This window comes from Ammospiza nelsoni, chromosome 16 (assembly GCF_027579445.1).
Source record: "Ammospiza nelsoni isolate bAmmNel1 chromosome 16, bAmmNel1.pri, whole genome shotgun sequence".
NCBI classification, from domain to species: Eukaryota; Metazoa; Chordata; class Aves; order Passeriformes; family Passerellidae; genus Ammospiza; species Ammospiza nelsoni.
The window spans coordinates 754,665-826,403 of NC_080648.1; the positions used below are offsets into that span (position 1 = coordinate 754,665).

General features: G+C 41.3%; 1 protein-coding gene and 2 long non-coding RNA genes across 4 annotated transcripts; 1 reads left to right on the forward strand and 2 right to left on the reverse strand.

Moving 5' to 3' along the window:
- Positions 1 to 8,213: 8,213 nt before the first annotated feature.
- On the reverse strand, positions 8,214 to 17,309 carry LOC132080728 (uncharacterized). 2 transcript variants are annotated; one of them, XR_009419602.1, is made up of 5 exons: positions 16,994 to 17,309; positions 12,749 to 13,018; positions 11,887 to 11,997; positions 11,198 to 11,333; positions 8,214 to 8,664 (listed from the first exon to the last, which is right to left on the reverse strand). It is a non-coding gene; the product is annotated as an uncharacterized LOC132080728 (long non-coding RNA). The 2 variants fall into 2 exon arrangements; XR_009419601.1 differs by lacking the exons at positions 12,749 to 13,018; positions 16,994 to 17,309 and having other exon boundaries at positions 11,887 to 12,404.
- Positions 17,310 to 17,669: 360 nt separating this feature from the next.
- LOC132080717 (uncharacterized) lies at positions 17,670 to 33,390 on the forward strand. Its single transcript, XR_009419598.1, has 4 exons — positions 17,670 to 18,015; positions 18,493 to 19,159; positions 32,695 to 32,811; positions 32,917 to 33,390. It is a non-coding gene; the product is annotated as an uncharacterized LOC132080717 (long non-coding RNA).
- Positions 33,391 to 49,408: 16,018 nt separating this feature from the next.
- KCNMB1 (potassium calcium-activated channel subfamily M regulatory beta subunit 1) lies at positions 49,409 to 59,694 on the reverse strand. The gene is made up of 4 exons (XM_059483534.1): positions 59,556 to 59,694; positions 53,842 to 54,007; positions 52,237 to 52,432; positions 49,409 to 50,747 (listed from the first exon to the last, which is right to left on the reverse strand). Exons 2-4 carry the CDS (start codon positions 53,976 to 53,978, stop codon positions 50,478 to 50,480), a joined length of 603 nt encoding a protein of 200 aa, XP_059339517.1. The 5' UTR covers positions 53,979 to 54,007; positions 59,556 to 59,694; the 3' UTR covers positions 49,409 to 50,477.
- Between the last annotated feature and the right edge of the window lie 12,045 nt (positions 59,695 to 71,739).

The window sequence follows — 71,739 nt, forward strand, 5'->3', positions numbered from 1 at the left end:
ATGCACTCCCCCCCAGAATGTTCCCCCCTCTTGTCCCCTATTGGTCCTGGCTTACTGTATTCCTCTGCCCCTTTTTCCCCCCATAAAGAAGCCAGTGTCCTCAGTCCCATTTTGTCTCTGTCCCTGGACCTCCTTCAGGGCAATAAGCAGCATTTGGAGTTCCACACAAAAAGTCATCTCCCGCCTCATTCGTCAGCAGTTTAAGCCAGAGTGCTCTGGGCTATTGGAGTGCAGATTGCTCACAGAGGCTAATAGCCGGCATCCTGCAACACTGGGGAAATGACTTCTTTTTCCCATGAAAAATGGACTCCGCTTGTGGCCACACGCAGTGGGAGACAATGTGGTGCCAAGATAGAAATTGGCTAACTTTGCTGGATTTCTCCAAAACTAAAGCTACCATCAACTAGTACCCTGCAAGTCCTTAGAGCCCCAAAGGCCATATCTGCGCTGATCCCCAGACCCTGGGGAAATTACTTTATTTCCCAGGGAAAATAGCCTCCATTTGCAGCCACTCTCCCTGGCCAACATGGCGCTACCAAGCTTAAAATTGGAAAACTTTGCTGGATTTCTCTAAAACTAAAGCTCCCAGCAGCTAGGACCCTGCAAGTCCTTAGAGCAACAAATGCCACTTTTCATCTTCTACCCAGATCCTGGGGAAATGACTTCTTTTTCTCATGGAAAATGGACTCTGTTTCTGGCCACTCACCCTGGCCAACAGGGCAGTGCCAAGCTAGAAATGAGCAAACTTTACTGGATTTCTCCAAAACTAAAGCTGCCAGCAACTGGGACCCTGCAAGTCGTTAGAGCCCAAAAGGCCGTGGTTAAACTGATACCCAGACCCTGGAGAAATGACTTCTTTTTCTCATGGAAATTGGCCTCCATCTGTGGCCACTCTCCCTGGCCGACAGGGCGGTGCCAAGCTAGAAATTGTCAAAACTTTCTGGATTTCTCCACATCTACCGCTGCCAAAAACTAGGGCCCTGCAAGTCCTTAGATCCCCAAAGGCCACCTTTCACGTTATACCTAGACCCTGGGGAAACGACTTCTTTTTCCCATGGAAAATGGCCTGAGTTTGAGGCCAGTAGCCCTGGCCGACAGGTCGGCACCAAGCTCTAAATGGGTAAATTTTGCTTGATTTCTCCAAAACTAAAGCTGCCAGCAACTAAAATCCTTCAAGTCCTTAGAGCCCAAAGGCCATGTTTCATCTGGCCCCCAGACCCTGGGGAAATGACTTCTTTTTCCCAAGGAAAATGGCCTCCATTTGTGGCCATTTGCCCGGGCAGAAAGGGCGGGGCCTAGTTAGAAATGGGCAAACTTTTCTGGATTTCTCCAAATCTACAGCTGCCAGCAACTGGGTGTCACAGACATCTTTTGTGAAAAATCCTTTCTTTAGGATTTTTCCCTCCTCTGGGAAGCTGAGGTCCCAGAGAAAGAATGTAAACAATTAAACATACCAGCTTCTGAACTTTTCTCTCTCTTCCTTTTAGTATAGTCTTAATGTATCATATATCCTAAATTAATAAATCCAGCCTTCTGATCATGAGATCAAGATTCTCACCTCTCTCTTCACCCCTGAAAGACCCTTGCAAGCCCGGTAACAACTGGGACCCTGCAAGTCCTTAAGTTCACTCTTAAACTGATACCCAGACCCTGGGGAAATGACTTTTTTTCCATGGAAAATGCCCTCCATTTGTGACCACTTGCCCTGGCCCACATGGCGCTACCAAGCTCAAAATTTCAAAACTTTCCTGGATTACTCCAAAACTAAAGCTGCCAGCAACTAGGACCCTCCAAGTCTTTAGAGGCCCAAAGACCACCTATCATCTGATAGCCCAACCATTGGGAAAGATCTTCTTTTTCTCATGGAAATTGGCCTCCATCTGTGGCCACTCACCCTGGCCGACAGGGCGGTTTCAAGCTAGAAATTGGCAAACTTGGCTTAATTTCTCCAAAACTAAAGCTGCCAGCAGCCAGGACCCTGCAAGTCCTTAGAGCCCCAGTCACAACCTTTAATCTGATACCCAGACCCTGGGGAAATGACTTCTTTTTTTCCCATGGTAAATGGCCTCTGTTTGCGGACACTTGCCCTGGCAGACAGGGCAGTGCCAAGCTAGAAATTGGCAAACTTTGCTGGATTTCTCCAAATCTAAATCTTCCAGCAACTAGGACCCTGCAAGTCCTTAGAGCCCCAAATGTGACGTTTAATCTGATACCCTGGCCATGGGAAAAAGACTCCTTTTTGCCATGGAAAATGGCCCCCATTTGTGGCCAATCACCCTGGCTGACAGGGCAGGGCAAAGCTAGAAATTGGCAAATTTTGAAGATTTCTTCAAAACTAAAGCTGCCAGCAGCTAGGACCCTGCAAGTCCTTAGAGCCCGAAATGCCACCTTTTAACTGATACCCAGACCCTGGAGAAATTACTTCTTTTTCTCATGGAAAGTGGCCTCTGTTTGCTGACACTCGCCCTAGCTGACAGGGCGGTGCTGAGCAAGAAATTTGAAAACTCTCCTGGATTTTTTCAAAATTAAAGCTGCCAGCAACTAGGACCCTGCAAGTCTTTAGAGCCATAAAGGCCACTTTTCAACTGATCCCCAGACCCTGGGGAAATGACTTTATTTCCCATGGAAAATGACTTCCATTTGCGGCCACTCGCCTTGGCCGACATGGCAATACAAAGCTCAAAATTGGCAAGCTTTGCTGGATTCCTTCAAAACTAAAGCTGCCAGTAACTAGTACCCTGAAAGACTTTAGAGTCCCAAACATCACCATTCAACTAATGTCCAGACCATGGGGAAATGACTTCTCTTTTCCATGGGAAATGGCCTCCCACTGTGAGCACTAGTGCGGGTAGAAAGTGTGGTGCCAAGCTCGAAAATATGCAACGTTTCTGGATTTCTCCGAAACTAAAGCTGCCAGCAAGTAAGATCCAGCTTGTCCTTGGAGCCTCCAACATCTCTGTGTTGATATCCAGACCCTGGGGAAATTACTTCTTTTTCCCATGGAAAATGGTATCCATTTGTCTCCATTTGCAGCTGTACGTATGCATTGTGACATCTCTCGTAATCTTTTGTGTTTGTTTGGCTCAAATGTGCCTGCCTGTCATTCTATCTGGCTATGGATGAGTGGGCAGAGTGGACGGCTATCTGACAGCATTTTGCAGGTTGCCAAGAAAAGTAGACGGCCCCTTGGATGCTCAGCAGCAGATAAAAGGTCCAGGGGCAAGCTCCGGCTTAGAGTGCTGTCCTGGCAAAGGTTCTCCTGGAGAGACCTAATAGAAAAGCTCTTTGGTAAGATGCAGATGACAAAAGACGCAGAATATGTTGCTACACAGTGCTCCAAAAATAAGTGCCTTTCTGGAGCATCTTTCAGTAGAAGCAGTGCTCTGGAACGTATCGCTACCGCCACAGCGATATGTCTGTGAAGTAGCCGCCTTTCCGACGCTCGACGCTCAGAGACAGAGAGTGCGGCAGCTTCCAAGATGCAAAGAACGATGCCACAAAGTATTGGACTTGTGTGCGCAGCATTCAGACTGCCTGAGGGACAATGACTGTCACTTGTGTGCCTGTTGAATTCACATTAGCATTTGTATGGAATGAGTTTAAGAAAGTACTTTAAGAAAAGCTTAAGTTGTTTAGAGATGAGCTCTTATGGCTGCGGATTGTAGTTCAAGAAGAAAAAGCATAAGCAGCTGAGGGGGGTCTCAGTGTAATATCAGTGAACCACCTAAAGTACACAAACAAGAATGGATACTTAGAGCTTCAGCAGAAATACCACTACCCTAACCACACAAATACATACATTTAATAAAGAACACTTCTCTCTGAGGAAATTTTTCCCCAACTGGTTGGGGGGAGGGGCTGTGTGGGTTGGCTTTCCGGGGGGCCCCCTTTTGGACGTTTTCTCCCAAATTTGTCCTAAACCAGGAAAAATTATTGGCGCCCAACAGGTGGCTCGAGAGAGTGGGAAAAACCCTGTTATGATTGTATTTTAGCTGCAATTACTCTCTATTGGGATAAAGCAATTAATAGCCATGTTGTTTGAATTCATAATGTCTCTTCGGATGAAGGCTTGCATGTGTTTCTGGTCCCTAGGTTTTTTTGAGATCTTAATACTTATATGGTCCCTAGGTTTATTTTCTTATCCAGAAAAAGCTCTGGTATTGTCCCTAATACGTAGTTTTTGCAGTAGAGGCGCACAGACTAGAACAGCTATTGGGCTGGGCTAGGTGGTAATGACTTGTAGGAAGTTTGTAAAGGTGCTGGGGTTTGTTCAGGTATGTATGGTTCATGGTGATGGTTATGTACCGAGTTTGTTAGAGGAGGAGCAGGGGATGAGGCTTTTCAAATTTTGCTTTCCTTCTTCTCCTCTGAATCTGTTACATCACTATTGGAGAATGTTCAGTTTCCCCTAAATGTTAAAGAGACCATCTTTCTGGTAAGCTTCCTCTATATAGTCTGCAGCTTCTCTAGAATGAGGGCTGAGATTTCTAGATGGGCTGATGAGACCCCTGACCCAAGAGTAGATCCAGGCATGGAAAATCCTGAGTGGTGTGGGAAATGGGAGGATATGGGCCAAATCCTGAAGGAATTCTCTGACCCTATAGTCTGAGATTTTCACCATGAACAAATTAAGAACCCAGCTGAGGTGGGAAAATACCTGAAAGAGAAGTACCATGATGACCCTAAGGAGAGGAAGGTCATTGCAGTGAGCTGGGCCCTGGCTTGTGCTTATTGCACATTGTTAGATACTGTTGGGGAGCAGACAGAGGCAGGGGGGCTGGGAGATAAATCAGCAGCTATCCCAGTCACTCAGTTTGCAGCCAACATCCCAGGCTCGAAGCCAGCAGCTAAACCAGACAATAAGCCTCAACCAATGGCTGTTGCTACCAGTACTAGAAGCGGAAAGTGCACAGACAAGACTGATCAACCAGTGGTTGATGATGATGATGCAAGAAAAGGACCCTCAATGCTTCCTAACATTAAATCAGGAGTCAAAGTAACTGGCACAAGATCAGAAGCCAATATTAAGTCCTTTTCCCTGAAGGACCTTCATGATTTAAGATGGGATTACACTCAGTGACCTGAGGAATCTATAATTACTTGGTTAGTCTGTCTTTGGGATGCTGCAGGTGAGGATGCAATTCTGGAGAAAGGAGTAAGGTGAATGTGTCTTTACAAACAGACCTTGTGAATCTGCTCGTAGACTAGTCTAGAAACTTATAGACGGTGAAGTAACAGAAGAAAGTCTTAGTTCTAGAAACTATTACTGAGCAACGTAGACTGTTGCTCAGCAAAGGTCATGTTAAACTCTTGAACCTAGATCAAGAGAAGAGAGACTTAACCAAATTATGAAGAATTTCTATTTCTTTTATATAACAAAAGAAGGCTGTATATTAGAGTGGGGACTAGAGTAGGTGATTTGGGAAGTCTGTACCTTGTGATTACCTCAGCCAATGGGGAAAGGAAGAGGGTGATGCAGTAGAGAACTGAGGATAAAATGGGGCTGCATCACCAAACCATTTGAGAGACCACATGGGAAATGCCCCATGACCTCTCCTTTTATTCCAATAAAGTTATAGGATTCCTCTGTCTCCTTTTTGGACATGAACCTCTGATATTGAGGATTAATTTTCCCAACAAATTAAAAACTCATGCAGGATCCTTTGACCATCCATAGACAGCAAGGACTGAAGGTGGTCCTCACTCAGTTTTGGCGATCAGTTCCTTTTGGTGGAGGCTGGCACTGGGCAATTGATTAGGTACCTGCTTATGTCCACTCAAGACAGAGAATTGATGGACCAGCAGATCTGTGGACCAGGGAATTGATGGACCAGGGAATCTGTGGATGGACAGAGAACTGATGGACCAGGGGATCTGTGATCTGGTGAGATTTTCAGTGGTCCTTCCCTGTGGAAGGGAAGGACCACTGAAAATCTCACCAGATTTTCAGGGAGTAAACCTGAGAGGGCACCCATGGAAGGCAGCACAGGTAAAGCCAGCTCCTGGCAAAAGGGATGGCATTCCTAAAATATCTCCAAAGAATCCCTTGGGCAAATGTTGAGGTACTTTGCACACTCTCCCAGGGGTAATTAAAGACAATCCATGCCCGGGGAGGCAGTAAGGGGAGTCGAGCAGGGGTCTCAGCAACAGGGGACAAATGGTGTTGGTGTGTTGGGAAAGGATTGGTTGAAATAGAATGTCTAAAAATACGGTTAAGGCAAGTAGCAGCAGAAACCAGCTCTCCTCAGAATTTGCCAGCTGATCCAGGGCCAGCTGCAAGGGGGCCACTTTTGGGCACTGTGGCAGGATGGGGAGTGGCTCTAGTATACAGTGTATGGTGGAAAGGGTGAGCACAGAGAGGAGGAGCAAGGAATATCTAGGAAATGAGGATTATATATGGAAGGATTAAGATTTTCTTTTAAGGGTTTTGTTCGAGTCACTGGAGAAACAAATGATTTTGAGCTACGTGAGAATGCGCAATGTGGCAGTTTCTGTTCGAAACCAGGCAGAAGCACCAATTTTGTGTAGTGGTTTTGGTTCACCAATTTCAGTTTTTCCCAATTTTGAGATTTCCCAACCAATGCACTGATGAGTGTGTTGGGCTTCAGTGCTGGCCAATCACCAAGGCACTCACTTCCTGCTGTGAGATAGGATTAGGAGAAAGGCAAAGCAGGCTCAAAACTTTAAAAGGGTATAAAGAAGATTTTATTAACAGTAACTAAAAGGGGAAAAGTAGTAAGAATCAAAACAAACCCTTCAGAACACTTCTCCCCCACAACCTTTTCTTTCCCATTGACAATGTAAAGAAACAAAGCCATAAATTTCCAGTCAGTTTACCACCTCCAAAATAGTCTTTCTTCAGTTCACTTAGGGAGAGAAGTACTTCTTGTTAAGGCTATGGATTCTCCACAAAAGGAAAAAAACAGTTCTCTTGTGGCTCTCTCATGACTAGCAGCCACCCAGGGGGAAATCTGCTATCATGAAGCCCTTCCCATAGCCACAAGCCTTCCCACAGCCTGTCAATGGGCCATGTTAACTTATGGGGTATTGTTTCAAAGATGAGCTATTCAAAGGCAAAGATTCTCATCATCTATCTCTAAAACCCTCTTCATCCCTGAGAACAGGGATCTTCTTCTCCTGGGGGCATGAGAGAAGGCACCCTTCTCTCTTTCTCGGTTCAAACTTCTTATGAGATTACAGCTACTTTAACATTGGCTTACTTTACCATGGAGGTCTTTGCTTGGTATCAGTTTGAACACTTTCATCTCCCCATAGCTTTGTTATAAATGATCAATTGAAAAGCCAAATTATTAAATTTGGAAATATTTTATTCTCTGTGACCAAAATACGGTCCTCAAAAACCCACAGCCAAAGAAACAGCATCTAGGCCAGGACTGGCACTGGGTGAACCTAGATCTGATCTCTACCACATCAGATCTCCCTCTGTTCAGGAGCATCACTTCCAGTGAGGCTATTTTATACGTTTTTTTATGCCTGAGGCAGAGGAGTCATGATTTCTTTTGCAATTCTGTGTATGTATGAAAGTTTCTTTCACTGTGCAGCGCTGGACAATCACTGTTTCCTGAGCAGTAGCCAGTGTTGACTGTGTCAAGGGAAGTCGCATATTCAGATGTATCTTTCTGGTGACTTCTGCTATCTCAGTTGATGGTATCTGATGGGTGATGTTGTTCTTGGGCATCTTTCAATTACCCCAGAGAGCTCATTGTGCTGGCCACATCTATTCACAAGCAAACGGGGGTATTGTTCTCCTGTCACCTTCAGGAATTTTGAGATTCTGTAGTAGACATCTGCTTCTGAGCTGCTTGTGGTCAGGGACTCGTTTGGATTTTACAATCTTATAAAATACATTCTCTCTAAAAGCATGAATTATTTCATAACATATATTACAGCTTCATGCATTATAGGGAAAAAGAGTCTTTTCTCAATAGCTTACAAGAGGATTTCAGCTCCAAGATCTAGGCATGTCCTTATTCCCTCCCATCTGGGACTGCCTCATGATGTCTTCATGTTGTTCCTTTACATGTTTGCATCTTGTTCCTTTCTCTCACTTGAGGGAGTATTGAAGCACTGAGAGTGTTAATGTTATAAATGATCAATCATGAGCCAAATTATCAAAAATTGTGAAAAGATTTATTAATCTTTCTGTGCGACTGAATTACGGTCTTTGAAACCACCACAGCCAAAGAGGCAACGTTGAGCCCGGGGTTGGCGCTGGGTGAACCTGGATCCAACCTCTATCGCATCAGAATCCCCCCCACCCCCTTCATGAGAACCGCTTCTTGCGGCAAGGTTTTATATAGTTTATTGCGCCCAAGGTGAAGGAGTCCCAATTTCTTTTGTAACTCTTCACATTCATTGCTGTTCCTTTCGGTGTGCAGAGCTGGGCAAAGATCGGCTCCAGGTGGATAGTCAGCATTGATGGGCTCCGTGGAAGCCATGCATTCAGATGTATAATTCTGGCCGCTGCTGGCTATCTTGATTGATGCAATCAGCAGGGCAATGAACGCTCTTAGGCGGTTTCTGATGACTCAAGATACCAGTGATCATCGTCCTGGAAGCGTCTATTCTTATGCTAAAATGTTGATAGTTATCTTAGTTTTCTCCGGGAATTGGTTGGAATCTGAATAGACATCTGCTCTCGGGCTGTGTGTGGTCAGAGACATGTTTCAGATTTTACAATCTTTATAACATACATTTTTTAATAGCATGAATTATTTCTACCATATATTAGAGTTAACATGTTGCCTGCACCCTTCAAATGGTCAGATCGGCTTCATGGTTGATCTTTGGTTTTCTGTGTTCACTTCCAGCCGCAGGGCCACACGTCATGGGCTGCAGGATGCAGGGCTGCCTTTGTCTCAGCTGCACTGGGGAAGGGCTCTGACGCTAAGATCTTCAGAGTCACGGCCAGCTCTGCTCCGGCCAGGGCTCAGCAGCCTCCCCCCATTCCTGCCCAGCAGCTGCTGGGGCCCAGCCTGGCCAGAACAGGGCTGATGGGGGGCGGCGGATGGCTTCGGGAGGGGGAAGGGGCACAGCCCGCAGCGAGACGGGGGCCAGTGCTGGGGCCTGTTACCTCTTTGCCGACCAGAAAAGAGAGTTCCTGGCTTTTTTTGTCTTTAACATGCGTCTTTCACAGAGGCATGTCCAGGTTCTCATTGGTTCAACAGACTGTCAATTACACAAAAAGCTTTGCATCACTTCCCTGAATTTCCTCCCATTCAAAACCTGACAAGCACCCACAGACAGTAGTGGGGGTGGGGGCTAGAGGAAGGGCAGAATAAGCCCCTGGATAAACTGGTTAGAAAGACACAGCAAGTGTATCTAAGAAGGGATGAGGAAAAGATGAAGACAAAGGAGATGGCAGTGTTCTTACTGCTGCGGAGGGATAAACTGCAGGGCCAAGGGGGGCCCCAGGACAGAAAGGACGAGTTTTGCCACGAGGACAGGGCAAAGGGATTCCCTCCTCAGCAGGGGACAGTCTGCCCAGAGAGCATCTTGGAAAGAATCAGTGTACTATCTGCAGGGACACTGGAAGTGAAAATGTCTGCAGAAACAACTGGATCCTCAGGAGGATCAAGTCCAACGATGAATGGAGATGGATTGTTAGGGGTATCAGAGACACAGGACAGTACAGCCCTTGATAACATTTAGGGTGTGTCTGGACAGGAAGGAGGTGTTTCCTGATAGACACAGGGGCCTCTCATTCCACTTTGAATTTATCCCTGTGAAAAGCACCAATCATTTGTTTTTAAAATTTTAAAAGTTTAATAGTAATAAAATGGCTATAAAATAGCAATATAATTAGAGTAATAAAAATTTTGGGCAATTTGGATTAGGACAATATGAGACAACAGAAACTAAGAGTTACGGATGTCCAGGTGCCTTTTTCTGGGCAACATAAGCCCAAAAAAGGACACGTGTTAACAGAGGATTATCCCTTAAAAACAATAACCTGTTGCATATTCATACATCTCATACATGATGCATAAATTCCATTCAAACACAGGATTCTTTCTGGTCATCATCAACTTCTTCCTCTTAATCCTAATGGCATCTTCAAGCCTGAGCGAGGCAGGAAGAAGTTAGTTTCTTCTGATAAGACAGCAATAAATTCTCTAGCTCTGAAATATTTAGGTGTCCTGTGGTTGCTATCTGGTGTGATTACGTCATTCCTTTCTTAAAAAACTATTTCACGTACATAGTTTCTATTTTAACATTATGTTATAACCTAAACTATATTTAACACACTATTTAAAAAAATTAATACAGTATAACTTTCTAACGTAACACATATAACATTCATTTTAATACTTGCGAAAAGCCAATCATAAAATACACATTTTTCATAATCTCTAAAGGAAAAAATTGTCAAGAAGTTCCTTAATTATTCAGGGGATAAATGGAAGAGAGGTGGGAATGTGTTTCATTCTACCACGATTAGCACATACGGGGGTTAGGTTCTAAACGCAAGAATTTCTGTTTGTTCCTACTTCTAATTATAAATTACTTGGAAGGGATTTGCTGGCGACATTAGGAATACAAAATAACATTGTAAAAAGTGATACAGAAACTAGCCCTATTGTAAGTTTGTGTCAAATGTCTGAAAAGGTCTACGCTGCAGTAAACCTACAAGTGTGGGCAGTCCCAGGGAAATCTGGAAAATGAACTATGGAGCCTCTCCAAACTACTTTGAAGCAACCAGGATAAGTGGTGTCTAAAAAACAATATCCTTCTTTCAAGGCAGGGAGAGAAGGGATTGAGTCCTGCCTGTTATTGAGTCCCTGTTAAAAGCAGGTCTTTTAGAGCCATGCATGTCTGCATATAATACTCCTGTCCTGCCAGTTAAGAAACTGTATGAATGGACACCAGAAGGAAAGCAGAATTTTAAAGTGTTAGAAAAAAACCAAAAGGCAGATTAACTGAAGCTCCTGCTCTAGCCCTTCCCGACAGGGAAAAAGAATTTTAATTACTTGTGGCTGTTAAACAGGACCATACTAAAAGGATTCAGTATGGAACACAGTGGAACACTGCAGCTTCCTGCTTACTTTTTTAAGATGTTTGACCCAGTGGCGTGTAGGATAGCCTCATTGTCTGCAGAATTGTGCAACCATGACTTTAATGATAACTGAAACACAAAAACTGATGATAGGAGAATGTTTTATTATGAAATACTCACATCAAATTTAAGTTCTGTGAAGCAAAATTCCTCACTTGGTCTTTTCCATGGGTTCTGGCCCTTTTCAGCCTAAGCCAATAGAACTTTTGTCAGCTTCCTCCACAGTCAGCAGTTGGAACTCTGCTTCCACCTTACCCTGAAGGGATAATATGTCTGAGCCACAGCTGAATGCACTGCTTCACAAACCAGTCCGCTGACCACAGGTCCTGCCACAACTGGGTATTTTTCTCCCACTTCCACTTACAGATGGCTCAGAGCTTTCCATTCCGTTGGCTACAGAGTGTTACTTCATAGCCAGTGGAAACTGGCCTGGTAAGAAACTAAGTGTTTTGGAGACAAGGAACTGTATTTTAATGAACTCCCCAACTACTTGATTTGTCTGCCCCCTCCCACAATGGCACTGAGCAAAATTCACCATTGGGCACACACAGTGGTCCAGTAGCAGGGGTATCAGGAGTGAGTCCGTCCCTGGTCAGTTGGCACCCGTCTGACTTGGGCTGGCAGAGACCCCAGGACAGGCTTCTGCTGCTGTCCTGACTGGCTGATGGGGAACCATACGCTTCTTGCTTTGGAGTACAAGTGAGCAAGGAGAACATGATCTGGGGTGTTTCAGTGGGAACACCACATTCCTAAACAAAGACTAACAAAGCTCCCCTAATGGAACTTATATGAGAAGCTCAGAGGAATACCTGAAGTCAGACATCCCTGCAAGCCACAGCAGTTGGTTCTTCAGGGTAGACAAAGTGCTGGATCAGCAGTAGATGGAAGAAGTCTTCAGGATCCTGTAGTGTTATGTTGTGCTTTTGAAGTTATAGTTATGATAAGTTATACCTTGTACTTTGGATTGTTCCATTTCCGCCCCCCCCTTAAGTGTGTAATGATTCTGCCCGATTGTCTCCTCCTGCCCACTGTATGTTAGTTACCCTGTCTGCTCCCCAGTTACCCTGGCAACCTATGTATTCTTTCCTCATGTCCCTCTCTGGTACCCTGTCCATCACTCAGCAGCCCATCCTCTCCATCTGGAAACTTCTCTTTAGGGCATCGAGTGATTGGCTCAGGGGCCCTCCCCAGGATATCCCCTATTGATCCTCCAAAGGTGTCCTTCTCCCTTTCTCCACTCCCCCCTGGACCTCCATTGGTTGGTGGCAGGCTCCACCCCTGTTCCCACCTTCCTTTAAAAACCCTTGTCAGCCCTTCCCCAGTGTCTTTGGAGGTCTGGTCTCCCCTGGGTTTGTTATCTTACAATAAACCTGGTTTGTACCCATGACCAGAGTCCAGCTTTCTTTTTCTGCCTCTTGTGGCCCAAAGTCTCTGCAATTACATAGGCTTCGAGCCTTTAGTCACTCTCTCTGCGAACACTAAGCTGAGAGGGTGCCCCCCTGCTGGAGCTCGCGTGCCGGAACTTGTCCTGAAAAGATAAGCAGAAGCTTGTGGCCACACTGTAGAAGCTGGGTCACTGCTGCCCTTGTAAGTTGTGCATGAAGGACAGACTGCCATATCAAGGCAGAGGCAAAACACTGCTCTGCTCACAGTGCCAGCTCCCCACCTTACCATCAGGCGGTACTTGCTCCCACTGGGGTCTCTGAATTCCATGTCCTCTGGTTTGACTGAGATGCTCCATTTCTTTTTCTTCTTGAATTCCCTTTCCTCTCTCGTCATCTTCTTGATCTCTGAGTCTGATAAAGGGCCACCAGCCCCTCATGCACTTATTTTGGAAGATGGAGAATTGAGGTGTTGCATTCTTCTTGGCCATTTTGATGGTGCAATGCTCAGAGCTCTTGGCTGCCCACACCATATCAGGCAGCTTCAGCTTGATGGAGCCTGCAGGCACAAGGAAGAGGAGACTACATGGTAAAATTCTGAGGTCAGCCCAACACAACATTTGGCTGTCTCTGCCACACTACCAAGTGCCACGATGTCTTGGTTTAGGGCAAATTTGGGAGAAAACCTCCAAAAGGAGGCCCCTCCCCGCATCCAGGATGGGAAGGATTCCTCAGAGAGAAGTGGAAAGAACCTGTTTATTTAACAGGCAAAAGCACACAAAATGAACAACACCAGATGACACCACTCTGAAAAAGATGACAAATTCCAAAAGTCTCTCTCGGGGGTGGTCCCTCTGGTGCTGGGGCAGCTGCTGCAGCCACAGGGTGCAAACTCTTGGTGTTCCCAGGTCCCAGTCTGGAGCAGGGTCGAGATGGTCGAAAAAAGGAAAGGAGAAACTGTCCAGGAAGAAATTTGGACTGTTTAGCTAAACTAGCTAATGAGCAGAAGCAACAGCAAGCAGAAGCGAAGCAGAAGCAAGAGCAAGAGAGCAAAGTGAAAAGCAAAAGCAAAAAAGCCAAAGCAGCACAATGTACTGCCCCTCTCTGTGTCCCGCCAGGCTTGATAAAAAAACCCAAACAAAACTTTCACTCTTCAGAGCCAGTCTTAAAGGCACAGAACATACTATCCAGCATAAACAGAACACATGAATGGGGATACAAGCATCATAACATCACCCTAGGACACACGAGTAGGTCCCAGCTGCTGAAATTATCTAGTAGAACCCTGCACATGTACAGATGGTGCAATGTACATGTGCAGGGTTCTGCTGTACAGATGGAGAACCTGAAATTCTACATAAGAACCAGCTCAGGAGTTAAGAGACTAAGAGGCAGAAGCCCCAAGTCCCTACTTGTTTTTGATAAGGGCTGTTTGATGAGTTCATATGGTGAGTTATTTTTACCCTTTTATCATGTCCCACCCTGCTCTCCTCACATGTCCAAGCTCATCTTCCTCTCTAATTCCTGGAGATGTCAATTAAAATTATAAAATGATAATGCTTTAAAATTATAAATGCTTTAAAGGTTTCAAGTTTGTCTAAGGTCTGCAACAGCCTCAGTTCATCTCCCTGTTTGGCCTTGTGCCTCTGTTCTGCTCAGAATGAGTTCCTGTCCCACTTTGGCACTGAGCCGTTGCAACAAAACAATCTTACCACATCCTGATCTGTACTGGTAAAAGCAGACAAGGGACGTGAGTGTTCTCTGCTCATTTCCAAGTGAGACTGCATCTAGATACTGTGCCCAGTTTTGGATCCCCAGTACAAGAAAGATGTCAACTAGATAGTTTTTAGTGGCTGAGATAGTCAAGTCTGTAGTAGGTGCCACAGCAAGAGGGGTGAGAGGCACATATATGTTCAGCTCAGAGCAGAGAAGTCAAGAGAGAGATTTTACTGCATTCCTCACAGCCTAGAGGAAACTACAAAGCAGATGGAGCTAGATTCTTCTCAAAAATGGATAATGAAAGCACCTAAGGCAACAGACACAAAATGCTGCAAGTAAAAAACCTGAGAATTGTGAGAAAGGTACAGCCAGGAAAAGGGTCCAAGAAGGGTGCTAGGAATCCATCCTTGGAGATAATCAAAACCCCCCCAGAAATGTCCTGAGCAACTTAACCTACAGTGCATCCAGCCCTGCTTGGGGCAGGAGATTGCAATAGACCCTGCAGAAGCCCATTACTATCTAGAAATTCCTGAGATCATACTTGCCAGAAATAATTGACATTGTTAATGCTTTCTTCAGTGCCTCAGTTCTTCATGGCTAAACCACTGGAAGTGCCTCATGCAGTAAAGGTCTGAAATACACTACGAAACGTTGAAGTATAAGGAGTTTAGACGTGCCCAGGAGATAGTAGGGAAAAAGGGCTGCTTTCTAATAGGGAGGTTAACATTTGAAGAAGGGAGGAACAACTGAACACAGCGTTATAAGCTTGAGGATGGCAGCAGAAGTGGGAGAGAATCAGCAGTACTTGTGCTAGCATAAGCATAATGTGTGGGGAATCATCACTCTGTTTTGTCACCATGCCTTGCTGCATGCCCAGCTCAGCAGGTCTGATTACTAGGAAGTACCAGAGCATCCATGGAGTTCTGAGCCCCCAGCAATGGGGATGCTGCAACTCAAGTGCCAATAGTCTCACAAAGGTTGTCAATAGTCTCACACAGGTTGTTCCTGTACCCACAACATAAGGTCCTGGGAAAAATCCTTTTAGGCTCAGACTTTGAGATCTGCATATCTAAGTAAGAGCATGGAAAACAAGCAAGTTTATTGGAAAAGTTGTGAGGAAGCAGAACCTGGATGTCCTGTGACGTGACAGGTCCTGAAAAAATACACCAAAGCCCTGGGACAAGCATGCAAGCCCTACATGTCTGTGTAGGGGAGGTGCCTATCTCCAGGTTTTGTCTGTAGCTCAGGGGTGAAAAAACAGCCTAGATAACTGCTGAGCTGAAGAGTTTCATCTGATGGTCCTAGGGTCCCCTCTCAGAGAGTTGAACCCCAGGGAAATGCTCCAGCCAGGTAAGGGACAGGTCACCCCACTTCCAGCAGGTAACACCATACCTAGAAAGTCATTAGCTGAAATCCTGTCATAATCCCAGATCTGGAGAACCAGAACAACTGGTTCCTGAAACTCTGATTCATCCATGGAGAAGATAGTCCTTTTTCTTACAAATTATCTCCTCAGCTGGGAGATAATTGAAGCGGAAGATGAACCTCCAGTTGAAATTGCCTTCCCCAGTCAAGGAGTTAAAATGAACATCTGTCTTCTGTTTGTCATGGTCAAGACCTTTTATCCAGCTGCAAGGAAAGCTCAGTTACCCTCTAACCTTGTCATCCAGCCTCAAAGGCAGAGCAGAAGGATGGAAGCAATGAACCCCATGGAGTAGCAGGAAAGGGTCAAATCAGAGAAACAAGTGGACATCATCTCTGGGGTTACAGTTGGACATATAGAGGACTGGAGGGGGCATCTCACACCAAGGCAAGGAGGAGTAGAGGTTCAGAGGAGGAAAGTGAGTGTGTGGGCCATGGCAGGGAGCAGGGCAGCCAGGCTCCCATCAGACCTTTTCACAGAGATGTTGCTAGAAGGCTCTCCTGTTACTGGGTTGACATAATCAAGGACCACATCATCTGTGTTCCAGATAATCACATGGAGCTCATAACTGTGGAAATGACAGAGAGGTGAGACACATACCCTTGTCCCTGATACCTGGGAGGACAGATCAAGCCCTGAGCACAATGCCAGAGCAGCACGACTCAAAGCTTCCCAGCAGTGTGGTTCCCCCTGCTCCTCCCACCAAGCACAGCCCAGCAGTCTCACCACCAGGCATAAAACCCTTTCTGGACACTATAACCCTACAAGACAAACACACACAGCCAATACAGGTAGCTTTGCAAACCAAATCCCTGTTGCATGGGAAATCCACCCTGCTCTACTAAGCCACAGGAGCACAGAAAGGCTTAGGCAGGAAGGGATCTCTGCAGTCTCTGCTCCAAGCTTTTGCTGTAGCTTCACAGCAGGTTGATTGCTCAGAGCCTTGTCTGCATGAGTTTTAAGTATCACCAAGCATGGACATTCCATGGACATCTGGGTCAATCCATCCCTGTTCCAGGATAGCTTCACTGTCTCTGAGAAAATGTTTTCTCTATATTCAATTGGAGATTCCCTTGCTGCAATTAGTGTTCATTATCTCTTGTCCTTTTGGGTGCACGTCTGAGAATAATCTGGACCTTCTATCTCCAAAGAAACATGAGATTCTCAAAAACAGCAGATTTCCTTCTTCAACTGCACTTCTTCAAGGTCTCAAGGACATCTGTCCACTAGCCAGACTAACTATTCAGAGCCTGACCCGGACCCTAATCCCATCTCTTACAACTCCACTAACCCTCACCAAACGCCCATTATCCCACCCCTAACCCTTCCCCTTTGCCACTGTGCCCACCCCTTAATTCCACCCTTTACCATGACACCAGAACCAGAACTCACAAGTTTTAGGTTAGTAGTTTGAGACCTAACCCACTACACCACCACAGGTGTGCCGCACAGCGTCGGAGGGTCCTCAGAGGCGCAGCAGGGATGGAGCAGCATTCGCTGGTGCCTGGCATCACCCGCGCGTGTCCTGCTCGCCCCGGGCGCCGCTAATCCCATCACCCATCCCCCAACATGGGGAAATGCCACAGGAAATTGCTCGGAAAGCGTGGGATCGGTGCCGGAATCAGGCAGCGGAAGATAACGCCAAAGCTCAGGGTCTTTCCAGAGCACCTCACCAAAGATGGCAATTGGCCAGAAGTGGCTTCTGCCAGCACACAAGATGGAGCATAGGGCAGAAATCATGTGGTACAGGACAAAAAAATGGCGGCTGTGGAAGAAGTCACATGATACAGGACAAAAGATGGAATATAAGGGCAGTAGTCATGTGATACAGGTGAAAAGTCATGTGATACAGGGAAAATATAGCGAGCACTGGAAATGGTCATGTGATGTACGACAAAAGATAGCTACTAAGGATGGAGTTCACGTGAAACGGGACATGATGGCGGGTAAGGACGGAAGTCACATGAACACCAAAGAGTATGTGTGCAGCATCTTGCGCACGCGCTTTGGATAGGGGCAAATGGTGCCGGGGCAGGTCCTCGCTTCTCAGACAGGCGTTTTTTCCGCTGCCTGGACACGACTCCAGCGCCGATGCTGATCCAGCGCTTTCAATGGGATTTTCCATGGACTTTCCCGATTTGGGCACACGGGTTGTGGTGTCAACGGCACAGGCGGAGTCAGGCAGCTGCAGGGCCACCTGTGTCTCGGTCGCGCTGTGCTGCTTCTGACTCAAAGCCCCCAGCACCTTCCTGCACTTCTCTGTTCCCGCCCGGCCCGGGGAAATAGAGGAAAACACAAAAGCATCGAGCAAGAACAGTCAGTGGAACTACCTGAGTCACCCCCTGCCCGCAGGGCGACAGCTGCCTGCATCCGGGGGCAGCCAGCGGGAGGATGCAGCTGCTCTTTGCCAGAAGGTGAGAGGTGCGGCTGCCAGAACGGTAGGCAGGGTTTTCCCGGCAGGGAGAGCTGGTGGGAATTGCCGCTTCCCACAACTCTCAATGAGTGCTGGGTGGAGTCCAGACTCAGCCAGGTGGGAGGTGGGGTGCTGTTCACGTCCCCAGGAGCTGCTGAAATAACAACTTGCAGCAGTCTTGCTTGTCTGTGTGTGAAAACAGCTCTAATGCTGCAGCCGAATAGAATTTATATCAAATTTGTATCAAATGTGGGGTTTATGTCTGGGGCAGTCAGTTCCCTGAGTGTGAAAGTCCTTGACGTAGTAAACCAGCATAGTTTTTGAGTTCAAAGTGTTGTGTCCTTAAAATTCTTAGTAAAGTATTTTATGTTTAATGTTAAGTGGATTTGTTAGAGTAGCAGAAGTGTGGTGGGATAATCAACATTCTTTGTGTCAGAATTCATTTGTCTTCCTTTTTTCCCTTTTTTTTTCTTTCTAGATTGTAGATAAATGGGGAAAATATTTGGCATAAAGAAGTGAAATGCATCAGGAAAGCTCCATGTTCCCAAGGATTCCCTTGCTTTAGGGATGTGCAGCTACTGAACTGCACCAATAATTCCAGCTCCCACAGAAACCTTCCAAAGCTGGAAGAGACAGGGAAGAAAATTCCAAGAGTGGTGGGAAGTGCTTTTTCCCAGGTCTGGATAGCACTGAGGTTGGAATGACTTAAAAATATTCCTGCCCCTCTCCTTTGCCAGCCCAGGACTAAGTTGGTGTTCTCTGAGTGGCTGCAGTTCCCTGGATGTGGAGGAAGGAGGTCTCTGCTGGAGAGTGAGAGAAAGGTCCCTGCTGATTGCTGTGACCTCGGTGGGCAGAGCGCTCTGATCTTGGGAAGATGTGTTTGTAAGAATTGAATCAATCCTGCCTCTTTTTGAATGAGTTGTTTTAATGAGTCATCAGCAGGGACCACTTTTAGCCAGCTTTAGTTAAGTTTCTTTGTCACAGGTTTCTTTTTTTTGATCCTGAAATCACCAAAACCTAAAGTTTGCTGAATTAAGCCTGAAGTGCTTCAATGAACCAATCCTATGGAAACTGGGGATTGGATATCTGGGATCTTATGGCCATTCAAGGCTGTGTTGGATTTACCCCCTGATTTTGGTGCCAAGGTGAGAATAATCAAAATGTGAACCAGTTCTTGTGAAACTCAGCTTTCCAAAGCTTTATTCAGGATTAAAAAAATATGGGAATGCCCTTGGCAGAAAAGCACCTGCGAAGCAAAGCCAAAAATCTGCCTTATTATTATTCCTGCCCCACAACATACTTGTCTGTGAACAAGTGTGCGAAGTTCACAAGGCTATGTTAGGGCCTTGAAAAAGTCCAATGTGACAGGGTGTTGGCTGCTTTTATACAAAAGTAGGTATATTTGTGGTACTGTTAAGGAGTATGGTGCTTAATGATTCAGAGTACTGTTCCTGTGCATCCTCAGAGAAAGCATTCCACTCCCTCCTCTAAGTGTGTATCAGCTGCAGTTGCTGAAGGACTCCTTAGTAGATCACAGAGAAACTCAGGGAAGTAAGCAGCTACCATCTACTTTAAAAATCTCACCAGGCACCTCTGTTTGCTGAAGTGCCTGAAATTTCACTTGCAAAATAAAGTAGTACAAAAGCGGGGAAATATTATTCTGTTTGTGATTCTGCTAACATACCACATTGCTAGGCTGTTTGGAAAGGGATGCTGTTTCTCAATCATCTGTAATTTACTAGTGCTTTTCCTTAAATTCTCTGTAGATACAGTAGATAGAGTACTAGACTTTTTCTGTCAGTTACTGCAGCAGGAAACTGAGTGCATCAATTTTCTAGCATCAGTGCTCTTCAGCTGGCAGCTAGGGAAAATACCATCTTCTTTGGCACTTACCTTGTTTTTGCTTCCAAAGTAATCTGAGACTTAGTGATTAGAGGTCATAGGGTTAAAAATAAAGTTACTTATTTTTTTAAGTTAATCTGAACTTCCAAATTCAAAGTAGTTGTAAACATTTGTGTCTTTTCCCAAATGAATAGATTTCACCTGAGGGTAACTTACAAACTGTTTTGATTACACTGTAGCCCTACACATATGATTAATCCCTCATTACAGGATATTATGTCTACTCAGTGTTTTGCTGAATTATGACTTTTAAAAAATAAGTATCATTCATCATTTTACTAGTGAAATTTTCAAGAGTCAGAGCAACTTACAAAAATTTCTCACAGATGTCTGCAAATTTAGAAATTATATAACCAAATTATTGTAGCCTGTTGTCCTAGGGTGACATTATGATGCTTGTATCCCCATTCGTGAGTTCTGTTTATGTTGGATATTATGTTCTGTGCCTTCAAGACTGGCTCTGAAGATTGAATGTTTTGTTTTGGTTTTGCTATCAGCCGCTCCCCCATGGCTGGTGGGACACACAGACAGGGCAGTGCATGGTGCTGCTTTTGCTCTTCCTTCTGCTTTGCTCTTTTTGCTTCTGCTCATCAGTTAGTTTAGCTAAGCAGTCTGAATTTTTCCTGGACTGTTTTTACCTTTCCCTTTTTTGGACCAACTTGAACCTGCTCCAGACTGGGACCTGGGAACACCGAGAGTTTGCACCTTGTGGCTGCAGCAGCTGCCCCAGCACAGGAGGGACTGATAACAGAGCGACCACCCCCAAGAGAGACTTTCTGAAGTTGTAATCTTTTTCAGAGCGGTGACAGAGTGGTGTCACCTGGTATTGTTCATTCTGTGTGCTGGGGGTGCTGTGCCTGTTAAATAAACAGGTTCTTTCCACTTCTCCCCAAGGAATCCTTCCCGACCCGGTTGCGGGGAGGGGCCATGTGGGTTTTCTTTCTGCAGGGGCCTCCTTTTGGAGGTTTTCTCCCAATTTGCCCTAAACCAGGACACCTGTAGTGAATTTTATTGCTCTGTATCATAATAGTCTCAGGGCTCTTCCTCCCAGGGCAACTATGACATGCTTCTTCAAATGTTTGTCTAAAAGCCATTTACAGTTTTTCATCTCTAAGAGGTTTTCTGTTTAGTCATTATTAGAATCAGGCCATTCACAGCCATGTTTGGGTCTGTGTGCCGCCTTGCATCTGTCATAAATATAATTGGAAGGGTAGGTATAAAACTAGTCACAAAATCATATAGATATTGATACACACTGCAGTTTTCAAATCAAGAAAATATTTAATGCATTAAACAAGAATGATTCAAAATTGCAAATGAGCTTCAATCACTTTAATTATGATTTAATTGGAAAAGGGTTTTACCATCTGTACAAAAGCTTCAGCAACCACTATGTGTGTAAAACAAACAGAAAAGACTGATGAAGGTAAAAGGAGGAAGCCTGACCTGTGCTTCCCTATCCTGCTTGACTTTGTTTATGTAAGTCTTTGTGCAGTCTTTGTGCTGTCATCAGAATTTAAGTTTCCAAACTAGAACAAGTTGTTATAGCTCATTATGATGTACAAGTATATAATATCTTTCCTGCTCTCTGAGAATTTCAATGTCTGCTGCATCAATCAACTTGCCTGCACTTCAAGAATCGACAGGGTGTAAAAAGTAGTATAGGATTACTGATTTAGTTAAGAATCAGTCATCCTCCAGCCACTGGCTGCTGGCTGGAGGTGCTTTGCTTCATATGGCCTGCACCAAGCTAAAGACAGGTTTGTCACAAAACTGTTAGGTGCCCGATCATTAAACCTTATTATACTGAGGCAAAAAGATTTTTGGGATGATAAAAATAAGTATGAGGTAGGTATATGTTATTAGAGCCATTTAATAAAAAGATAAAAAAATGAAGAAGAATTTTCAATAAATTCTGTCTGATGTAATTACTGCAACATAAAGAAAGAAAGTACTTTGTCTCAAGGTATGTACTAAGTTCAGACCAATGAATGCCTCAGTGAATTAACTGAAGGTTGAATGAAAACCTAGTATGTAAGAAATTGGGGGGGGATGAAAGAAATATAGTTCTCATTTTCTGTGAAATTGAAATGCTGAGGAAATTTCATTTTTCAAACTTCATGACTTAGTGCCTCTAGGAGCTATGCTATCCTTACTGTCATAGAAGTTCTTCAAATTCATGTTCTCATCAGTCAGAGCATGAGTGGTTTTTTTCTGACCTATCCTGCCAAGCCACTGAAGCACAGCTTAGATATTAGCCATCGCATTCCTCTTTCATTAAGGACAGTTCAAGTTCATACATGCTCTCACACTATTATAAAAATAAATATGTACATTACTCCATGTCACTGGATCTAGGAGGCATAAGAGCAGTCATTGGTTCAATGAAAATGCTCGCCCTTTGACAAGTTCCTGCCAACAAAATGAAGGGAAACATGGTTTAACATTTTTTTATTTTTCTTCTTGCTTGGGTCCTTTGTAATGACTTCTGTGAAGGCTAATTTCTCCATGGAGAAATACTCTTAATACTCTGACTTAGGAGAAGTAAGTCTCTTGCTTTTGGACTAGACCAGTTTTTCTGGACTGTGAATGTCTTTCTGGGGAAGCTGCCTACAGCTCCCACTAACCTTTGTGCAAGGACAAGATCATTACCAACCTTTCCCCACTTCCACTTTACAAGCTGACTACAGTCTGACTACAGTATATGTGGCTTGTTCTCTGAGCAGCTTTGCATTTGCCAAGTAGTATCTCTGTCCTCAGTTATGGTTAGGCAAACTGTGATTGACAGAACAAAGGAAGAGTGTGTCTAACCCCTCTCTGAAGAGCAGCTATCCTGCTAATACAGAGCTAAGATGGTAGTTATGCATGGCCTCATTAAAATGTTGACATCACCTCACTGCTGTGAGACAGTAAGCAGAGCAGTAAGCATGCATTTCATATGTTAAACCATCAAGTTTCCATGAATTCGCTTCCCTGTGAAATACTTCTTTAAAGCCTGTGTCTCTCTGCTTCTTCTGCTGCTTTTAATCTCACTGACATGTGTGATAAGAACAGACATAATGAAAATAATGGCATGTCACTAGTGTTTCCTGGACTTATGGCCAAGAAACTGCCAAACATTGAGCAATGGCTAGATTTATTATGGTTTGTTTTATTTACATAAGCTCCACATAATTTTCAGGAATGTGCTGTGGCAGCCTTTGGCTTTAGACATTGCATATATTCAAATCTATTCAAGAATTTGAAAAGTATTCAGCCTCATTCTAGTTTGAATTATGACATTACCTGTCGCAGACATTTCTCCACAGAAATCCTTTCTTTCAGATTTCTGTGTTTTCGGGAGGCCAGAGGCCTCTGAAGACAAGGTAAACAATTATTATCAGCTGCTGGGGAATGCAACAGGGGCACCTATTTTGATTGGTGATTGGCTCATTTTCTATGTTTATAATTAAGGGCCAATCACCAGTGCAAGCCAGGGGACTGAGTCCTTGGCCACAGCTTTGTTGTGAATTATTTTCTATCTATTCTTAGCTAGCCTAGCTTCTCTGCAAACCTCTCTCTATATTCTATTTAGTATAGTCATAATGTATTATATCATATATTAATAAATCAAGCCTTCTGATTCAAGAAACAAGATTCACCGTCTCTCTCTCACCAGCTGCGCCCACTCAGGCGCGGTAATAATTACCAGTGTATTTAAGGAAGAATGACAAGCTACCTCAAGGGAAGTCCAGGGCTGTAACATTACGAATGCTGGAATTTCAGCCACTCTGCAGGAAGCTTGTACAGCAAATGCCATGCTTGGTGTGGTAAGAAGGATCTAGGTGCTGGCCTCAGCCTCCTGTGCTGAGAAAAGTCAGCACAAACTCCAGGGAAGACAATATAGTTCGGCAGAGACGAGCCATGTGCATGGAATGACCTTCAAGGTGTCAAGGGCTGCTCCTAGAAAAAAGGCAAAAAGGCCGAGTTGTAACTCAGTTTTTGTCGACTCAGCTTATGGATGCCTGTACTTCAGGCAAAAGGTTTTGTACCTGTCATGGTTTAAGCCCCAGACAACAGTCAAGCACTATGTAGCCACTCACTCACTCCCCCACAAGCAAGATCAGGGAGAGAATCAAATTGGAAAGGTAAAAGTCAGAAAACTTGTGAGTTGAGATAATGACAATTTATTAGAGAAAGCAAAAGCAAAGAAAAACAAGGAATTCATTTTTTCCCATGGGCAGGCAGGTGTTCAGCCATCAGCAAACACCATCACTCCAAATCTCTGCCTGGTTTCCTCCTTCTTGCTTCTTCCTTCTCCACTCTATATACTAAGTATGATGCCATATGGCCTAGAATATCCCTTTGGTCAGTTGGAGTCACTTTTCCTGGCTGTGTCTCCTCCCAGACTCCAATGCACCCCCAGCTTTATTGTCAGTGAGGCAGTATGAAAAGAAGAAAAGGCCTTGGCTTTGTGTAAGCCCTGCTCAGCAATAACAAAACCATCTTTTTTACCATTGCTATGTTCATCAAAATCCAAAACACAGCCCCATACCAGCCACTGTGAAGGAAACTTTCCTCCAGTTGAACCCAGTGCATAACCCAAACCTTGATTTTCCTAGTTTCTCACTGCACTTATAAAAACCCAATCTATCATGCATGCTTCTTCATCAGTACTGTTTCTTTCCCTAGATTTCTATGTAAATAAACAATTAGTCATGCTTGACAGGTGAGACATTAAATAAAAAGATAAGCCAGTCCAAATGAAGTGTTTGTGGAAAATACTGATGTGTCACTATCTATATACACTCCTCTCCCGTGAGGAATGCTGCCTAAGTCAAGGTAACTACTGCACCATAAAAAACCAAACACTGTAGTGATGAAGAAATCTTCAAGCCATGTTCCTGAGGCTCTGTCTGATTATACTAACTGGAACTACAGAATGAATGAAAATGCAATGTGGTTATTATCTGCCTGGCAGCAATGGCAGAAAGCAGTGGAGATGATATCACAGCCGGGCTGCTGCTGTTGAAGTGCTAGACTTGTACAAAAGAAAATTTGCTGATGAGCATTTAATTACAGGTAATTACAGGCAACTAAGTTTATCTGGTTGTATGTCCATTTACCATATTTGAAAAACAGGTATTAGAAAAAACTTCCTTGGGACTCCAATGCAGTTGGATCTCTAGACATGGAAAATGCTCAATATTAGTAGTGCTGGCATTGCAAATAATAATGGCATGGGACATGGTGTGCTGAGACCTCTACCCGACAGACTCCCTGCATTCAAATAAGGTGACAACTCTTCATTTTACGTAGATCAATTTTTCAAAACTATTCCTTGAAGTTACACTTTTTCTAGGGATTAGTTAAATGATGATTCTTGATGTGTTAGGTTATCTGAAATCTAGAGGTGATAAGGACACAGCTAGCAGGAACAATTGCCTGTACTTGCTAGATTTGGTTCCAAACAGATAATTGAAATTTCATTTATGTTCTAAGACAGCTATGCCAACTGGGAGTGCAATGAAAGTGATCGAGTATGTCTGTGACAACGCTTCTGGAACTAAGAGAACACCTGGTACCTCTAAAGTTTTGTGTGTGGGTGAGACTCAGTGTATATTGTCTGGGAAGAAGAGGTGGGTGCACAGGCTGAGCAGGAATCTCTGGCATGCTCCAGTTATGTGTGTAACTTTGACAATCAGGACAGGAGGGACTACCAGGCTCAGAATTAATATGTGAAGACTGAAAACTATTCCCAGTACAGGAGGAAAGATTCTGCTCTTTCTTACTGGTTTAGTTAACAATGCATCATTCCAACATGGAAAAACTTTTAAGAAAAAAATTTAAGAGAAGGAGTTTGAGAGTAGTTTCTGCAATGATATACTTCCTCAAATCACAGGAAAAAGGAGTGACTTGGGTTATCCTAATTAGGCCAAGATTATTTTTTCTTCTATGAAAAGTCTTTTTTCACTCAGACGTGAGAATGGACAAGACTGAATAGCTAACTAGTGGACAGCTGCCTCCCATGAGACCAAGTAACTGAAACTTATAATATAAAAATTATAAATACTAGAGTCCCAGGATCTATCATGGATCCCTGCCATCATCTCCTTTGCCTCTTTGGCTTCCACAGCATGATGACAATATCGGTAGAGAGAACTGGGTAATGTGATTTCTATTGATGCCTCCGGTTTTAGCTTTTATATTTTTCAGATTCTGTGCTGCTTTCATGTGTGGGTCTGGGCTTCATATTAGGGGATAGTAAACTCTCTTCACAGACTAGGTAGACAAAAAAATTCCTTCTCCAGCTGGGGACCCAACGACAGCCAATCCAAATTTCAGGCCCAAGAGCATAAACAACAGTGGACTGAAGAGAGAAAAACAAGAAGGATGGGACTTCATGGGCTATAGCTGTAATTGGACAATTAGCTCCAATATGCTAATGGACCAAAACTTATAAAAGAGTTAGATCCCATGACCAGTGGCCTATTTGGTGAGCATTTTGGGTCCATGTAAAAAATTAGCATATTTTTTAGAGTATCTATACTCTTTTGGACTTTATTACAGTAAAGCATTCAGAGAAAAATATTATTCCCTACATCACAACATTCCCTTAATTTTACATGTTTTTGTGCTTCTGAGTGACCTCCTTCTAGCCACATATGTTAATTCAATATAAAGAAATACAATCTGTCTATACTTATCTTACTGTCTCAGTCCATTATAAAAAAGGTCAGACGAGGGACATAACACCTTTGTTTCTAACAGACTTTCTCTGTTATGTGCTGAAGTCATTTGACTGCAGAATAAGCTGACTTTGTACTTTCCCACAGATGGTAAGAAATTAGAGGCCCTTCAGTATCAGTATTTTTATGCCCAAGTATTCTGTTTGGAATGACAGTGTTTAGAGGGCCTTTGGCTGCTGAAACTTCTGCTGAAAGCTTGGTTAATTCCAGCCTTCAATGAGTTACTGGCCAGAAATCTCCAACACTCCACTGAACCTGCTGCAACTTTTATGCAACCCTGTGGTTATGATGATCCACTCTGATGTACATTTTGTGTTCCTTGTGATCCATTTTCACCTGTTCTAGGTCTGCTGGGATTGGCTGGGATAGACACAGTAGCTGGTATGGGCTGTTTTGGATTTATGCTGGAAGCCCTGTTGACGAAACAGAGATTTTTCTCCCTATTGCTGCTCAGTGTTTATTCAGAGTCGAGGTCTTTTCTGCTCTTCACCCCACCAGCGAGCAGGCTGAGGAGGCACAAGGAGTTGGGTGGGGACACAACCAGAACACCTGACGCCAAATGACTCCAGGGATATTCCACAACATATGGCATATCATATCATATCATATCATATCATATCATATCATATCATATCATATCATATCATACTTAGCCTATAAAGTTGGGTGAAGAAGAAGGAAGGCAGGGGGAGAACATTTGGAAAGATGGCATTTTTTTCTCCAAGTCACTGTTACATATGATTGAGCCCTGCTGTTTTAGTGATTGGTAAACCTGACTGCCCATGGGAAGCAGCAAATTATTCCTTTTTTGTTTTCAAGTGTGCCTGGCTTTTGCTTTCTCTATCAAACTGTATTTATGTTGGCCCATGAGTTTTCTTAATTTACCCTTCTAATTATCTCTCCTGTCCTGTTGGGGAGGTGCAAGCAGCTGTGTGCAGCTGAGCTGCTGGCTGGGATTAAACTATGGCATATGGGCCAAAAGAGGCAAATGGATGTCTGAGAATAAATCTCTGGAAACTAGAGCGCCAGTGTATGGAACAGCCACACAATGAAAAGCCCGTGTTCATAAAAGAGACAGAGGAGTCCTGCAACTTTATTCAAAGAAAAGGAGAGAGTCTGATGGGACATATCCTCATGGGGTCTCTCACAAGGTTTTGGGAGTGCACCCCTCCTTTTATCCTAAACTCCCAGTCACATACTGCCCTCTTTCTTTCCCCAGTGGCAGAAGCACCAGGAAGGTACAGCTTTTTCCCAACTTCCTACCAGATGTTCCCCCTGGAACATGTATCATCAATTTCCCAAAAAAAAATCATAAGTTCACACTGTCTGGGTTCTGCAATAGTCTTGCGTGGACCCATTTCTCCCATTACCCTAAAGTTAACTGAGTCAAACTGTCTGGGTCCTGTAACAAACTTGCACCTCTTCAGGTTAGTAGAGGCATTAAGACCCAGTTTGAAGATATTAACACCCATTTCTCCTAAAGACCCCCGCCCATAGAGGCGTTTGTGAAGACATTAGCACCCACCTTTTGTATGACAAGGGAGGCTAAAGTCCTGTCTGAATATTACACAGCAGTTTTCTTTTTTCTGCTGTGTAAGACCTCTCAGTTTCCATAGCTTTCTTTACTAATGTTCCTAGTACTCATTCTATTCTACACTCCCTGACCCCCACTTATATCATAATGTATCTATATGAATGAAATTACCATGATGCAAACTTTTGATAAACTAATTAATAATCTGCTGACTTTTTGATTTCCCTATTGACATTTTACTGCTTTATTACACTTTTTTTTCTTTTGAAGAATAACTTTTTCAACTTTGAATTGGATATCTAGGAATAAAGAATAGCCTTGGAGATTGCTTCATTAAGGAGTTAATTAGTACTGTGCATTAAGGAGTTAATTAGTTCCGTGCTTTTCACAAATAATCTACATTTTCTTTCCCTCCCTGTGTGCTCTCATCACTCTGTATTCCTTACCCTACTGGTTGTTGATCTGTGGTGTAGGGGATAGAAATATGATTTACATATGAAGCTCATGCACCACTTTATGTTTAGCCATATGTTTCTAACAATGTTCGACAATGTATTTAATCTGCCGCAGTTGTCCTCTAATCTCATTGGTCTGAGCATCCCCACAAATGTAATAATCTGTGAAATGGTGAAGTCATATATAATCAAGGCTCTGGGCTGTGTAGAGGTGATGGTGGCAGGAAGCCCAAGACGTTTGGGTATTTAAAATTCATCTGGGGAGGATGTGAAGGCAATAGGGCCTTTGCTCCTCTGCCTGCCTGCAGCATGCTGACCGGGAGTGGCCTCACGGCTCACCACCTGTGTCTCAAGGCTAGCTCCTTTTTGTCCCTTTTGTACCAGAGCACAGTAAAGAAAAGTCAGACTTTTGAGAAACTTACAGAAAAATGTACCCAAAAGGTTGTGTGGAAGCATAGCCCCAAGACGGAGGATTTAGCCATAGGAGTGTAATATATGTTAGAAATAATTCATGCTATAAAAGAATGCATTTTATAAAGATTGTGAAATCCAAGCAAGTCTGACCACAAGCAGCCTGAGAGGCAGACTGTCTATTCAAGCTCTGAAATTCCTGAAGGTGGATAACGATCAGCTTATTTAGCTTATGAATAGACGCACCCAGCGTGATGATCACCGGCATCTTCAGCCATCAGAAGACGCCTAAGAGCAACATCACCCTGTTGATAACATTGATCAAGATAGCTGAAGTCCTCAGAAAGATAAATCTGAACAGGTGACTTCCTGGGGATTCGATCAACGCTGGCTGTCAACCAGGAAACGGCGACTGTCCAGCTCTGCACAGTCAAAGAACCAACTATGAATATGCAGATTACAAAAGAAACTTGGACTCTTCGCCTCGGGCACAATGAACTGTATAAAGCATCCCCGCTAAAAGTGGCACTCATGAACGAGGGGGGATCTGATGCGATAGAAGTCGGATCCAGGTTTACCCAGCGCTGAACCCGGGCTCGACGCTGTCTCTTTGTCTGTGGTGGTTTTGAGGACCGTATTTTGGTCATGGAAAAAGATAAATAAATCTTTTCACATTTTTGATAATTTGGCTTTTGATTGATCATTTATAACAGGAGGATGTTCATGTGAGGCTGGTGGCAGCTCCCACATCTGCCAGATAGCAGCGTCTTCACGAGCTCACATCTGCTTTTCCATGGCGCTTTGTAGAACTTTTCCAGAGCTGTGGACTATTAAATCTCAAAAGACCTGAAATTGAGTGAGGCGACTGGGTAGAAGTGAGAGGGCAGTAAAACGTCCAGCTGTCTGGCAGCTCACCGTGGGGGATGATAGTCCCAGCACAAGCTGACGAGGGTGGTAATTTTGTCCTCAAGCCACTTTTTCCATGCTAAAGAATGCTGTTTTTTGAGGTGAAATGTTATAAATGATCAAATCGATAGCCAAATTATTAAAAATTTAACAACAATTTATTAGGTCAATTACAAAAACAGAATTTCAAGCAACCACCACCACAATCAAGACAGTGGCAGTACTGGGTACGGGCGCTGGGTGAGACCAGAGGTTCATCCAACAGAGTGACAGTGTCCCCTCTAAGGTTCACACCAAGTGTTTCCAGCATCCAGCTTATATACAGTTTATTCTGCCTGAGGCACAGATGACCACATCTTTCTATTCACTTCTTCGAATGTAAATCCACTTCCATACATATGGTGAAATAGACAAAGACAGGCCCCAGTTTGCAGACAGAAGTCTAGGTACACAGGGGAAGTTTGCTTTCACATGTAATAAGTTGGTATCGGTCCCTGAGTACCCAGATGCAATCAGGATGGGTCTGAATCTTGTGAGATTCCTGGGACACAGCAATTAATCATGGGCCAGGGAGGCTCCTGATGTTATCTCCCAGGTGCAGGAGTCGAGGAAATCATCACTGATGGTCCAGGAAGGCTTCATTCAGACGATAAACGGGTCTGATGCTATCTTGACATTGCCAGGAATTAGTTATAATCTGAATAGAGCTTTATTCCTGGCTGGGAGGTTAAAACATTATTTCTACTATATTTTATACCTACATGTATCTGTTTATACAGCATGCATTAACTACATTACATATAACATAAATGATGCTTTGAAAAGCTTCCCAGGACAGTGCTCCGCAGCTGTCTGCCTGAGAAGGAGGAGGTGAGCGGCGGTGTGGGAAGGGAAGGGAAGGGAAGGGAAGGGAAGGGAAGGGAAGGGAAGGGGCAGAAAGCAGTGCGGGGGTGTGCATGTGAGGCTGGGATGAGGAGCAGGAAGGCACTTCCAGTTGGGAGAGATGGACAGTCATGAGTCTCACAGCAAGGTTAGCTATTTGGCAAAGCCCTGAGTTTTGGTTCAGGAATGTATGTTTTCCTGTAAAGCGGTTTATTGCTTTCTGAGTGAAAGGTATATTGCTGTTCCCAGAATTGTAAAGCTGCGCCTGTCCCTCAGTAAAGGCGTTGCTCGGTAGTTGCTGCTCTGAAATGATGGCTGGCTCCAGGTGGCTTTGCCAGAGAGAAGGCTGTGATAGATGAGTAATGCAATGATTGACTCTCACAATTAACAGACATATATCATGAATATATGTTAAGAAAAGTTTTATAGATTTATAGTTATTTTTTACCCCCTGCATTGTAATCAAGGGACAGCCAAGGTTGGGACATCTGGGAGGGTTGGCTTGTCACTATGGCGACATCTGACCTCCAGTCAGGATTTGAGGAAGTAAACTCCACCACTGGACAGTGAAGGAGTCGATGGACAGAATTTTGGGAGGGGCTACAGGGTTAAAAGGCAAAACTTCCATTGAGTGGGTGAGCACAGGGTGGGGAAAATCCTTTGCTCCCGGCGCTGTAACATTCTCTCTGTTCAGTCTTCTTTTGTATTTTTGATAAGGTTTAATAAACCTTTCTAAATTTATGAAAAGTTAGTAGCTATTTCTCACAAGGCTGATAAAGCAATTTAATGGGCTGGGTGTGAGCAGAAACCTGAGGTAAGCCTTGTGGCTGGGGCAAGCAAATAGTGCATTTTGGGGGTTGCTAAAAAGCATCTGAGACAAGGCCAGCATGAATTAATCCTAAAGATGCTCAACTCTGCCCAGTACTCAGATGGGGTTTGAGATGCCTCTGCTTTGCTGCTGGATGCATCAAGTCTTTTTATTCAGAGTATTCAAGACATGCAGCAGTAATTGATTGAACTGGAGAAGCCAGAGCTGTGGCTATTGCTAGGGGAATAACTCCTATTATACAGGAAGTAAGCACTGCACCAGTACAACGTGAAAAGTTAAATGTGGGGTTGCACAGAAGCGTAAGCCTGAGCCCTGCTGACTCCAAAAGGGCAGGTGGCACATCCCTCTGTGCTGGACAAATCACTACTGGAGAAGCGTCTACGCTGGTATAATTAAAATAAAGTGGTTTTTTTCTACCCCTGGGTGCAGCTATGCTTTCCTACTTCTAGCAGGTTTTGCAAAGGAATGGTATGCAGCCTTCTACATGTGACAGTGTCACTACGGTGTTGGTAAAATAAAAAATAAATTAAAAAAAATTTAAAGTGTTATTTTCTGGTTTTCTGGACCTGACTAGATCAAAATTGACAATTTTATTGAAATCCGCAAGAAAAGGGCACCAAGAAAAGCTATAATCAGCAGCTTTCATTTGCAGCAGCTGGTGACTCCAGCTATCTCTTGCTGCATTCCCTGTACCCAGCGTGGCAGCCCGCACAGCCTGCAGAAGCAAACCCTCCCTCCTCGCCCGTCTGGCTGAGGTGTTGCTGTGCTTAGCAGCTTCTATCAGGGCATCGCAGCAGGTGCTTGCAGTCCCAACCGAGAGGATGATGGGGAGAGCTGTACCTTTAACTGAAAAGAGATGTGCATTGCTCCACTGCAGTCCTCCGTAGTAGCTTCAGAGTGAGCAAACCTCAGTGCAGAGCCTGGGGCTCAGTGCATGAGAGCAGAGTTCTGCTCAGAGCACTGTGCAACCAGTCATATCAACTTTGTAAAGGACTCACTTTTTAATTTTATTGTTATTCTTGAAATTTGTAAGAGAGAAGAGTCTTTCTATCTGTCGGAACCATGAGTGGCTGTTCAAGGAGATGCAAGCATGGGATTGTCAAATTTGCCCAGACTGTTTTTAAACTCATCACAGGCACTCTCAGCAAAGGTAAGGGAAACAGTTTATACTGTTCCTCTGTTCTGTTATGTCTGTAGGATGAATTTTGTAGGCTTTTGGGAGGTTTCCAATAAGGTTTATTGTTTGTCTCTTCAGAGGTGTTCTGGTTTAATTCTGGGAATTGGATGTTCTGAAAGAAGTTGCTGTGTGCAATGAAGATTGGAGTTATGCTGAAAGCCTTATGTAATTGTTTCTACCATGTGTAGTTTGTAACCTGTGTTTATCAATCTGTCCTGGCCAGCAACTATAGTGAGTTATTCCAATGTGTTCAGAGAAGTGTTTGTGAAAACAATTGATGTGCAGCCTAAAAAACTGAAAGAGTTCCTAACTGTCAGTAACTTGTATTTCTCTGTGTCATTTTATGCTTTACTGTCTCTGCTAATTTGAAGGATGTGTATACCTTGCTTCAAAATCTAGGTCATTGCTTACTGCATACATTTGAAATGCCTTTTGCTTGTTTCAGTTTTGCTTGTCACTTACACCCCTTGTGCTTTCTCATGTGAAAGTGAAGCAGTACCAAACTTATTTATGCTGTCCTCTTTAATAAAATGAAACAACAAACAACATAAACTCTCTCTTCTTCTTTGTAGTTTAGTAGTTCCTCTGTTGGTGCCCTCAAGTAAGTTATGTTCTTTTTGTTGGCCATTCCTCTCGTCACACTTCTTGGTACACCTCTGGCAGCTATGTGAGTATCGGTGATCTCTGTGGAAACTCCTGACAACTATAAATATTATAACTATAACTATAACTATAAATAATACTATACTTGAATGCTGCTCACCTGTTGAAATGTGGTCAGTTCTTATGCGAAGGTCAGACTTCTCCAAGTTTTGTGTGTTTGGTTGGAGGCAGGGGTAGTTTTGGGAACTGACAATAGGCTTTGAACTAAATTATTAGCAGAGATATTTGTATAAGGCTGAAGAGTCTCAGTTATGATGCAGTTTTTTAAAATACAAAATCAAGCTCTTTTTCATATAGTCATATTTAAAGAACAAAAAAAGAAACACTTATTTTTCATATAAGTTTAGAATTCTTGGACATGTGTGGCTGTGTTGGCTGTTTGGAGCATGCAGATACTCTACTATGAATTTTAATGTTTAAGTGATTTCTTAGGATAAACTAAGGCAGGCTTAGGTAACTTTCAAACAAGTAAATGTAAAAGTGCCATGAACTGTTAAGAGCCGTTTACTTTTGCAGAAACTGGGAAAATTTATTCAATCGTTTTCTGTAGAAAAGAAATGTAGCTCTTAGACAGCTTTCTCATATTAACATTACTCGCTTGCAAAAGAAATCTGCACCAGAAAAATGTCTGTCACATTAAGAATACTAGACAGGTTGGTTGCTTTTAAAATCAAGGCTGGTTTAAAATTACATCTGTGTGTATGTAATTCTTTTTCTTCCACTTTCCTCTGTATCATCCATATCCTGCCAAACACTAGCAGAGGAAAGAATAAATTGTAAAAGTCTGTCATACAAAAGAGCTGACAAATTTTGGTTATAACCCATGATTAATGCCAAGATGCTTCTCTCACTATTAAAAAAAAGTGAGAAAAACCAATTACTTGTCATGCTCAGAAGAAAAGGTAGTGGAGATGTCTGCAAAATCTTGTTTTCTATGGCATATCAGTATGGTGAATTTGGTGTACTTTATTTGTGTTTTTTTCAAGAGATAGTGGTATACAGGATGCATGTATTATAGCCACAAGTGATCAATGCTAAGTTTTGTGCCATCTGCTTGATCTCCACTGAAGGCAAGAGGACACTTGTATTCTGATCATGTTTCTCCACACATATATCTAGAGTGCTTCATCTAATGCAGTGCTTTCAAGCAGCCCTTGTGTTTCTTGACACAATAAATACAAGAATAAAATGAGACTGCCACAGTTGCCTTTGCTCTGGCAATGGGATAGATGAAAATTTTAGTCTGACAACAGAATAGCACTGTATGAAGAGCTATACATTAAAGTATAAAACGTCCAAGACCTGTTTCTCCTGCCCCCTGCTGCCTTCTGAAATGCGCCAGCATTGCACTATTGTGGTCATCGCAGCCAATGCAATGGTGTTGCACACTTTTACCCATGCCAATGTCTCACTTCAAGCTGTTTGGATGAGATAAGAGTGTCTGTCTAATTTCAAAGAATTTTAAACTCTGAAAATCATCCTTTTTTTTCCCATTCAGCTTGTGTTTTAAGCTGAGAGAACCTGATTCAGGAAGGAAGAAACTACATGAATTAGTTTGTTGCACAGACATCAAAGACCTGCTATAATTAGTGTTTCCATAAAGTTACCTAAAAGAATCATAACTAGAAAGTTATTAGAAAAAATAATGCTCAGAATTGTTGAATTTTTTTAGAAGTGTTTATGTTTGTTTGTATGTTCACCCCGGAGCTTATTGCTTAGTATTTCTTTTAGTAAAACTTCTGCATGTAAAGCCAAGAAATAGAAACTGTTGTAAATCACTATTACTGGTTTCTTAAACTTACACCATATACATGCTTTTGCAAATTCAAGTATTATCAGCTGTGTTTTTCACCCCACTCCTGCCTCATTTCTTTCATATTGTTTAATGTGAGAATTTACTTTTCCTCTAAATACTTTTTACAAGGAAAATCCTTTACTAGGCACAAGGTCCACTCTCTTCTTATACTTGAACCATTTTGTGGGCTTATTGCAGTTGGAGATACTCCACAGTTCAATTGGCATGTAATCCTTAGCTGTGCTCTATGGCTTCTACTTGTTTTAACAATAGCAATGGTTATTTACAATAATAAAATGAAATTGATTGCAGCTATGAAGTTCTTCCTTTTGCAGCGTGTGAGGAGGTGTGCTGGTTTTGCATCACAGAAGTGATGTTCTAAGAGAAGTTTATCTTAGAAACTTCTAGAAGTTTCCTCTGACAAAAACCCAATCAGTAATTAGCTTTGAGAACTGACAATCTGTTGAACTGCTGAGAAAGCCGATACGCCTCTGTGAACACCATGTTAAAACCAAAATATCCTGAGAATTCTCTCTTTCTTTTCTGGCCTGAGAACAGGTAACAAGGCCAGCCCCCCTCTCTCGGCCGGGCTGGGAGGGTTCTGCCGCGGGGCTGGGCCCCATTGGCTGCTGGGCACGGGGAAGGGAGACCGTGGGGCTGGGCCGGCTGTGGCTGCAGCTGCTAACATCCTACTGCTAGGCCCTGACCTGCGGCTAGCCCAGGCCAGGGTCCGCTAGGCCCCGGCTACGCTGCAGCAGCCCTGGGCCAGTCTGGCTCAGCCAGGATTCTACCACCACTGAGATTCACTCGCAACCACAGGACAGAGGGGAAGGAGAAGCCATTGCCCCCCCACTGCGGCCTGATGCTGCTGAGTTCTGGCCTGTCTGTTAAGATCCTGCCCACTTCTTTTCCCCCCCCCCCCCCCCCCCCCCCCCCCCCCCCGCCAGCCCAGCCGCAGCTCTGGCTGCAAGCTACTGAGCCTGGCCGGGGTCAGGTGACCATCTGCAGGCCCCGGGCGAAATATTAACTCTTTCACTGCTTCAGTTTTCCCTCGAGTGAGAGAAAAGGATAAGTGCAGTCATGTAAAGGGACTACATGAAAACACCGAGGTCAGTGAAGTCAAGTCCCAGATGGGAGGGATGAGGAGATGCCGTAATCTTGGGGCTGAAATTCTCTTGTAAAGCTTTGGAGAAGACTGTAATTGATACATCAGACTCTCTTCCCCTCTAATACATGAAGGTACGGGGAGATGAAAATGTTCAAATTGTATATATCTTGCAAAGGCCTCCATGCTAATGTAAGCAAATGTTGAAGTAGCTGTGATCCCATAAGAAGCTTGAACAGAGAAAGAGAGAAGAGTGATGAAGACCCTGTGCCTCCTGGGAGAAAAGAAGACCACTGTTCCCAGAGATGAAGATGCTTTCAAAGATAGATAAAGAGAACCTTTGCTTTTGAACAGCTCATCTTTAAAATAGTACCCCATAAGTTGACATGGGCCATAAACACAGCCGTGGGAAAGGCTGTAAAAATGGGAGGGACTTTATGATTGTAGATGTTCCAGATGGCTGCTATTCATGGAAACTGAAAGCCATAAGAGAACTGTTTTCTTGTGGAGAAGTCTCCATAAATTTACTAGATGGACTCCTCTCCCTAAGTGAACTGCAGAAGGCTATTCTAAAAGTGATAAACTGATTGAGTTGTTTCTGTACATTGTGAGTGAGAAAAGGTTGTAGGGGGAGAAGTGTTTTAAAGGTTATATTCTGATTCTTATTATTCTTTCTTTTAGTTACTGTTATTAAAGCTTTCTTTATATTCTTTTAAAGTTTTGAGCCTGCTTTGCCTTCCTCCTAATCCTATCTCACAGCAGGAAATGAGTAAGTATATTCTAGTGGGTGCATTAACGTTTGGCCAGTGCTAAACCCACCACATTAATTGGTGCATTGGCCAGGAAATTTCAAATTGGCAAACCTAAACCACTACAGACTGTGGCCTCTCCATGCAGTTGGCAGTAAGGGAAGTGTATCACATCTGATACCACTGTGCAGCCTCTGGTCTGGTTGGTATGTCCTTATTTACATCTGCAACAAGTCTATGAGGCTGTAAGCCAAGAATTTCATAGTTGGTACTAGCAAAGCTAGCAAATTAGGGACTAGCAAGGTAGACTAGTAGATTTTGCCAGCTTCTTTTTTAGTATGTTCTTATTGAAAAGTCTTAGTACCAGGGCAGAGATTTTTGCATCTATGCAAAAGAAGGTCTCCTCCACCAAGAGCTTTGCATAGTGAGATGTATACACTGAAGAAAGCATGCCTGGAGAAGCATGCTCCATTAAAGCTGGCATGAGCAGGTTAACTCCCTTATTCTCCTTGGCTGGGATGGGTGTTCAGTGCCTCCAGAGAAGATCGGCTTCTGGAAATGTTACTACATGTGATAGACAGTAGGTGAGCAGAACACCTACTCCAAAGTTGCCTTTGTGAAGATTTTGTGGGAAGTTAAGGTGTTCTTTCACTTTACTCTCGTGTGTGCAATGGTGGTACATTCTCCGTGGCCTGAAAGCAAGTAGGGATGGGAAGACTGAGTTGTAGAGGGTTTCCTATTGAGCAGAATGATTAAACAAGAAGCCTGTATATGTGAAGATACTGCTAATACCATTAAAAACCTAGGAGGAAAGGGCCTTGTTGGGTTACCAAAAATGAAGCTGGAATGACACCTCTTGGATTTCTATTAATGCATTCTAATTATTAACAAAAGAAAATCAAGATTATTTTAGGAATCAACTCCTTCAAAATATTCCTTTGCAAAACCAGATAAGTTTCTGCAAATTAACTACCCTTTTACCTTTGTTCCAGAACTTTCACTCTTATGGTTGTGCTCTAAAGATGCTTGTGAAAGGCACTAATTTCTGATTTTTTGCTTCTCCCAATTCTGTTCCACAGTGCAATTCATCTGGAACCAGTGATTTTTCTACTTTTCATAGTTTTAATTGCCTAATTATCTGTTCCACTGCAGTGATAAAGTCTTCAAACATCTTGTTCTCCCACAAGCCTCTCCCAGCATGAAAGAAAGTATTCTGAGTGTTTTACAGCTGTGTGTTCTGTTTTGATGCTTTGTGAATTTAAATCACAGCTAGTCTTCTAAGATGTTATGTGAGATGGTAAGGAAAGCACATGGTCCTCCTTAGTCATACTCAGGCTCTATCTCCTCTTGTGCCTTTGGAGCATACTAGCACTGCATGACACTAGCCTCTGAAAATGCAAGGGTAGGGTAAATGTTGCTAGATGCCCTAAGGACTCAGGAAGGTTCATTACAACTGCGCAAGTCATGCCAGATTTCCTGCACCTGTGTGACATATAAAAAGATACTCTGATCATCCTGTGGCAAGATGGCCCCTCTTCACCCCTTAAATTAGGACTACTGCCTTCAAGTTGAGGGAAGCTCTAATTCAGAAGGAGCTGATGCATCAGTTCTCTCTTTATTGTGCTTTTCTGAGTGTCTTAAATGTTCTTTAATAAGTAAAGTAGTTACAGAACCCCTAATAATGTGCCTTTATAGATTGGAGTTAGAACTTATCAGTATTTACCAAATGGCTGTGAAAGGTGAGAGTTTCTATACATACAGTGCTGTTAGAGGGGAGCTGTTGCTCTGAGGGGCAGAATAACTGTTCACTTAGAGAAGAGTCTGGAACTACTGCAGCTCACCATTCAGTACCTGATCCTAACTTTATCCCATGAAACCCTTCAGTTTCACTGCTTGATGGGGACTTCTGTGTCATGTGACCCTAATTTTTGTTTTGTTCTTTAAAAATTCCAGCTTATCTAGTTACATTTTCTCCATAATGATCAGCCTTTGAGCCACTAAGAAAAGTATACCTCTGTTTTGGCATGTTACTCTTTTGCATGCCTATGAAAAATAAACTGTAACTAAAACTATTTCTTCTGCAAAGGCTGTGCTACTTAAGGGATCTGAATATATGTGCATGCTCATCGAGAGCAAGATGAATTTTCAGAACTGAGAGTGAGAGGAAGTGGTAATGCTCTGGTCTCCCTTTTAAAACTCTCTACAAACCTCTGCCTCTAAACTAATGTCTATGCAAGCATACAGCTGTATATGGCTGCTAGAAATTTATTAGAAACTTAATTATTTGCAATGTCATAGGCCTGAAAGATAAATATACAATGTTACTCAGAAAACAAAGGAGCTTTTTCAAAATGGGTATGATAATTCATTGACTGGTCTCACAGGATTTGGTAGTTGCCTCTAAGGCCAAGATCTCAAGGGCACCATATAATTGAGCAATAGTCGTGTGACAGTGTTTAAGAAATACAAGGTAGGGAATGTTAAAATGGTAGCTTGTTCAGAGTAGCTCTGATTTCTCGAGCAGAGGACCAGTAGGATGCAGTATATCTAAGAGTTTTAAGGGATGTAAAAATAGAAAATTGTGGCTTGTATTTTGGGTGGTGAGGTTTATTGTAACTTTTCTTCCCAGCCATAATTCATATCAAGTTTTTGCTTGGAAAAGTAAAGTTGGAGTGTGGGGGTTTTAAAATGTTCCATATTGGATCTTTGCCAATACTTTATGGTATTGCATAGTATTTTGTTCAAATTTATTTTTTATAAATGCCTATCAGAGGATGTCTTACACTAAAACTACAGAAATACCTTGTTACAATTGGAACTGTAGTAATGTAAAAAAAGATTAGAAATGGAAGTGGAATATGATAATATAATGTAGAAAGAGAAATTACGATTAATGACAGGCATTAAGGTTGGATTCAGTGAAAAGTGCCTTTTTATTGGTTGATTAGCCTTATCATATATGGAACAGGTACCGCAGTTGTTGATTTTCTCTTCGGAAGGAGAACAAGGGAAGTGATGCAAGTTACAAGGTGAAATAATGCTAGTCACATGGCAGGAGGCTGCGTGGCATATTTCTGATGTACACGGTTGACTATTCTTCCTAAAAGTAAGTTTTTAGTAGAGGGTTTCACTGGCGACTCACTAGTGCTATATCCAAAAGTGAATTGAAGTGAGGTAGGTCTTCTTAAAGTACTGAGATGTGGTTAAAAGCTATAAACATGTAAGCTATTCTTTCTTCCATCAATTCAATGAAATAGGGTTTTTCTAATTTCCATTTGAATTGGCTAATATTTTTTTCCAGTTAGACTTGTTGACTGTTATTTCACTGAGTATTTTCTTAATGAAGAATAAAAGATCAGAGAGGCAGTATAATCTGGAGTAGATTGGATGTAATATATAACTGTTAATTTCTACTGTAAATAAACTGTAAATTTCTACTAGTACCCCAAAGAGTAGTCATGTGAAATGCAAACTTCTGTCATTGCAGTTTTCTTTTACATATACCTTTTTTTCACCTGTTCTTTTTGCATGCAGTTGAATGGCATTGTAGGTATTTTCCCTTGCAACTTACAGCCTGAATGCCTTTCTGAAATGAATTGTGCAGTAGGGAAGTCACTGAAGTGAGAAAATACAGAGAACAAGAAATTAGTGCAAAATCAAATTCTGCAGAAGAGATTAATTGGAACAGCAAGAAGAAAATAAGATAACTCTGCTCCCACCTGTCCAGGAAAGGCAAGATTCCTGTTTGTTTCTGCCAAAGCTGCATATAAACAGAAAAGAAAAAATTTCACTGTTTTCATTATTAACAAGAAGTACTAAAATAGAGGCTATGCTCTTTCATCTCTGCTGAAAACTCAGCGTTAGTTCTGCTTATACCCTCAACCACATCCATAGTTTTAATGGAACTGGAAAGCAAGTTAATATTACTTAAACAAAATGTATCATATAGCCCACTTGTAACTTCTGCCAAAGATAATCTGTTTTCATATTATTTGCAGTTGCATAATGAGACGTACAGAGAGGCTTCGCAGGTGGATGTGTGCAAGTTGTAATCTGTAAAAATATGTTATCACAGTGAAGGATTGCTGACAGTCATCAAACACTAAATACTCAATTTAGTACTACATTTACAAGTAAGAGGGTCACAAGTTTCAGTCTTAGCTGCATATTTGCTGGATCTTGAGACTCTCGACCAGTCAGCAGAGTAGTGCTGCACCATCAGTTCAAGAAGCTGTTTTTATTTTTCATTCTGAAACAGAAAAGATTGCTAAACATCAAGTTTTGTTGTTTAGCTTTTAAATTTCATTTTGACAGAGTGCAGTATATGCAAATCCCTTTAATCACTTTGAAATACGTGCCTTATTTTGATATTTCTTAAAATATCAAAATATTTTGGTTGTTTTCCTCAAATGTCCATATTTTTACTGATCATAAACATTTCAAAGGTAATAAATTGCTCTTCATTCTTATATCAGTCAGGCAGTGAGCTTGATATTACAGTACAAGAGGTAATACTAAATGCAGGTAAAGTTAAAGAATTTACCAATAAACGAAATTTTATCATCTTTTTCCACAACTGCGTGATTTTAGGGGGGACTGAGAGAGGGTCGCTGTTAGGTGAAGGTATTTGTAAATTACAAGGCTCAGTGTCTTACATGAAAGAAATAAGAGCAGTAACAGGATGGGAATAATGGCCTTTGAAAAACAGGCAGGATTGAGAAGCTGATATGTAATTGTCTGGGAAGATAATACTAAGAAAGCTGGCTGCTGTCTGTAGGAGTGATCGTCCTTTTATGGTAAGATAACCACTCTATGAGACCAATACAAATGAAATAGTGGAAACATGTTAGGGTAAGAGCAGAAAGGACCAGGTGCAAAAAGAACTCTTTCAACTGGCAGGGGGATTTAAGAGATGACAATAAAAGATAATGAAAATACACTGTAAATAAAGACAACAGCCGAGGCCCATGCATTCTGAGTGGCTCAAGCCTAATTCTTCCTTTAGTCTTCAAAAACCAGTTTATGTGAGCTGTTGCTTCACACAATTGCCATAGGGAGAGAGCAGCAAAGATTACTGTATTTGTAAAATGGTGTGGGAAAAATCAAATTTCTAGGCCACCCAACTTTACATCCCTGAACAGATAGTTAATAGAATAATTAGGGGAAAACACCCAAATATTAGAGAGATGAGTCAACTTTGAAATTACTTCCTTTACACCATTCCCTGTCCACCTAAACAACATCAGACCCCTCCCCAGCTAGTCAGCTTTGTTTAGTCAATAATCAGATGTGAAAAAACCCACAACAAACCAAACAAAAGAATCCCATCTGTGCTTTCATTAGCAGAACTTCCAGAGTAGGAATATTGAGAACAGAAGATGTGGTGCTGCTTTATTAAGTTTGTTTTGAAATCAAAGTATCTGACATTTTTTAATCAAAGTAAGGAAATAATTGAAATAATGTAAATGAAATAGCTGTTAAAAGGCCATTAAAATTTTATTTAGTTATGCTACCCAGGTCTACTACCAGCTTAAGTCTGTGCTGTATTGCTCTGGTTAGGTGCTTGTAGCTGGGGGAACTCAAGTTTTTTTTACAGTTGCTGAGGTAAATTGACTGAAATTGGAATTAGGATCATGACAGCTCTGTACAACTTTATAGAATAAATGTTCACTACCATACAAAAATTAAGTGCTGTTCATTTAGAAAGGTTAGGGGTTGCTTTTCTTTCTCTTGGTGATGTCTGAGCTCTTACAACTATTAAAAGTGCTTTAATCTGATAGTTTACTAGTGATAATTTTACTCTGATATTTTTCTATATTTTTCCTAACCTTTGCTGGTCCCCAGCTTGTCAGGGGTTGTGTGGAGCATCTGGCAAGGTGCCTCATGGTTTTATGGTTTTAGTTTGTGGTGGTTTTGGTTTTAGGGGGTTTCATGTGTTTGTTTGAGTTTGTGGAAGTGATTTGTTTTGTTTTCTTATTCCTTTTTTTTTTTTTTTTTTGGTTTTTTCTTATTTTTTGTTTGTTTCTGTGATATTGTAATACTACCTAAACTGTGTTGCTTCCATCAAAAGAAATGTATTGCTCTTATTTTGAGCTGTTACTCTGAGGAAAATTTGCCTCTTGAAAGTGTTATGATTGGTTCCCCTGAGTAGAACTTGGAAAGCACTCTTGTGCTGTCACAGCTGCCTAGATGGGCACCAAGTCTGGTTTGCTCTTCAGCTACTAGAAAATACAAAGCAGACATTGACTGATAAATGCTGTCGGTCTTCTCTACAGAATTGTTTCTCTCAGATGTGGTGAGACACATGGTAATGGTCTCACGGAATTAATTGTCTTTTAGTCTCTGAGCTCTTGAATGCTGAAAAAAGCCTATGTTAATTTTTAGAATTTGTACCATCATTTTTCATAGTCAGGTAAATTCTTAATTTTTGATCTCATCTCTTTGACTACTGCAATCAGATGTCAGTGTCTGGTTTTGACATAGAACTGGGTTGAGTTGAAAAGATGGGGAAAAATAGAATGACATGGTAGTTGTTGATTCTTCTTTTTAATTAACTTCTTATCATTGATTTTTTTTATTCTTAATAGGCTTAAGTATATTGCTGTACACTGGTGTGATTTGAGGTCATGAAGCATTTTCACTAAGTCTTTAAATTTAATTCTTTTTTTTATATTGCTTCCCTGTAAAGTCTTGATATTTTAAAGCCACATAAAATACTTCTTCTTAACACCATCTAAGAGACTTTAAATGTCACTGAATGGATGATTTGCTGCATTTCCATGTAGACAAATTCTGTGCAACCGTGGACATAAAGAGTGTTAACTTTCAGAATATAAAGTGATGGAACACACATGTTGCTAATCTTGTTCCAAAAGAGCTACTGCAGGTTTTTATTCATTACTGTTAAAAAAAAAAATCCTGCTTTCCAGTGAAGAACCATCTGGGCATCAGACTTCTTGTAATGTTCCATTCACTCAACTTTTTTAAGGAGATGTGAGACTACAGGAGTTCCTCATTTATTAATTGGTTTTTTTTCTTTTTAGGTGGCTGGGGACATGGGAGCTTCATTTATTAGGTGTCCCATGCTGACAAACCAATGTTTTCATAGTGAAAACTGCATCTGGAGTCTTCTTCTGTGTAGCATACCTAGCCTGTAGCCTGCCACCAGCTGTAGCTTGCTCAAGGGGCAGGCTGTGGCTGTGCCAGCCATCCTGAGGCCTGCTGAATTATTTCACAGCCTGTGGATAGAAACAGAATAGTAGGATGGCCTCATATTCTATGGCCTATTAAGATGTCTATTATGTGAGAAAAGATACATATTTTATGACTGACCCTGCCTGAAAGGTTCCCTCTTCTTTTTCTTGAAAAAGCAACAAATCAACAACCACCATAAAAACACAACTTGCTTTAAACTCTCCTTAACTGTCCATTCTCAAACTGCTCACCGACAAACATCAAGAGTAGGATTCTGGGTTTATTTTTTTGTTTAATTTGTGGGTTTTGCTGTTTTTTTTAAAGCTGTTTTAGCTCTTATTTGCATTTCAGACTCCTTATTTTTCACAGATTTATGCAGTACTTTTTTCATTCATGAAAGAGCACATTTATGAGACTGGAGTACATAGGTAAGGGTGTTACATGACCTTCATGGTAAGGGCTGTCATTCTTGTATTTCTATTGAAGATTTTCAGAACCTCAGTAGAGTTCATGTGCTTTTTAGTCCAGGCAAAATACCTTGATGCTTTGGAAAGCAGCTCTTGGGCACAGTGTTGTGAGAGAATGTTTGGGGGAAAAAGCCCACCAGTAAAACAGTTTTGTCATGTCAGATGTTGTATATTTTCTGACATAAAATGCGTTTTAGCTGTTCCTCACTACACTCTATTTAGGATTTTCTAATATCTTTAAGCAAACTTGATAATCGTAATTTTGGAGCATGTATAACAGTTTGGCCTTTTCAACAGTCTGTAATTCAAGTATGTTGCTAACACTCTCCATTTATTTGTATTGCTATCTACTGGTGAAGCATCTGGTTTTTTATCCTCTTATATTAAGCCTCATTTATGAGACTAACAGTGTGATATTATCCCTGTAGTTTATGGATTCCATTGCCTTAAATCCTGCTCTCAAGTCAGCCTCACCAGTTCAGTGTAATCGTCTATTTGCAATTTTTCTCTAGTTGTAGTTATATATGTTATATATTTAAATAAACTAGTGCATATTTAAATGCCTTGGAAAAGCAACTGATGCTTTATCTATTAAAAAGACCAAACAGATTTGTGCTTTTCTGAAACCAGTTGATCATCAGGGTATAAAAATCTATCCACATTCTTCCTGTGTTCCTTACAATTTCCAGTCAGCTCAAGCACTATTCCTGTGGTCTCAGCATCAATGCCAGTAAAAATAATGTATAATCAAACAGATTTCAAGGATGAATTTAATCTCCAGCTGCTTGTGCTGCTGCTTCCTTTCTGCTGGCAGGAGTTTTAATGCTTAATATATACTTTGATCATCTACTCTGCCTCTGAGAATGTGAATTATGCAACTGCAGTGGTCACTGCTTGTATGGAAGCTGTTCTCATAGAAGGTGTTTTGCTGAATCTCAGAGAAAGAGCATTATAAATCAAATTTATTGTAGACTTTATGGTATAATCCAATATTATAAAAAAACCCCAATGAAACAGAAACCTCCAAAGGCTATATTGCCTCTTGTGTGCTTGTAAGAAGCATAGAGTGTGTTATTAAAACTTCAGTCTAGGGAATTACAAATTTTGTAGATAAAAAAGAACAGAAAAATGGAGTGGCTCAAAAAAGTAATTCATCAACATCATGCACTGGGAAAACACTTGGTTTTGAAGTTAAGTGAAAATGTGAAGGAAAAAAGAATATCTGACTTAAAGACTTCAAAGATGTAGAAAATAACCAGCACTCTCCACATAAGCAAAGCATTATTTAAAAACAAGAACAGTCTTTTGTGGTGTCTATACATTTTGTTTTCTGCAATAGAATATTTGGCTTTTCACATTAACATCCCATTTATTTTGGACAAAAAAAGAAGCTGTGTTTGGCAAGAATCCAGAAAAAATGGAGTTTCCCGATTTGTGTGTGATTTTCTCTCTGCACAGCTGTTTTTACTTGGAATTGTAAATGGCTGGTTTTCTCCTGGGGCCGTTCGAGTCCGATCCGACTAGCTCTGGACCCCAGCCCCTAGCAGCCTTCACAAGGACAAAAGCGAGAGACAGAGGCGCTCTCCTCTCGGGACCAAAGTCCTGTTTCTACTCCTACGTAGGACTCACCTCGGGATTCAGGCGACGTCCCAGGAAAAGAGAGCTGGGGGGCGAGGGGGACGTGCTCCCCTCCCGGGACATTGAAGCTCAGGGAAGGGGGGCGGGGGAACGGGCCACAGCCAATGGGATACAAGTGAGGAAGGGGCGAGGGGAGGAGTAAACCTGGGACAAACCATTACCACCGGGGCTTGGGGGGGGGAAGACCATGTGATCTGTGCGGATTATCAAACACCCAGTGCAAAACCAACAACTAAATAAAAAGTTTACTGCAATACAACATGGAATATTTCTTGTCCAAATAGGAGATTTTACTTTGCTAGAGGAAAGAATTTGTGGAAGATTTTTCTTTAGGTACTTGCTATGGGTGTGAGTTGAAAGGAAATAACCATTCGTATGTTAGAATTAACTTGCTTTATTTTTGGTGGAGTTAAGTCTGGAGGTCTGTTATTCAGATTGCACTCTGAATAAATTTTCATCTGCTACTAAGAGGGATAAGTATAATTAGTTTTATTGATGGATAATGAGATGATTTGCTCTCATAATTAAAAGATAACTATTGTGTGGATATTAAGAAAAGCTTCAAGTGATGTATACTTATGTTATTGTAGTTTAAATGTCCTCTGTTCTCCCCATAGTTCCCTTCCCCCCCCCTGTATTGTTGCTATCAGACAGGCTGGGTTGTCTAAGACAGGTAAAAAGAAGGCGTGCACGTGTCCCTTGCATGGGACAATTGGGAATGGAAAAGCTTGGTGCTTAGGGGGTACAGCATAGCAACACCTGACCTCCAATCAAGTTTAAAAAAAGCCATTTCCACCAATAAATAGCAAAGAGCTGACTGACAGACTTTGAAGGGGCCAGGGTTAGCTGATACAACCCCCAGGGGTATAAAAGATTGAGCATCCATCTTGAAGATGAACTAGCCACGTGGTGTGCATGAGAGGCAGTTCCCAGCACTGCAGCTTATTCCTTATGTAGTCCTTTGTTGTATTTTTGTTAAGGTTTAATGTTATGAACAAAAATTCGGTTAATTTTTTTTTATGAGAAAAAGTTATAAAGAGGCAGCCATATCACTGGCCCTGCTCAAGTTCTGTGTGTTTTGTTATTGTAATCACGGGTCGTTGTCGTTAATGGCTGTTTTTGTATTAGTAAAAGCCCTGGCTGGGGCGAGGTAATGGCCCTTCTCCTGAGACTGTAACGGGTGGGGACCTTCCCGAGGCTAAGTTGTACCTTTCCCAGAATAGTGAAGACACCTGAGAGGGTGGGGGGGGGGAGGGGTATGCAAAGTGACTCCCAAGACCAGAATGCTTTGTGGGACCCCCGACTCCAAACCCACGGAGAAACCCCAAAAACAATGAGCCACCTAAGAGTTGAGAGACTGGAGTGATGTCTGGACGTGAGGAGCCGAGTGCTGAGCCTGCAGAGATGCAGAACACCTTCGGAGCCTCTCGCCCTGACCGAGGGAGTTGACCCCGGCGGTGAGACCAGGCCGACAGAGGAGGAGGGGCACCATCTGACGGGGACAACATGCCCTAAAGGCTCCCAGGGGGACTGGATTCCACCAGCCCTGCCCTTGGTGGACAAAGCTGTGCTTGTCCTCCTCCTCTAAGTCACCGTGGGAGAGACGATGGACGCTGCAGACCCGTCAAGCTGCCCAGTCCTGAGCTGATCACTTTTAATAAAGGCATTAAAAAGGAGAAGAAGTCTCCTGGCCCTGTTTATTTCATTTAATAAACCCCTTTAAATTTTCAAAGGGAGCAGTTGTCTCTCACATTACCCCCTACAAGGCTGTAGGGGGTAGCCTTGGGAAGCCAAGGGCAGATTTGAGAGCAGTTACTCCAGGGCTTCATGCTTCATGCTGAGTTCTGAGCTCAGCAAGATCACAAATTTCTGCTCTTCAAACCCAGGTCACTGACTGCTGAATGAGTGGAGCCACAGGGTCTGCCAGCAACATCCAACCTTCATCTATCTCTGCTGAGCTGGATGGGGAGGAAAGTGATGGGTTACAAATTTGCTGGACTGAGTGCAGTCATGGGTAAGTTCTACTTCACAATTTGGAGACTCTTTTTAAAACTGCTTACCACACTTCTGCCTCAGCTTTTTATGAACTAAAAAAGCAGGTTCTCTTTCCCCTCCCATCCAACTTGGTCACCCAAACCATCTGTACCTGTGCCAGATGAACTTTCACTTTCCTGGAATGAGAGAGATTTGACTTGTAAATACACACAACTTCTGATGCATGTCACAAAAGTATTGTGTGAGGATATACTTTCCTCCTTGTGGATTTTTTCCTACATTAATTTTTGGGAGTTAGCTTTTAAAAAGAATTTTAGCAGTCACTTCCTTTCATTTCCTGATCATAGTGAAAAGCAAACTCTGACATTGTTTTGTTAGTAATGTTGGAGAATTCATGTACTGAGTTAATATGTCGGCCTTTCTTACAATAAATAATACAGAATTGTACCACATTAATGAGAATAATTAAACTGTAATATAATTAAATATGTATCTAAGCCCTGAAACTTCCCTGTGAATGATAGCTCTTACCGATTCAACTGTATGATGAAAAAGCTTGTACCAGTTTTGTCCCAGACGACAGTCAAATACAGTATGCAGGAAGTATCTCATGTTCCACCTGTGTCCAATGGCAATTTGAAATTTGGCTGAGAGAAACAGTTCTTTTCAGAGATCAGAGAAAGTCTCTCCGTGCATCAGAGCATTCCTAGAAGTCTTGGCTCTGGAAACAAATGTATCTTTTTGTAAAATATCTTGGTGCTAGGCATGTAAATTTCTGTGGTTACTTTGGCTTGCTGTATTTATTATGATATCACACATGTGTTTTACTTGTTGTGGTTTAAGAATGATATTCCTCAATTGGAAACACTGCAAACCACGAGTTGCTTGTTTGCTCCCCTCTCCTTTTCCCCACTTTGATGATTTGGAGAGCAGAACTAGAGGCACAAAAGGCAAAGATCATGGGTTGAGATAAGAACAATTTACTGGAAACAGCAATAAAAAGACAACCAACAGTAACAGCAACAATACTAATAAAAGAGTGTACAAGAAACAGTTTACACCCGAGTTCTCACCCCTGACAATACCCGACCATTCCCCCGCCATGCTAACTGAGCTGGCAGGCAGCCATTTCCCAAAAAATGAGGTGAGGTACTATAGAATAACCTCTGGGTCCTGGCCATGCCCCCTCCTGGCTCTTGCAGAAATTAAACCTATCTTGTCCAGAACCAGGACACTACATTCTATATATCATAACTTCCTTTCTGTATCAGTTTTATAATCTATGCAAATGGCACCCAGGTAGCCTTCCTTGAGTGGCACACTTGTCTCAAATAAGGCAAGGCTAAGATTTGAGGTAAATAGAAAAACATACTTTTAGTATAGGCTTCCTTACCATACCCTGTAATTTATGCATATATTTCTTTATATACAATTGGTGTCAGATAATTACAGTGCTAATTTTGTAAAGTCTGTGTATGTGTATTTTTGTTTTGAGGGGCTTTCTCCCTTCCCTTCCCCAAAGGCAGAGAGATCCATAATCAAAATTACACCTTTTTGCACCATAACAAAGCTACTTTTCTCAACAGATGAGTACACCATGAGAACATACTGTATTGGTGTAGGATATAAAGGGTGTGTCTGCCAGTGATGATGTATACGGATGTGGCACCAACTGATTTCAACCAGACAGAAGATTAGCACCCCATCTAAAACGTGGAAGAAGAGTTTAGTAGTAAATGTTAATTGTAGCTTTGTAAAGCAGCTGTACCTCCTAAAGCCCAGGAAAACAATAGAGAGTAACTAAGTTTGTGTGTTTATGAGGTTTTTTCAGGCATTCCTGGGAATCAGTTTTACATTTTGTCCTTGTGTAATGGATTGCCATCTATAGAGGTTGCTGTTCAATGTTTTTGAATGCCTGCCCTTGAATTGACACCTGTTAAATTAAGAGTCATAAATTGCCAATACAACAGGCAGAACAAATGTGTCTTAATATGTTCCAACAATCCTAACAATCTATGCTAGATATGTATTTTTTACTGCCAAGCAGAAAGAACAGAAACATACTGACTAATTTTTACCAGAACAATAATCAGACATCCACCAGTAAACATGAGTGTAGGCCAGAGGAAAGCAAAGAGGAGACCTTTTGCAGGATAAAGTCTGCTTAAAATGACGTTGGTCTGTGTTCCTCCTGGGTCATAGTAACACGGGAAAGTCTGGTATTTTTTGAAATTGCTTGCAATTGTTTCTATTCGTGCTTTAACTTCTTTAGAGTTCTCCAACTTGTCTGGGACATATGAGCACTGAAATAAGAAATCAAGGTGATTCACTATAACAAATACTCCAATAAAAAGTTTTTAGTTAAGTCAGATTGAGGGAAAAAAATCATGCTAGTACTGACAAAATCTTCTGTGATTTGGCATCCCTGGAGATTGTCTTGGTTTCATTATGTCCATTTGCCATGCCACTCTTCCCTCTTTCCATCAGCATGTCAATGACCCCAGTCTGCAGATTTACAGATTGGGGTTACATTGTTGGAAACCAATAACATACATGCTCAAAAAACCCCTGCAGTCTTTGACACTGTCACTTCCTTATTACAGTGCCAAACTCCAGTTCCTAACAGAGCTTCTAGACACTGTCACAGTGGGAAAGTGTTCATTGTGCAGAATTTTGCACTGCTTTGTCTGTGTGCACAAGAATGAAGTTGTTTCACTGCACACCTCTGGTTGTAAGTAGTCGAAAAATGCAAGCATGGCTGTTGGGGGCTCCCTCCTTGTCTTTGTTAAACAAAACTATTTTGACTTGTAGTAATAATTCAGAGTTATTTAGTTTTCATTGGAAATAGACTTTGAAGCAGTAAATTTTTTGTTGCTTTTTGTTGTTGTTGTTCATAAAATTTTTTTTCTGCAGTATTATTTTGTGTGTATAATAATGCTTGAATGTACTAAACTGGGACCTGGCCAAGACAAAAGCAGGGGTGGTTCCTGACCTGAAAATTTTACTTTCATTAGTGCAAGTAGATAGGACATCAAGAAGTTGCCTCCCTTTGCAGTGAACAAGGCTCTTGTTTCCATCTATGGTAGGTAGTTTCTGTTTGCTTCTTTATTGCCTGTAGCTTTCCCTGAGGCAATCATTATAAAGACAGGCATTAGCTAGAAAAATTCTCTTCAGCTGAAGCGTTTTATGCTATTAGGTTTGCACAGTGGGAAGCGCTAATCTATATAAATGCTCTGCATTTTTAATCTGAACATGTTTGTTCTAAATTTTAAAAGTACTTCAGTCTCAGGCATCCAAGAGTCTGAATTTTCACTGATTTGTTTCTCATTTCCTGTCTAAAATGTGCATCATGTTGCAATTTTCTCCTTCTTTATTCCCTGTTTAATAATATACACCTAAAAAACAAGTAAAATTGGAATTTGTGCTCTTACATTGGATGGTTCTAAACTTGAGGTCTCTCTTGCTAATTCAACAAGCAACTGAGCAAGCCACACCTTATAAACCGTTTGTTACAATGGGTCTTCAACTGGGAGACTTACATATATTAAAATGTTCATAGGTGTTGTATTTTCATGTTGGTGTAGTTCCTTTAAATGTATTAACTTAATATTTAAAAAAAATAAAAACTCTAGTTTCTGTAATGTTTTTTAATTGCCTTCGTTTAAGACATTGTTAACATGTAAAAGATGAGTGACTCCTACTGTTACTGAGATGCTTGGTTTAAAAACTATCAGCCCCTCTCCTCAAAGGTGGTAGATAGTAGCAAAGAAGGAGTTTGCAATCTGCGAGTACCTTAGGATTTCTTTCCAGTGTATCTTCAGTCTGGTAGAGCATAACCTCCTGTCCTGAGGCTGTCAGATTAACCCACACCTGTAGACAGGGATAAGGAAAGATTTCCTCATCCTCTGAGCCTTTGCTGTTTGGGCAGAAAACTTTGTCCTTGATGTTGGCTTTGAGTACCTTGCACACAGTTTCTGTTGTCCAAACACTACAAAAACAAAACAAAAGGTATTCCTTTTAAGCTTATCAGAGGCATCTGTTGCAAGTGGCATGTGAAAATACATCTGTGTGTGCTGACTTGGCTGGAGTTCATAGCTGCTTCTTCCTGCTGTAATGAACTGTGCCCATCCTGAATCAGTGGCTGCACCTGGAGAAGGGCTGCCATAGCAAGTTCAGGAAAACATTTTTGTTGTTTTTGCTGGTTTTGCTGATTTTTTAATGCATTCTTTGGTTTTCAGTTTGATTCTGACCTCCCTATCTGTAACCAGCTTCATATTATTCAAGAAAAAAATATTGCTATGGATTTTAAAATTTGGTAGTAAATACCTGGAATGCAGTGCACTTCATATCTCAGAAATATTTTTACTGATTTCTTTCAATAAGCCTCAGAACTCAGATCTGTTTTCCCCACTTCTCTTTTTCTTTATTACATGGGCCTCTTGCATAAATAAGTAGCAGGATTTTTTTGGGGAAAAGTTAATTTTTACTGTTGCTTATCTGTTTTTCTCAAGACCTACTTTTCTGTTATTGTTAACACATTACATTTTGCTCACAGAAGTACACTTTGGTGTCAAAGAAAGTTGAGTCTCACTCCAGTTCTTATGAAACTACTCTTGATACATGTATCCATCTTTTGTAATGTAATCTGGAGGCAGAAAAATAAATATGTGAATAACTCTATTTTAAAGAGAATGTATTTCAAATAGTTTTGAGATTAAAGGTGCTCTAGCAAGAAGAATGAGGCTGCTGTCCTTGCTTTCTCTGTCATAATCTTGAAACATGAACATGTGAGATGCACTCCTTGTTACTTTGATATTTTGCAAATTGATTTTGTGTGTGTAGGCAGAACTCACAAAATTAAATAAGAGGGTGGGCATTCATAACTCCTTCAGTGTTCATTATGTTCTGTAATATTTGGTGTGGCTGCCTGGGTTGTTGAAGGTGCTCGTTTCTTATGATGGTTAATTTGGAAGTAAGATAGAGATTGTTGAGTGAACAATTTTACCATGACTTCTGTTGATCAAGTTCTATTAAACAAGACTCTCTCCTGCCCATAAAAGAGCTTTTTTTAACTGTTTCTATTTATGTAAGACTTGGCTTTTCATTGTCAAGCTTTGATAAGCATGGTTGGCTTTTTGATTCTACAGCAAATGTTTTGATTTAGTCTGTTTTGTTTAGCCATGAGGAGAATAATTTCCTCTTTTTTATTCTCACTGTGCCTGATGAATTCTTGCCACACTTTTTTCCTCTTCTGTTTTAAATTCTTATGAGCTCTCTGAGAGCACTTTGTCTATTGTACAATGTACTTATGTATACTTTATCACTGTTTTAATTACTGTATATGATGCTAACAGGAAAAAGAATAGCTTTGTTTCATAAACAAATGACTCTTATTACCTCTTAGTGTAAAATGGCACAATGGTGATCCCAATAAAAAAGTACATCATCATGGAGCATGCAACCATTCCCAGTCCCAGGCAGAGGGCTCTTGTCTCCCCTCGCTTTTGTGCAGTCACCAACTTCTTTCCCAGCATGATTTAGAGTTGTGAAACTTGAACAGCCTCTTTTTGGTGTAAAATAAAATACAGAAAAGAAAGGGAAAATATGACAGTTATTGTACTTATGTAACAAATTTCTGAAATATAATTGGTGGCAGAACAGCCCCATTTTTGCAAAAACTAGAACTAAAAAAAATCCAACCAAACTTGCTGTGTTTTTTGTTCTCATTAGACTCTTCTTTTACTTTTTAAATTTATCGTGTAGTACCTTAAGAAGTGTGTGTGTGTGTGTGTGTGTGTGTGTGTGTGTGTGTCTGTGTGTGAAAGCCAAGAGACTAGGTAGAAAAATCTGGTAACTTCTGGGGAGAATTCTGTTAACATTCCAATTGTCCTCAGAATTAATTCAGTCTGTTTTATGTCGCTGCTTCTCTGAAGTTAGAGTTGTTTTGCTGTATATTGGTAAAGGCTGCATGAAGGGAAAACCTTCCCAGAGTAGAAACCTTTTTACATTATGCCTTTTCTTCTGGAGTAGTTTGAAATGGTGTTGTCTTATTTCAAAAAAACTGAAATTAAAAATTTAACATTTGAGATTTCTGACTTCTGCATGTTTGCTTGGCCTTGTCAATTCAGAGGTGCTCCAAAACTCCTGTCTGAGCAGTGTTGGTGTAACTGGGGAACTAACTCTTGGTCAGAGCATTCTGAACCTGAGCTCAAAACTGACTGGCATTAGCCCCTCCACTCCTTTCACAAAAAGCCTTTTAAATGATCCACAATAAATGATCCATAATGTTTTGTTGAAGAGAATCTGAAAATTATTGCCATGACTCCATATGCCATTGAATCATTATGAGTGGCATACAGGTTTCTGTAGAAATAGTCCAGAACTTTCACTGCAAGTTCAACCAGTCTCCAGTATCTGCTGCACTGTCAGCTGTGATTGCTTGTATATAGGGTTTTGTTTTTTCATGAAAATATGGCAAAAGCTGTTTTTATGGAAATGAAAAGACTGGAAAGATTTGAGTGGGCTTTTTGGAGATAAGAGAAGAAAGCAGAGGAAAAAGGAGGGAAAAAAAAGGCATTAATGCCAAATTGGATTTCCTTTCTGTTCTGCACAAGGCAGTGGTGCACAGCTTTAGGCAGTGCTTTTTCAGGATTTTAGTTTCAGGTGTGTGCAACTTTTCAGTGTATGTCCTTACTAGCTGGCCTTTAGGATGGCATACCTCCTCCCTAAATCCTCCTATGTTCAGACTTAGATTTATATAAAGTGTAAGATAAGCACAAACCAAAGTTGGCAAATAGCCTCTTCAGGTTATCTGTGAGCAGTTGTTTTCCAGCTGCTGCAGGCTGGCAGAGCTGCAGTGTGACTGCAAGTAGGGGACTATGCTGAATTTGGTGAAAGATGAGATAGCCCTCAAAGCTATGAGCATCAGCTCTTAAAGGAATGAATGGAAATATATTCTGAATGTTCTTTCCTTTCCTGCTGTTTCTGGTTTTCCCTTGTAAAAGTGCCTCACTTTGACTGTTTAATGATCGAAGGAAAAAGGTATTTGAAAATTAACATCCTGCTGTTTTTAGACTGTTATAACACCTGAATGTTAGTTCTCTTAGCAATAAAAATATAGATGTCTGTGGTCAGTAAAACACCTTTGGTCATTTAGCAGAACTTGTGGTTAGTTGCAGATTTTAAGAATATATTTTGAAGTTGGTAGTATTTGATATCAAAGTGGAAGGCTGTTTTTAGGTGTCCCTAGAAACTAAATGTATTATTTTTAGAATACTAAATTTTGTCCACTTTCATATTTAAGTCCACTTTAAATAAAACATCCACATCCAATGTGAATTTTACATACAGCATTTTGAGAGGAACTGTTTTTCTGATGATCACATATAATTCACTGGCACTGTAAGAAGCATCTCAATTTGAAAATTGCCATAGATTAACTTTCCTTGTTTACTGCCATTTGCATTTAATACAGAAGGTGAGCTAATGCCCTTAAGAAAGGTTGTACTCTGTTTTGCTTGGTCAGTGGGGCTATAGGTAGAATATGTAACAAATGCTCCCAGCACACTTATGCTGCACCTGCATATTCACATGTAACTATGTGGAGAGGTGTGTGCAGCAAGGAAGCTTGCACAGTGTCACCGACTGTTCCTTGAAACCCTCTGTCATTTCTTTTAGTTTGGAAAATGGGAATAAAAAAACTTAAAGAATTCCAAAGTACTTAAAATATCAGAATACTGTGCAACACAGTACCTTAATACCAATTGTTATTAAACTGGCTCTCCACTACATAATGTGCAGCTTGGGCAGAGAGGGAAGTGAAATAAAGGAATATTATCAGGCCTGGAGCACAGGCCCAAAGACCAAATGGTACTGGAGTAGCAGGTCCTTATAGCATCATGGGGAGATAATGATACATGAGTGAAAATCTGTGTAGTTAATAAGAAACTAACATACAGTAACAATGATTAATCTTTATTTTCTGTGAGAAATTGAAAAAATGAAAGGCTGGTACTGCCACTGTGACTTGTGGAAAACTTCTAGTGTCCTAGAGCTGTTAACAAATCAAATTTTGATGAACCAGAATATTTACGATCTGTCCCATTTACACTGAGAAACAGTGGATTAATCAACCCCCTTGTTACATGGAAAACAAGAACTGTAGGACTATTAACCAAGGGATTAATAAGAAATCTAATTGCTTCAAAAGTCTGCTTGAATGCCAGCCACACATGCAGTGGATGCACCACTAAACTCATCCTCCTAATAATCTAAAACTAGCAGACCATCTCTTTAAGACACAAAAGGAACTTGTATGTGTTAATAGGAAATGTTTTTTAAGTGGCCCAGAGGTTAAATGCAGTGTTGTTCCCCATCCTCACACCAGACAGACTGCCTGACCCTGGCTCTCTGCAAGGGCTGCTCAGTGATGCTGTTTGCTTGTGCTCCCCCAGTTCAGATAACTGCTTCACCCCAAAGAGAACGAAGACATGTAAATTTTGCAGGGAATGTTAAAAAGAAAGATTCATCTAAAAATATCACCCTAAGGGCTTCTATAGACATAAAAATAACCAGCTAGGTCTTTAGGCAACGTAAAACAAGGATGCTTACATCATTGTTGTGTTGCTGTAGCAAATTAGCTGTAAATGTGGTCCCTAAAACTGAAATACACATTTTCTGGTGCATTTTTTTTTGCTTTCAAATATAGAGGACCAAAAAACCCTGTAACACTATTTCATGCATGTACAGAAGAATTTGAGAGGAAACACAGGACTGCAAAGTTGCATACACATAGAAAACCATATTTACTTGGAATTTCTTCATTGTTTTAAAGGTTAATTTTTTTCTGATTAAAAGTATCTTCTGTCTCCTTGCTCTGTCTATGTATATTAGAAGGAGCATTGAAATAGCTGGTTTAGTGTTTCTTCTGACAAAACTATTAAATCTTTTAAAATTAAACACTGCAGAAGACTTGATTGGCCCAGGAAGTCTGAGTAAAATTGAACTGGAAGATGTTGAAGTGTACAAAGCAAGGCTTAGTCCAGCCTTCAAGAAAAAATGTAAATGTATTTTTGTACTGCAGATTTTATATGGTGGTTCCATATCTATTAGGAATGTATAAACTGCGAATGTTTTGATAATGTTCCCTCTGCCTAATCTTCTTCAATCCAGTTAAATTATACAGTACATTACCTGTGCATTTTCAATGTATAATAATTGCAGTCACAGCTGCTAGTGATAATCTTAGGGATGCCATCCGCTCAGGTTTTGAATAGTCCCCTATTTTAATTAGAGAGATATTTGATACTTGGCAGGAAGTCTCTACCTTCTCCTACTCTCTCAACTTTCAAGGAGTTTCCAGTGGTGTGACCTCAGATGGGACTTCTCTCTCAAGCTATTCCAGTGCTCTTAATTTGCACTGATTAATTTACCTCACTTGCAGAAGAAACGCTGCTAAGTCCTCTATTGAATTTAAGTTGGGAATAAATACTAACAGTGAGATAGTGTTGTCGTTCTTTTATTTGGCTTTTCTTTGAGCCGATTCATCCCACATTATGGTGAACCTTCAGTCAATATTTATGTATTGCTTTCAGATTAACATTATGTTCTAAAATAGCATCATACCAAGAAGAGAGATGCAAGTCATCTACATTCTAAAGTGATGAAGACTTTTTAAGCAGGTCTGTATACCTGTTGGCCTCTATTGCTTCTGCATGCAAAACAGCCATTTGTTTTCCCTGTCAAATGCCAACTTAAGCCATGTTTTATTCTCAAAACACCTTTTATAGACAAAATAAAAATTGCCAGCTTTGCTGGATTTGTAAGAGGAGCACAGTACTTGGTGATAGTTTATTGGTCGAATGCTTTTTGTGAGAACCAGTAGGTAAAAGTTTTAGATTTATAAATATGAGCTCTCTACTGGTTATGTTACTGGAACAGCACTTATTTTTTAAGTATATTTACATACTTAGAACTCTCTCTAGGAAGAGTTAGTTGGATCATTTGCACTTGCTTATCTGTTTTCCATAGGTACTTCAACACTGCTTAGATTCTTCCTTTCTGTTTCAATCCTATGCTCATCATTTTCTCATCTGCTGCCCTACCACTTGCAACAGGCTGTAGTCAAAAATGTATTCTGTTAGCACTTTCTTTCTCTTTCCCCAGTCTCTAGCAGTTACAGGCATTTTTTGCTGGTGCTAGGGAAGTGCTGCAGACAGGGAACACCAGTTTTTTCATTAAATAATAAGCTTTCTGTGTGTCTGCAACCACAAATACTTTATGTTACAGAATGAGGTGATGCTGAGCCTCGATGGAAAAGTGCACAGAAAAATTTCTCATGTAGTTGTGTTGGAAACCTAAAGCAGCAATATTTTGACTGTGTAACATAATACAACTGTTTATTTTTTGAAACATGCTGTATAATTTTGCTTTATTACTGAACTGTTTACCAGAGGTGCCACTAGAGTGAATTAAAGAAGTTAGATTTTTAATTGTCTAAAAACATATGCAGTTGTTTAAGACTAATTCTATTAGCTTTTAAACATGGTGGGTCTTAGAAAAAGAAAAAATGGGGGGAAAAAAGAAGTTACTTGCTTAGTTCAGCTGTTCTGAAATATTTCTGGGGTACTTTTTCCTTTGATTCTGTGCTGTAGAGGGCTGCACAGAAGGAATCAGATTAAGACTAGATTTTTGGGAAGCCTTCAAGAGTTCATGTGCCTTGCTCCTCTCTAACTTAGGGGTAGGTAAGCACATCCTCTAAAGTAATGCTGAAAACCCAAAGCCATGAGACTTCTAAAAGCAGAAGTGCATTTACCATTAAAATGAACAAGAACTATGGTCTTATTTGAGCTACAGGCTCCCAATTTATGAAAATATTATTGTTACCTTTGCTAACAGTTGTGAAGAAATATCAGATTGCATCCAGTTACAAAAGAGAGAACTCAGTCTGCATGCTACAGAAAAGTTATCTACCCTGTCTTCCATACTGATGCAGATATAAAAAACCTTTTACTTACCCAAAAGTAGTTTTTTTGCTTCCCCCACTGTACTTTTCAAAACACAAAGCTATCATATGCTCTCAAGTAAAAAGAGTTGTTTAGAAATAAACTTACAATTTTTGATGAAATGCTGCTTTCTCTGATGAAAAAAGTCTGTTACATGACAGACTTGGGATAGTAGTGGAGCTCAGAGCTGAAAGGGATTTTTTATTAATTTTTTTCCTTTCCTGTACGTTGCTGGGTTTGCTTTGCAGTGGCTGAAGTCCTAACTTAATTCCCCTATTACAAAGCCTTTTGTAACCATAAATGGTAAGGTATGAAAGAGCACTGTCCTTTTGGAAATTAATTGCTGGAAACCAGGAAGTCAGAATACTGAGACTGAGCTTTCTCATACACTAGAGCTCCTTTACCATGCATTCTGGTGGATTTGTCTTAAACTATGGACCCACTCCATTTGTACAAGCCTTTTAGTTTAGAAATCTGACAGATGTTTTGAGTAAGATTTATGAAATTTAACTGTATTGATGACCAGTGGTATTCTTTCTTAATAACCTGAGCCCTTACCAGCTGTGTGGGAATGCTTTATTGCCTCTATTTTCAGTGAGTTTGGATGCAACAGGTGCTACAATTCTGACTGTACATCAGAGCCTTGTGGATAAGAACATCCATCATACCATAGGTGCATTAGTGTCTAGCATGTTCCTCTAGCCAAAAAGCCAAGCCTATTTCTGGGACATATAAACAGATAACTCCTAGCACAGAGCTTCAGGAAAGAGAACTTTTTTTTTTTTTTTTTTTTTAAACTCTTTTATTGGGAGTCTAAAGGAATTTAAATGAGTTAATCCAGTAGAATCATTAGGAGAGAACATAAGCAAGGGTAGAGTATTTGCCCCTCCCTCCTTGCTTTAGGTATCTCATAATTAGCTGTTAAAGCTGTTCTTCTAAACTTGCTTTGATAAAAGATTTGAAGTTGACAAGCTCAGAATGTTCATGCTGTCTAAAGATAACTGATTAATCTCCTTCAGTAGGACCCTTCTGTACTATTACAGATGCAGAAGAGAGCACACAAAGCTAACCTGGATTTAGATAACTGGTAGACATTTACAGCTTAGTAAAAGTAAGTTTGCTACTGTCATCTAGATTGGAAATACTTATGATCATAGTAGTTTCATAATACTTGCGAAGTAATGTAGAGAAAATTTTAAAATTGCATTTGAAGTTTGGAAAAAGAGTCTTATGAATAAAAGTTATTTCTGGATAAAAGAGGATCTGGTTGAGTGGAGTTTTTACCGTTTTTAATGCTTAGTAATCAAGACTGGATATTTCACAGAGGCAGTCTCTGTTGGCTCAAGGAACAGTCAGGCTTTTAATGAGGAATTCATTGTAAGTGATTTTTTGGTTCTGTGATTCAGGGTTCAAAGTAGAATACAAGGTAAGCCGTGCTGAATGAAATTCATGAGTCTTCAAAGTGAAGGTTTGTCCTCTGTCTCCTCTCTGTGTATGACTTAACCCCAGTGGCCAAAATAGATTTCATTTCAGCCATAATTTCCCATAATTCTTTTAAAAAAGAGCAATGCCTCAACTTGGAAAATCTTGACATATCTGTAAATTACTGAAGTAGCTGCACTCAAAATTGCCAGCCTACAGAACTGCAAGTAGCTATCTGAAAAATTAAAATAAATAAGATATATTTCTGGGGATTTATTTTCTTATTTTCCCTGTAGAGTGACTACAGAAGAAAATTCATGTGAGAGAAGGTGTGTGGCTCTGAAAGAGACATTGTGTAAACATAAGCATACAAGGATTGTAGCTTTTGCTCTGCAAATAAAAGTATAGGGAGACTGTAAACATTTTGGCAATGGCAGGGAACAGAAGCTTCTGGTGTTTTTTTGCTGTACTGCTCTGCAGTGAGTACTCGCTGTTGTCCTTTGGACACCATCTTTATCGCAGAGTGCTTTGTTCCAGCCCCTTCTGCTCCTCGTGGCTGGCTGTTGCAGGGGCATATTCGTCCAGAGAGTGTTTAACCCTCCCAAGGAATCCATCTGACTTTGCTGGGATGCTGAAATTTCAAGAAAGTCTGGTTTGACCCCCCAATGCTACTGAACAGTTTGTTCTTGTGATGTCACATGAATCAAACTTAGTGTTTGCAGGTGACCTGTTACACATTAGGCTGCCCTGTGTGACAGGGGGTTCTTGCTGGAAATCTGAGTCAGATTATATAAATAATGTCTGCAGTCAAACAGAAGTTATGTGAATTTGCAAACTCTGAACTCCTTTTTGACTCTAATGTCAAAAGCAGTTCAGATGTTAAAAGTGGGGAAAGGGAAAATAAAAAAAGAAGCCGTATCTTTCAGTTGCTCAAACTCCTTATTCAGTTCTTTTAAGCTGATCATCCATAAGGGTTGTTTTCACATTAGGGCATAAGAAAAATTCACTGGCTATGAGATAAAGACAATTTAATAAATATTGTAATTTTATTTCCAGGACTCTCTAATGCTTCTAAAGAATCACTGAGCTGTGAAATAAGCAGGTTTTTGTGTCTTCAGAGAACCCTGCAAAGTGATTAGCTCCCCCTTCCTAGCTGAAACATATTCATAGTGTAGTACATTGTCATATTTAATGGCCTTCATAAAAAGAAACTGTGGCTCTTGAACAAGGAACAGTCACATATTGAAAATTATATGAGTCAGGAGCACAAGGTGCTAAATGTTGGCATGCCTACAACAAACACAGGCAAACTTGAGGACTGGCTGCTTCCTTTAAAGTAGCTACATTAACAAACTGTCTGCTGGATTTGCTGTTAACTAACCAATTTCGTGACGGTTTCGTGAGGAGAGTGTCCTCAGAATGTTTTTACACAGATACTTTACCATGAATTTTGAATGGTTTGTTTAGCTTCCAACTTCACAGTGTGGTGGTTGTGAAGTTCTGATGACTCCCCGAGTGGAAGACAGTGGAAGGCTGTTCTGTGGTGAGCCTCCCCTAGACACATCATACCCGCAGTAAAGCAAAATTGCTGTTATTCCTCTTCAAAGTCTCTGAGAACTCTCAAATTACCGTGTCTTGAAAGTGAAGTTAGAGAGGATTCTTATCTCTTTGCTGCATCCAACTGCCTGTGGGGACACACTGCTTTCAGAGAAAAGGGGCATGGTTTTCAGTCAGAGAGTAAGTGCATATGTGCTTTGTCAGTCTGGATGTTGTATGCGTAATCAGTTCTTAATAATGTTATTCCAGATAGAGGAGCCCTTTAAAAAAAAATAAAAATCTAACCACTATCACAAAAAAACCCAACCCACAAAACTCATAAAACCAAACAAACTCACAACACAAAGTGAACTTAGAACTGTGGATTTAGAAGTATTATTCTTTATCCTTTCTTTATTAGATGGGCACAAGGTGATAACTCCTTTGCCTAGCAAGGAACAGGTGATCAGTTGTGGGAAATGACACTCACTTTAAAAATTTCAAAGGTTTATTAAACCTTAACAAAATACAACAAAAGACTGAATAAGGAAAAATTTACAGCACGGAGACCATGGAATTAAACCACCATGTGCTCGTCTACAAAATCAGTGCTCCACATTTTGTACCCTGGCCCCTCCTGTCAGTCAACTCCTTCTGTGCCGCCCATTGGTGGAGATCCCTTTCTTGCAGCTTCATTGGAGCGCAGGCGTTGCCATGCGGCGCCTCCTGGTAACAAGCCCGCCCTCGCCCCAAGTGCCCCGGCTACCGAGGGCATCCAGCGACAGCAGTGCGAGGAGAAGGGAAATGGGGCTATGGGGAGAGCATATCACAGGAACATAACTACACATCTGTAAACCTTCTCTGAACATACACATAATATTCATCCCTAAACTGTGAGAGCCAATCGCATTGCCCATCTATAACCCAGTCGACTGGCTTTGGAGAGTTTCTGCCCTGTTCTCTGGCCAGACTGGAGTCAGAAGTACAAGAGAGGCATGGGGGTTGCTCCAAGACCCTGTCCTCTTCCACCTTACTCCTTTTATCTGCCACTGTGACTTGTGCTATCTCACCATTACATGCTGAGCTGTATCAAAACTAGCGGGCAAACCTGAATATCAAATTTTCTGCATAGCCAGAAATTAGGGTTGTCTGATTTTGTCTGAGGGTATATATGTATTATTGGAAACAATATAACTTTTAAATTTTTGTCTCTCCAGTTAGGCTTGAGTTGACTTTGCCTTGGGGAAAGGAATTTTCTTTAGTTTTTTCAAGAGATGTAGAATCACTCTAAGGAGATGGGCTTAACATACCAACAGACTGGGAATAGCCCAAAGATACCCAGAAAGATAAAAGGCCATAAATGGAACATCAATGGAACATCAGAGTCTATCTACAAATATCTACTCACAGATGCTGCCTCTGGAAGAGTTGGAGACATTTGGTCTGGAAAAGACTGATATGAAAATCGAAGAATGAAGATCTAATTTTTCATTCAGAGGCAAGGAGATTTGAATCCAATGGGAAACTGAATATGGAGGGTTGCTCAACTCTGGACCAATGAACTTTGAAACAGCACATCTCTATGGGTTTTGACTATATAAAGTTTGGGGGGAAATCCTGCCAAAAAAAAAAGTGTGCTTGAAATATTTTCCTTCGCATGCCCTGGCCAGAAAATAAACTAATGCCTGATTCTCTATCATTTCAAATACAGCTAGAGGGTTTTATTTTTTCCCCGATTTTTGGTGACAGTAGTGTTCAACAGTTCAGGAATTAGGATTTGTGTCTATAACACTGGTTCATTGATCCAAATCCTCTCAAAATGTAGCACTGAGTTCACTCTTTCAAAATGGTTTTGACTTCTCAGCTCATCAGAGAGGTAACAATCTTGTGATTCCCTCCCAGATCTGCTGCTGCTGCAGTTCCTAGATGTGTTCTGGCTCTTAATAGAGTTGTCAAGGAATAAAAGTAGCTCTGAGCATTTTTCCCCTATCAGGTTTTAATTGAGAAGTTCAAGTCTGGTAGAATACATACCACTCCTCTTTCATGCTCTACATTAGGATCAAAATTTAATATGAGAAATGTAGATTAATTTGTCATTAGCTGTCACCTACATATGTTGGTCTAGGGCCAGTGACATTCAGCTTCTAATTGCAGCTTGTTTTGTTGTTCAGCTCAATTGTGTCTGCTGTTTTCAATAAAACAAATCTGCTGAAAGCAAATTGTATCCTCATTAGGACTAATTAACAATTGCTTTCTTTTAAAATAACTTTTATGTGAGGCTTTGCATAGAACAATAAGCTGAAATTTTATTCAGCTGCAGACTTCATGTCAAACATTTTGCAAAGAGAGGTAGATGCCATATAGAAATAGTTCTGCAAACCTCTCACTTTCTTTGTGTTTTAGCTTTTCCAAATGTTACATTTGTTCTTTATTCAGACTAGTAAAACTTGTGAAGTCTGGTATGTTGCATCCTGCTGCCCTGGAAATCAGGGGAAGTAGAGGCTGAAAACAATCATGTCTTAATACTGATTCTTATAACTTATTTGCTGAGAAAATTCTGTTCTAGTATTCCTTTGGTGATAAGACAGAGCAGAGACAGTGAGGGATCCGTTCGCTTTGCTCTGTTCTTTCACGTCACACAAGACTTTTGGCTTTTCATCACTATATCTTTTTTAAACATTTAGTTAAAGTCTGTAAGACAAAAATAGATTGTGATCCAAATATGGTACTTGCAGGTCCCATCTTGTAACAGTCAAGGCACAGTAGCTGTTGGAGGCCTGCATGAGTGAGACTGGAAGGGACGCAGCTGTCAAATGATGCTGTGTATCTGCAGTTCAGGCAATTTTGCAGTGGCAAGTTTTCCTGAGGAACACTGTAATTCCCACAGCTTCCCCAGCCACAGGTCATTTGTTTTGCTTTGTCTCATCTCCTTGTCATTCCTTGGGGCAGCAGCAGGGATGCAAGATCCCACAATCAATTCTATTGACTGCTGTTTCGAGAGCAGTGGCAAATGCTACCCTGTGCAAAAAGGAGTTCTCTCCTGTTTGTAAAACAAAATACTGGTTTGCCTTCATTTAGAATTTTTTCTCTTGATCCAAAGTTTTATCTAATTTGAGATCAAATAAAGGTGTACCCACTCTATCAGAAAGTGCATTAATTGCATAGGACTAAGTGATACACAGAGTAGAAACTCCACAACCAGCAAGGTTGTTAAGTAGGTATGTTCATTCAGCACTGGGTACACAAGGGATCTCTCCACCACAAACGGGTGCACCTGCCGTGGTGATTTACTTGGTCTTTATAAATAAAGATGTTACACATTCAAGATAATTGTGAAAGAGCCTATACATACTCATAACCTTTCCCCGAAAAGGCAGGTTTTATTATAATGAGTTCTGGGAAATAATTTCCATAGTCCCCACCTTTGGCTTCTCCTGATTGTGCTGCAGAGTGCCTTCTGGTGGTCGTGGTCTGGGGGTTTAGGGTGAAGTTAGTTCCTCTTCTTTGCGCTGAATTTTTCACCTCTGTTCTCACACGTGCTCCTTGGACCCATGGCATTTCTTCAGACCACAAAGCCAGTTTCAGCTGGTTTAAGATGCTCCAGGCAGCAGTCCTTGCTATTTTCAGGAACCGTCCACAACAGACCCTCCTTGTCCCCTTTTTGATAAGAGAGCTGTGTTTGTTTGTTTGTTTGTGCTGAGATTCATAAAGTTAGAGGGTTTTGAGAAAATGGTTAAAAAGGACAGGTCTTTGAGAGAAGTTTTGTTAACATTGCTAATACAGCAAAAAGTTTTCTAAGCAGTAGAGCAGACGTGACAAATAGCACAATAGACCTCTGTAGAATTTGCCTTATAGATTGCAACAAGGTTATTTAATGTATATTTTTAGAAAGTTAGTATGAATAGATCTTTGCTTTGTCTCTTATGAACAAGCCATTGTTTTAGCTACCATTATGTGTGTTTCATATGATTGGATAGAATTCTTGTCAATATGTTTTGCTCTATGTGTGATTGGCTGAAATCTAGGCCGAGATGGTTTTATGCTATGCTGTAATGTCACACCCCCTTGGCATTTCCCTTGAATCAGAGAGCTGTTAACATCCTGTCTCCATTGTCCTAACAATGTACTGAGACTGATGTGCTGAATAAATAGCTCATGTCACTAGTTCAGATCTACCCCCTCTCCGTTCGTTTGTAAATACTGGCCAGCAGCAGTTTGTTTGTTTGTTTGTTTGTGTGGGTTTTTTGTTTTGTTTTGTATCTAGACAAATATAGTTGTTTATTCATTCCTGTTTAGTATCAGCTGTGGACCCAGCACTCAAAGTCCCAGGGCAGGATGTAGAACTTCTAGGGGAATTTGAACTTGTCCTGGTGGTTGTTTTTGATCTGATTTCACAATTGGATCATATATCTGAATAAAAGAGAAATAACAGCAATGAGAAATTTTGTTTGCTGTGTCCTTTTTCCTGGCACCAAGTAAAACATTCATCTGCATACACATCCTTGGAAAGCCTTAACAGTGGAGGAGTAAGACACTGCCAGCTGCTTTGTTCTTCCAGATATTTCTTGCAGTGCCTGGTGAAAAAGGAGTCTTTTTGAGCATGAAGACAGCTTGGCAATGGGGACAAAAGAAATGCCCAGATGAGCAGTCCTGCACTTTAAAATCTAGAAAGTAGCTGTGTTTACTTTTCTCTTTGTCGTTCCCAGGGACTAAGGGATTTGGTATTAAGTTGGGATTGCAGTCTTGGCATGGGGCATTCGTGTTTCATCTGCATCTAGGAAGGACTGCCTGCTAAGGAAAATTTAAGCAAGTCAGGCATGGTTTACTTGCATAGATCAGTCAAGGGTATCATTCATGTCTTAAAAATGTGTGCGAAATTTTGTGTGCCCTTGGAAAGAGGGAGAAATCCTGTAGACACTTCTGCATGGAATCCCTGCCCTGTGGCTTTGTCCATGCACACAATCATGCAGTCATCACTTTGAATCTGCACTGTTACAGAGAGCAAAACAATAACAGATTTTGGGCTTGTGGCTTCTTCTTTTAACTCCTGAAGCAAATGGGTACTCAATTTTTAAGTTGGTAGTTTGCAGCTTAAGAGAAAACCTGGTTTGTAAAACTAATGACTCAGGGAAATGTCAGTTTAAGAAGTGGGTGGGATGAAGAAAAATGGCAAAGTCGAGTTTTTACTTCTTATTTTGGTATCTTTTCTAACTGAAGTGTCTGTTCCAAACATTGCTGAAGGGTGCTTAGGCCAAATTTCCAACCTCCCTATATCTTATTTTACTGTCTCTCAGAAACACGAGTCACCCTGAATGAGAGAAAAAGATATTGCATCAAGCTTGTGGGTTACCAAAATTACTGTGCTCATATGGAGGAATAGGATTTAGGCAAACAAAATTATTTCTGTGGTTGTTCCTCTCTATGCTAATTCCCAGACATGCTTTTGGCTTTGGTCCCAACTCCACAGTGATTTTGGAGATGCTATGATTAGGGCTATGAAAAGGCTTTTTCAGTTTCACAGCTGTACCTAGGTTTGTCAAATGGGGAATAATGTTTTGACTGGAATAAACATGTAATTTTTGTATTTTATCTGCCAAATATAATGCTGGAAAGAAATTTCGTCTTTTAAAATGAGATGTCCCTTTGTTTCAGCATAGAGGTTTTTACTGTGGACTTGTATAGAATAAATGATAGCAATAAAGTGAACCATTTCAAAAGGGAGATTGCCAAATATTTCAGGGGTTTGACAGCATACATTCTATTGGCTGAAAAGATCCAAGTGCCATGGGCGATACTTCCTGAGTGTCTGAACCCTCCTCTCATATGTTTTGGAAAAGCCAAGAGGCAAAGTTTGTTAAACAGGCAGATAGGAAGCTGTGTTCTCTGTATGTCCTTAGTTACTGAATGTGCTTTTGTATGAAGAAGTCAGTCTTTGTCAGAACAGGGACTGGAATTCAGGAATTTCTTTTCCCAGGCTGGTGCTGCGAATGGATGTATTAGTGCAAAATAGAACTGAGTCAGGGTGAGGTACCTCCAACTACTTGACATGTCTCTTCAGGTTGGTCTGAATGCTCAATGGTGTGTTCCAGACAGAATTTTGTACTGAATTCGACTTAAATGTGATTTTAGAAAACCTAAATTATATTCTTTGGAGGAGCTAGTAGTTCCAGGAAAAAAAATGTTTTTGGTGTGACATAGCTGAATGTGGGAAAACGACTGGGGTCCCTGTGGACATGTAATGCAATACAGTTAGAGAAAACTGAAGAGTTATATTAGCATCTTAACATGAGTTATAGCAGTACAGAAATTACAGGGTAAATCACATTTGCTGCTCCCTGGATGCAATGCAGTTGGCATGACTTGAAACCTATTCCAGGATGATTCCCCATCCACACACACCTCCTGAGGGGGATGGAATGTAGGGTAGGGCAGAGCAGAGACACCCTGGCCAGGCTCTGTGGGAATCCTTGCAGGGAAGGGAACTTGATGGTACTTTGCAGCTGATAAACCTAATACCAGGGAAGATAAGGGAATATATCCTACCACTGAGCCAACAACTGTGGTGAAATCCCTCTCCTTAGATCAATTTGCTTCGTTAAAGCCTAATAATAACATTAAAGTGCCCCTCCATCCCAAAGTTCCCTGCCCCCAAGGTACAGCCACACTGGGCATGTGTGCTGTGTTCTTTTTGACTGTATCTGTAAAAGCAAGAGAACTTTATACCCATCAATGAAAAAGATGTGTCTGTCTGACTCGAGTCAATTGAAGGTCCACCTAAACACAAAGAAATAATATAAAAATCATACAAGAATAGGGAGAAAATTAAGGAATACTCTATCATAACTGTTGGGATCAGTCAAGGGGCTGCTGCTGTCTTCGCCCTCATAGAGACCCCTGTTGGGTAAGAATCATACTTTATGCTTGCTGAACATTTTATCTGGTATTAGAGCTTGTCTGTACATTCCTAAAAAAAAGCATATTTTTACAGTCACACTATCACTGACAACCTTCCAACCTTAACCTGTCACAATTTTATATGAATAATGAATGTTATTCCTTAAAATGTCAGTGTGAATCCTTCCTGAGTGCTGGCAGTCACTGGCAGTGGGGAACACACTCCAATAAAGATGAGATTTTGGCTGTGCTTTTGGAAGTAAGAATGGCTTTTATTTTGTCAGCTACCATTATTTTTATTTACTTATTTTAACTAATCTGCAGGGAGATTAATCTATGGAGAGGACTAGAACTAGTAAATAAAATATACAAAAAAAATCTCTCTTACTACATTCTGTTTGGCTTAACTCTGCTGTTACATGCATTTGATGTCCATATATCTACTCTGGGCTTGGAGAAAATCATAACTGCAGTTGAGTCAAGATTATAGTTAAGAAGGCACTTCCCATATCCCAGCTTCTCACTGCTTGATCTGCACAAAGCTAAAACGACTTTGCAAAAGGTTGTTTTCTCAACAGCTGACTTTACAAGAAGCTGTACTTTCTCCTTGGACTAAGACTGGATAGGAAAAAAAATTATATTTTCAGAGGCTGAAAGAGATTATGCTTCATGCTTAGAGAGTCAGTGAAGCTCCTGGTCAGTAACCTGTGGGTTACTGTCAGCACACTGTGACCTCTTTGCGTGCTAAATGATACAATTCCCTTTTCACATATGTCAGGAAGGCCTTGGCAGGTGAGTGTGACACTGTGCTCTTTTAGGATGATGCTGGACTGTCAGTCTAAGAACCAGGAAGGTTTTGCTGGCCTCGGCCATTGGACAGATGGCTGCAGGAATTATCCATCATAGTCATGCAATTAGCTGTGTGAAACAATGATGGCACAGGCCTTGCCTTTCATGTTTCAGAGCAGTGTGTGACTTGAGAATTGTAGGTGAGCCATTCCCAATTCTTAGGCTGGTCTGCTGAGTCAGGGAAGGTTCACCCTGAGGATTAATAAATCACTGAATGCTGGGTAATCTCCTGTGTGGGTGAGCCTGACTCCTCACTGTCACAGGGATGTCAGGGGCAGGTTGAGTGGTGCTGTTGATTTTTTTAACATTCATCAGTGTTAAACAGTATTTTAACATCAGTAGTCTCTTGGGGTACATGGGTTCTTTTCAAAAGCTTTAACATCCTGAGGAATGCAAAAACTCATTCTTCAGGGACTGTTCCATAGACATGGGAGTGCGGAAAAGATGCATATCAGTAGAAATGTTCATCTGCTGTGGCCTAATAAGGCAGTAACTCTGGTTTGGCTACACAGTGACCAACCTGGACTGCCCTTGCTCAGAGGGTGGGCCGTGCAAAGTCAGCTCTGCATGTGATTGATACATCAGCGCTTTTCTAAAGCAACATCTCCTTTGTCAATGTTCAAGGCATAGAAACTGATCTGTTCTAGAGGATTACAGTTACCCTCATATCTCAGCACATCTCTGCTCTTTCAGTTGTATGTAAATCAGAATGCATAGACCCAAATGATAGTTTGCAACAGCAGTATGGAAGAGATGCTTCTTCATCTGCTCTGGGAGTACAGCACAGCAGTAAAAAGGCTTGTACCTTTCTGCTGCATGTAGGGATCATGGGAGGTATGTGTGCCTAGCGCAGGGCCTATGCCATTTGTCCTGGCATGAAAATTCAAATTCTGTATGTGTCCCTACATATTGGGGACCTCCTCCTGACCTCATCCATCCAAGTGTTCAGTGAGGAATATATGGTGATGTAAGCAAGAAACACATTTTCCTTACAATGCTCCAGGCTCTTAAACAGGTCATTTAGACACTTCTGCTTGTAGTTACAGTCGCTTTTGGCATGGTGCTGTACTTAATGCCCTTTTTAATGTTTTATTGGAAGGTAGCATTAGTGCACAGTGAGGCATCAAGATTGTTTCAGGGAATAGAGGCATAAAAATAAGGAAGTGCTATCATTATGACAGTAGCAGCAGCAGTTGCTGCCAGCCATTATTAGCTAGCAAACTTAATTTTGGAAACAAATTGTCCCCTACTCTGGGCTAGGGCAGTAGGGTGTGTTTTCATAATGTATGCACTATATACAATTTAGTAAAACCTGATGGTAGACAATTTGTTTAGTGGCCACATGGCATGTGACTGCATAATTTTAAGGAAGAAGCTAAAGTCTTGTCAGCTTTATTTGAACTTGTTCAATTAAGACTTAATGTGTCTTCCCTTTCACATAGGCTGTGATCTTTATCACTGCCTATAGAGGAGAGGGTGTGTGTTTGTCCTCTCCTGGAAGGACTGGGGCTCCCTTTTTGTCCTGTCCTCTTGTGAAGCAGAAATGCCTTAGACTTGCAAGAAGCTCCCTTCTTGCCTGATGGTGGTGGTG

What these genes read in the sequence shown, in the direction of transcription:
- KCNMB1 (XM_059483534.1), bottom strand. Translation starts at nt 53,978, where the DNA reads ATGCTGGGAAAGAAGTTGGTGACTGCACAAAAGCGAGGGGAGACAAGA. An exon ending in GTGCCATTTTACACTAAGAG is followed by an intron (nt 52,433 to 53,841) that starts GTAATAAGAGTC and finishes TTGTTTTTGTAG; the next exon opens with TGTTTGGACAACAGAAACTG. An exon ending in CACTGGAAAGAAATCCTAAG is followed by an intron (nt 50,748 to 52,236) that starts GTACTCGCAGAT and finishes TTCTTATTTCAG; the next exon opens with TGCTCATATGTCCCAGACAA.